The sequence below is a fragment of the Amblyraja radiata genome, unplaced genomic scaffold (genome assembly GCF_010909765.2).
Source record: "Amblyraja radiata isolate CabotCenter1 unplaced genomic scaffold, sAmbRad1.1.pri S70, whole genome shotgun sequence".
Classification (NCBI taxonomy): Eukaryota; Metazoa; Chordata; class Chondrichthyes; order Rajiformes; family Rajidae; genus Amblyraja; species Amblyraja radiata.
Genome location: NW_022630164.1, coordinates 959,177 through 1,022,243, shown reverse-complemented (window position 1 = coordinate 1,022,243; position 63,067 = coordinate 959,177). Strand labels below are relative to the sequence as shown.

General features: G+C 47.8%; 3 protein-coding genes across 3 annotated transcripts in view; 2 read left to right on the top strand and 1 right to left on the bottom strand.

The window, feature by feature from the left end:
- Window positions 1-11,792: 11,792 nt before the first annotated feature.
- LOC116969535 (probable G-protein coupled receptor 83) lies at window positions 11,793-22,069 on the top strand. Its single transcript, XM_033016387.1, has 2 exons — window positions 11,793-12,428; window positions 22,058-22,069. Exons 1-2 carry the CDS (start codon window positions 11,793-11,795, stop codon window positions 22,067-22,069), a joined length of 648 nt encoding a protein of 215 aa, XP_032872278.1.
- Window positions 22,070-29,056: 6,987 nt separating this feature from the next.
- LOC116969534 (probable G-protein coupled receptor 83) lies at window positions 29,057-30,586 on the top strand. The gene is made up of 2 exons (XM_033016386.1): window positions 29,057-29,104; window positions 29,937-30,586. The coding sequence occupies exons 1-2, from the start codon at window positions 29,057-29,059 to the stop codon at window positions 30,501-30,503; spliced, it is 615 nt and encodes a 204-aa protein (XP_032872277.1). The 3' UTR covers window positions 30,504-30,586.
- A 26,676-nt stretch (window positions 30,587-57,262) lies between these two features.
- LOC116969532 (angiopoietin-2-like) overlaps window positions 57,263-63,067 on the bottom strand; it is a 12,980-nt gene continuing 7,175 nt past the window's right edge. Inside the window, exon 3 of the mRNA XM_033016385.1 lies at window positions 57,263-57,458. Within this exon, the coding sequence (XP_032872276.1) occupies window positions 57,263-57,458 (196 nt within the window). The remainder of the gene's footprint in view (window positions 57,459-63,067) is intronic.

Here is a 63,067-nt window from a genome sequence, read left to right as displayed (position 1 = left end):
ATTGTCTGATTATTGGACGGAATTGAGAGTTCTTATTGCTGAGGGAAGAAACTGTTTTTTAAAGCGGGTGGTTTTAGTAGCAAGTGACCTGAGGCGCCTCCCCGAAGGGGAGAGACTGAAAAGGTGATTTGCTGGATGGGAGTGGGTCCGAGATGATCTTTTTTTCCCGTTGTGAGGTACGTTGGAGATAACTGGAATGGATTGAGGGGAGGGGGGAGTTGATGATCCTGGAGGCCTTGGAGACAATGCGTTGTATTCTGTGTAGTGAGTGACTATCGGTGTTACCGTACCAGACTGTGATTGAGGAGGTGATGATGCTTTCAATGATTGATTGATAGAAACGGACCAGGAGGTGTTTATCGACTCTGAACTTTTTGAGCTGTCTGAGGAAATATAGGCGTTGTTGACCTTTTTCTTGATGACGTGGTCTGCATTGATGTGCCATTTTAGCTTATGGAGATATAGGTGCATAGAAACTTAATGAGTTGTGGAGGTTATGGGTGTGAGAGTGACATGGACCGGGGGTTTGTGGTTTTGATTGCGTCTGAAATCTATGATGATTTCTAAGGTTTTTGAAGTATTAAGCTGGAGGTTGTTGTCTGCGCACCATTTGACTGCGCTATCGACTGTTAGATGGTATTGTGATTCTTTGTTGTCTGAGATAAGGCCATCTTTGTTGTGTCGTCTGCATATTTAAAATTTTTAACTGAGCTGCATTGGGATGTGAGGTTGTTGGTGTAAAGTGAGAAGAGCTGGGGTGACAGAACGCACCCTTGGGGGGCTCCTATGTTGAGAGTCAAAGGGCTGGAGAGTTTTTCACCCACCTTGATTCTTTGCTGTCTGTTTGTTAGAAAGTGTAGAATCCAATGGCACATGGCTGGGTGGATGCTCATGTCCAACATTTTATTGTAGAGTTTAATCGGGTGTATAGTATTAAAGGCCGAGCTAAAATCTATAAACAGGATGCGTGCATAGGTGTTCGGTGATTCCAGATGATGAAGGGAATAGTGAAGAGCTAAGTTGATAGCATCCTCAACAGACCGGTTGGTCCTATATGCAAATTGGAAAGGGTCCATGATGGGGGCAGTGTGAGTTTTCAGATGGGTGAGGGACTATGTGCTCAAGGCCTTCATGGCGACTGATGTTAATGCACAGGTCTATAATCGTTCAGGCAGCTCACCTGGAGGACTTGGGCACAGGGATGATGATGGATGATTTAAAACACTGCGGGACTCTACATTGGCTGAGGGCAGGTGTTAAAGATGGAGGTGAACACAGGGGCCAGCTGAGCTGCACAGTGGTTGAGAGCAGCGGGGCTGAGGTTGTCAGGCCCTGCCGCTTTTCTTTTATTAAGATTTTTGAAGGCCGCCCTAACCACCTCCTCAGAGATGGTGAATGGTGCTGAGTTAGGTGGGGGGGAGGCATGGATGGCGGGGTGGCATTATCAAAGCATGCATAAAAAGTGTTCAGTTTTTCCGGTAAATCCGGATCCTCGTCTGGGATGGGAACAGGACGTTTTTGTAGTCCGTCATCTTCTGTAGATCTTTCCAGACTTCTCTTGAATTGTGGGTTTTGAGTTGTTGTTCCAATTTGTTTGAATAAGCTAATTTTGCTTTCCGAATTGCAGACCTGAGTTCATATTTTGCTGATTTATACTGAACCTTGTTACCGTTGGTGTAGGCTGCATTTTTCTTTTTGCGAAGAAGTTGTATGTGCTTGTTGAACCAGGGTTTACCATTGCTGGGTATTGTGACAGTTTTGTAGGGGACGCACAGTTCTTCACAGTAGCGGACGTATGACGTCACCACGTCAGTGTACACGTCGATGTTGTTGCCGGATACGTCGAGGAAGAGGTCCCAGTCAGTACTTTCAAAACATCCCCTTAACGTTCGATGACATCCTCTGACCAGGACTTAACGGTTATTGTTTGGGCTTGATGGATTTCAGTTTTTGTTTGTATGCCGGGATGAGCAGCAGCATTACATGATCGGATCTACCCAGTGGAGCACGAGGAAAGGCACGGTAAGCGCCAGTGATGTTAGTGTAACAATGATCCAATGTATTGTTTTCTCTGCTCGGGCATGTAACTTGCTGAGTGTAGTTAGGAAGTTATTTTGTTAGACAGCTGTGGTTGAAATCGCCCAAGGCTATAATGATGGAGTCCGGATGCGAGCTTTCCATGGAGGAAATGTGATGTGATAAAATATCCATAGCCGTGTTAGCATTAGCATGGGTGGAACGTAGACGCCAATTAACACAACAGATGAAAATTCTCTTGGTAAGTAGAATGGTCTGATGATCAAACAGAGGAATTCAATCTCAGGGGAGCAGTGTTGTGATTGTACTGTGATGTTATTGCACCAGCGTTGATTGACAAGGAAGCAGATACCCCCTCCCTTGGACTTGAGTGACAGCGCTGCCGACCTATCGGCTCTGTAGATGGTAAAGCCGGGTGGGGTTACTGCTGAGTCGGGAACAGTTAGATCCAGCCAGGTTTCCGTGAAGCAGATTGCAGAAGATTCGTTGTACTCTCTCCTTGAGTGGATCAAAAGCTGGAGTTCGTCCATCTTATTCCGGAGTGAACGGACGTTGGAGAGAAGTAGTGCCGGTAGTGGAGGCCGGTAGGGCCGCTTCCTGAACCGAGCCAGGACTCCTGCTCACCGTCGGACAAAGCCGTCGATCAGGCCTAGGAGAGGTCCCGGGGTATGGCCCAGGTGTGGTGTTCCTGGCATGTAATTCCACCGGAAGGGTTTGTATAAGGGTCGGAGATCCAAAACTCCGTTCGATCTTGCCCTTATAGTGAGCAACTCAATTCGGTTGTAATTGAGTATGCAGCAGGAGGAGTTTTTAACATAGAAGGACAAAAGGGCGTAACATATAAGCAGGAACTGTACCGGCATGCGCCTCAAGGCCGCTATCTCGGTACACATGAGAATAAACATAGAATAAACAAAAATAGGTGCAGGAGAAGGCCATTCGGCCCTTCCAGCCAGCACGGCCATTCAATATGTCCATGGCTGATCATCCAAAATCAGTATTCTGTTTATGTTTTCTCCACATATCCCTTGATACCGTTAGCCCGTTCTGGACTCCGCCAACATCGGGAATATTATTCCTGCATCTAGCCTGTCCAATCCTTTCAGAATTGTATATGTTTCTATAAGATTCCTTCTCATCCTTCTAAATTCCAGAGAATGCAAGCCCAGTCAACCCATTCTTTCATCATTAGACAGTCCTGCTATCCCGGGAATTAACCTAATGAAAATGTGTAGGAAAGAACTGCAGATGCTGGTTTAAATTGAAGGTAGACACAAATTGCTGGAGTAACTCAGCGGGACAGGCAGCATCTCTGGAAAGAAGGAATGGGTGATGTTTCAGGTCGAGGCCTTTCTTCAGATCTGGTGAACCTACGCTGCACTCCCTCAACAGCAAGAAAACTAAAGTAAACTCTCTAGAGATACTGCCTGTCCCGCTGAGTTACTCTGGCACTTTGTGTCCATCTTCAGTGTAAACCAGCATCCGCAATTACCATAATACACAAAGTATTTCAGTGATCAGATTCTGTACAATTTCACAACTCAACTAAACAGGTGTTTGTTTGTGGGAACGAGCAACAGACACAGAATTACGTACCTGGGCTCTGTCCGCTACTTGTCTCTGGTGTATCGACTGACAAACTTGTCCTCAGTGGCCATCATTGTGTGGAGAACACGAATGTGTAGAGGGGAAATTTACATCAGGAAACGGAAACAAAATATCAGCAAATAGTTAACCCCTTTCATCCCTGATGGGGCATGACTGACAGTGGAGGGAGTGCTGTAATGTGGGAAACATAGAAAATAGGTGCAGGAGTAGAGGCCATTCGGCCCTTGGAGCCTGCACCACCATTCAATATGATCTTGGCTGATCATCCAACTCAGATTCACCACTCTCTGTGTGAAAAATGTATTTCTCATCTCGGTCCTAAAGGATTTCCCCATTATCCTTAAACTGTGACCCCTTGTCCTGGACTTCCCCAAAATCGGGAACAATCTTCCTGCATCTAGCTTGTCCAACCCCTTAAGAATGTTGTAAGTTTCTAAGAGTCCTTCACTATCTCTGCAAACCTACTCGGGCTCTGACCCCATCCCAGATCTCTGTAACCCTTACCGGACCCTACTCCCCTCCCTGTCAAATAGGGTGCTCATTTGAACAAGACTGCACTGATTCCAGAAATGTGTGGGAAATAACTGCAGAAACTGGTTTAAATCGAAGATAGACACAAAATGCTGGAGTAACTCAGCGGGACAGGCAGCATCTCTGGAGAGAAGGTGACGTTTTGGGTCTGAAGAAGGGTCTTAACCTGAAACATCACTCATTCCTTCTCTCCAGAGATGCTGCCTGACCCGCTGAGTTACTGATTCAAGAATGTCTAATTGTGCGAGGCTAGTTTGCCCAACTAACTCGGCAAAGGTTTATAATGAATTAGCAGAGAGTGAAAACCTAGAACAGAGAACAGCACGGTAGAGGAACAGGCCCTTCGGCCCACAATGTCTGTGCCGAACATGATGCCAAATTAATCTCCTTTGTCTGAATATAATCTGGAACTCTGCATTCTCTGCATGTCCATGTGCCTATCTAAAGGCCACCAAAACACCACCATCATCACTGCCTCCACCATCACTCTCTGGGTAAAAAACCATCCCCACACATTTTAGATCACATTTAGTTTAGAGATACAGCGCGGAAAAAGGCCCTTCAGCCCACCGAGTCCGTGCCGACCATCGATCACCCATTCACACACCGGTTCTACATATAGATAGAGTTTAGAGATACAGTGCAGAAACAGGCCCTTCAGCCCACCGAGTCCATGCCGACCTGCGATCTCCGCACACTAGGGACAATTTTACATTTACAGCAAGCCTATTACCCTACAATCCCGTACGTCTTTGGAGTGTGGGAGGAAACCGAAGCTCTCGGAGAAATCCCACGCAGGTCACGGGGAGAACGTGCAAGCTCTGTACATACAACGCATGTAGTCGGGATCCAACCCTGGTCGCTGGCGCTGTGAGGCAGCAACTCTACCGCTGCGCCACCGTGCCGCACCTTTCAGCTTTCCCCCTCTGACCTTAATTTACCCCCGTAGGTTATTCCTAGTGTATGAGTAAGTCATGGAAACAGTGAAGTTGCAGAGAGGCCCAATGACCTCTTGCATCACGAGGAAGTGGACAGCTACAGTAACAGGAAATTTAGTGCGAAAAATAAAAATGTTCTTTTTACAGAATGAAGAGAGAATGTATCGGACAGTTCCCCAAAGCTGAGGGTGCAGAACAGTCCCGTTATAAATCAAGAAAGCAAAGTGCTGGAGGAACTCAGAGGATCTGCGGAGGGAGTGGACTAGTGTCTCCAGCTCCTCGTTTCCACAAACAACATTTCAGATTGAGTCCCTTCTTCAGACTGGGGGAATAGAGGGTAGAAAACTGGAAAATACTAGTCCCATCCCGACCAACATGCCCCATCTACATTAGTCCCACCCCACCTGGAGGAGGAGCCATCTTGGTGAACGGCTGCTAGCCAGCAGCCGTCCGTCTTAAATTCGTTTTTTTAAATAGTTTTTAGTGAGTCCTGTTTTTTGTTTGTAGGGGATATGGTCTTTTAATGTGGGGGGGTAGGTGTTACTTTATTTATAGGTCCCTACCTGGTCGGTGTGGCAGCCTTTTTTCCGGGCTGCCCGTCGACCCGTCCTCGTGGCCTACCAGCGGGCTTGGAGCGCCGTTTCTTGGCGGGAACCACCCAGCACCTCGGCCTGGGTGGCGGCACAGCATTGGAGCGCTGGAGCGGGCGATGCCTTGCCTGGGTCGCCGCGCTGGAGCTCTGGCGAGCTGGACCGCCGTGAGCAACAACTCCGGGCTGCGGGTCTGCGGAGCGGAGAGGCGGCAGTGCGGAGAGCGGGCGCCGACTTTGTCATCGGGAGCCTGGGAGCGCCAAACCGGCGCGGCCTTGTCGGCTTCGGCAGCCGCGGGCTCCAACCAGGAAGCGGCCGTTCCAAGTGGCCCAGCCGCTAAAAGGACTCTCCCGACGCCGGGGCAAGATCACTCGGTGAGAACGGCCAGGGACATCGGGCCTCCGTAGAGGCAATTGCGGTGGCCTCAATAGGCCTGACTTTGGGGTGAACATGGGGTGGGGACTGGACATTGTGCCTTCCTCCACAGTGCTATCCATTGTGGGGGGATGATTTTTTTTGTCTAATTGTAGTCCTGTAAGTCTGTGTCCAAGATGGCTGCCGTGAAGAGAGAGTGGACGCTGGCGCGCTTTGGCTGTCGCTGCTCTCTCTTCACACTGTGTTTTTGATTTTCTGTTTTTGGATTGAATTCTGTTTTTAATTTGTGTCACTGTGATGTCTTTATTACTTGTTTTATTCCGATTATATGTTTTTATTCCGACTACTATGTAAGGTGTCCTTGAGATGTATGAAAGGCGCCCATTAAATAAAATTTATTATTATTATTATTACCAACATGTCCCATCTACACTAGTCCCACCCCGACGAACATGCCCCATCTACACTAGTCACACCCCGACCAACATCCCCCATCTACACTAGTCCCACCTGCCCGACCAACATGCCCCATCTACACTAGCCGAACACCGGCCAACATGTCCCATCTACACTTGTCCCACCTGCCCGCATTTGGCCCATATCCCTCCAAACCTGTCCTATCCATGTACCTGTCCAACTGTTTCTTAAACGTTGGGATAGTCCCAGCCTCAACTACCTCCTCCGGCAGCTCGTTCCATACAGCCATGTGTGGAAAAGTTACCCCTCAGATTCCTATTAAATCTTTCCCCCTTCACCTTGAACCTGTGTCCTCTGGTCCTCGATTCCCCTACTCTGGGCAAGAGACTCTGTGCGTTTACCCGATCGATGCCTCTCGTGATCGTGTGTACACCTCTATAAGATCACCCCTCATCCTCCTGCGTTCCAAGGAATAGAGACCCAGCCCTGCTCAAGGAAGTTTCCACAGAAATGGAAACAAGTAACTGCAGATGCTGATTTACCAAAAGAAGAGACAAAAAGTGCTGGAGTAACTCAGCGGGTCAGGCAGCATCTCTGTGGAGAACATGGACAGGTATAAAATGCTGGAGTAACTCAGCGGGTCAGGTTAGATGCGTCGGCAAGCCAGCAGCAAAATCAAGGACCAGTTTCACCCCCGGTCACTCCCTCTCCTTTCCATCGCCTCCATCCACACCTCACGCTGCCTCAGCAAGGCCAGCAGCATAATCAAGGACCAATCTCACCCCCCCCGGTCACTCCCCTCTCCCATTGGGCAAGAGGCACAGAAGTGTGAAAACGAAAGCACGCACACCTCCAGATTGAGGGACAGTTTCTCCCCGTCTGCTCAATGTGTAGTGGGCCGTCACGGTGGTGCCGCGGGTAGAGCTGCTACCTCACGGCGCCAGAGACCCGGGTTCCATCCCGACCACGAGTGCTGTCTGTATGGAGTTTGCTCGTTCTCTCTCCCCGTGACCTGCGTGGGTTTTCTCCGGGCGCTCCGGTTTCCTCCCACACTCCAAAGACGTACGTGCGGGTTTGTAGATTAATTGGCTTCTGGTAAAGATTGTAAATTGTCCCCTAGTGTATGTGTGTGTGTGGTTAGTGTTAGTGCGCAGGGATCGCTGGACGGCGCAGACTCGATGGGCCGAAGGGCCTGTTTCCGCGCTGTATCTCTGAACTAATCTAGTGTGTGAACGGGCGATCGCTGGTCAGCACAGACTCGGTGGGCCGAAGGGCCTGTCTCCGCGCTGTATCTCTGAACTGAACCAAACTCTGCGGGCGGGCGGGCTAGATTGTAATCATGTACAGTCTTTCCGCTGGCTGGTTCGCACGCAGCTGCAAATAGTTTTCACTGTAACTCAGTGCACGTGACAACAAACTAAACTAGATTTAATATTCGTGCCAAGAGACTTGCAACGTTCAGCCACTTTCACTTCACCTCCACCTGTACATGTTTGAAGGCTTCTCACACAGTTTGTGGTCTGTCGCTGGTTCCTGCTTGCGAGGGGAGTCAGAGGGGAAAATAGAACTGATTGACGAAACAATCCATCTTTTACCAGTATGTTTATCACTGACAGGAGCAGAAGTAGGCCATTCTGCCCATCAAGTCTACTCCGCCGTTCAATAATGGCTGATCTATCTCTCCCTCCGAACCCCATTCTCTCCCTCCCTCTCTCCCTCCCTCCCTCCCTACCTCACTCTCCTTCACCCTCCCTCACTCTCTTCCTCCTTGGTGGGGTGTCGAATGGGATAGTGGAGGATGGAGTTAAAGGGAAAGGGCTTCTTAAATGTGTGAGCATAGAGACAGAGGGGTGTGAAATGAGGGTAGAAGCAATAGGTAGCAAGGTGAAAAGTAAAAGTGGCAGGCCGGCAAATCCAGGGCAAAAATCAAAAAGGGCCACTTTTCAGCATAATAGTATAAGGGGTAAGAGTGTTGTAAAAACAAGCCTGAAGGCTTTGTGTCTCAATGCAAGGAGCATTCATAATATGGTGGATGAGTTGAATGTGCTGATAGCTATTAATGACTATGGTATAGTTGGGATCACAGAGACATGGCTCCAGGGTGACCAAGGCTGGGAGCTGAACATCCAGGGATATTCAATATTCAGGAGGGATAGACAGAAAGTGAAAGGAGGTGGGGTAGCGTTGCTGGTTAGAGAGCAGATTAACGCAATAGAAAGGAAGGACATTAGCTTGGAGGATGTGGAATCGATATGGGTAGAGCTGCGAAACACTAAGGGGCAGAAAACGCTAGTGGGAGTTGTTTACAGGCCACCTAACAGTAGTAGAGGAGTTGGGGATGGCATCAAACAGGAAATTAGAAATGCGTGCAACAAAGGTAAAACAGTTATAATGGGTGACTTCAATCTACATATAGATTGGGTGAATCAAATTGGCAAGGGTGCTGAGGAAGAGGATTTCTTGGAATGTATGCAGGATAGTTTTCTAAACCAACATGTAGAGCAACCAATGAGAGAGCAGGCTATTCTAGACTGGGTATTGAGTAATGAGGAAGGGTTTGTTAGCAGTCTTGTTGTGCGAGGCCCCTTGGGCAAGAGTGAACATAATATGGTTGAGTTCTTCATTAGGATGGAGAGTGACATTGTTAATTCAGAAACAAGGGTCCTGAACTTAAAGAAAGGTAACTTTGAGGGTATGAGACGTGAATTGGCCAAGATAGACTGGCAATTGATTCTTAATGGGTTGACGGTGGATATGCAATAGAAGGCATTTAAAGACTGCATGGATGAACTATAACATTTGTTCATCCCAGTTTGGCAAAAAAATAAATCAGGGAAGGTAGTGCATCCGTGGATAACAAGGGAAATCAGGGATAGTATCAAAACAAAAGATGAAGCGTACAAATTAGCCAGAAAAAGCAGCCTACCAGAGGACTGGGAGAAATTCAGAGACCAGCAGAGGACAAAGGGCTTAATTAGGAAAGGGAAAATAGATTATGAAAGAAAACTGGCAGGGAACATAAAAACTGACTGCAAAAGCTTTTATAGATATGTGAAGAGAAAAAGATTAGTTAAAACAAATGTAGGTCCCTTGCAGTCAGAAACGGGTGAATTGATCATAGGGAACAAGGACATGGCAGACCAATTGAATAACTACTTTGGTTCTGTCTTCACTAAGGAAGACATAAATAATCTGCCGGAAATAGCAGGGGACCGGGGGTCAAATGAGATGGAGGAACTGAGTGAAATCCAAGGTTAGCCGGGAAGTGGTGTTAGGTAAATTGAATGGATTAAAGGCCGATAAATCCCAAGGGCCAGATAGGCTGCATCCCAGAGTACTTAAGGAAGTAGCCCCATAAATAGTGGATGCATTAGTGATAATTTTTCAAAACTCTTTTGATTCTGGAGTAGTTCCTGAGGATTGGCGGGTAGCTAATGTAACACCACTTTTTAAAAAGGAAGGGAGAGAGAAAACGGGAATTACAGACCAGTTAGTCTAACGTCGGTAGTGGGGAAACTGCTAGATCAGTTATTAAAGATGGGATAGCAGCACATTTGGAAAGTGGTGAAATCATTGGACAAAGTCAGCATGGATTTATGAAGGTAAATCATGTCTGACGAATCTTATAGAATTTTTCGAGGATGTAACTAGTAGAGTGGATAAGGGAGAACCAGTGGATGTGTTATATCTGGACTTTCAGAAGGCTTTCGACAAGGTCCCACATAAGAGATTAGTATACAAACTTAAAGCACACGGTATTGGGGGTTCAGTATTGATGTGGATAGAGAACTGGTTGGCAGACAGGAAGCAAAGAGTAGGAGTAAACGGGTCCTTTTCACAATGGCAGGCAGTGACTAGTGGGGTACCGCAAGGCTCAGTTCTGGGACCCCAGCTATTTACGATATATATTAATGATTTGGACGAGGGAATTGAATGCAACATCTCCAAGTTTGCGGATGACACGAAGCTGGGGGGCAGTGTTAGCTGTGAGGAGGATGCTAGGAGGCTGCAAGGTGACTTGGATAGGCTGGGTGAGTGGGCAAATGCATGGCAGATGCAGTATAATGTGGATAAATGTGAGGTTATCCACTTTGGTGGCAAAAACAGGAAAGTAGACTATTATCTGAATGGTGGCCGATTAGGAAAGGGGGAGATGCAACGAGACCTGGGTGTCATGGTACACCAGTCATTAAAAGTAGGCATGCAGGTGCAGCAGGCAGTGAAGAAGGCGAATGGTATGTTAGCATTCATAGCAAAAGGATTTGAGTATAGGAGCAGGGAGGTTCTACTGCAGTTGTACAGGGTCTTGGTGAGACCACACCTGGAGTATTGCGTACAGTTTTGGTCTCCTAATCTGAGGAAAGACATTCTTGCCATAGAGGGAGTACAGAGAAGGTTCACCAGACTGATTCCTGGGATGTCAGGACTTTCATATGAAGAAAGACTGGATAGACTCGGCTTGTACTCGCTAGAATTTAGAAGATTGAGGGGGGATCTTATAGAAACTTACAAAATTCTTAAGGGGTTGGACAGGCTAGATGCAGGAAGATTGTTCCCGATGTTGGGGAAGTCCAGAACAAGGGGTCACAGTTTAAGGATAAGGGGGAAATCTTTTAGGACCGAGATGAGGAAAACTTTTTTCACACAGAGAGTGGTGAATCTCTGGAATTCTCTGCCGCAGAAGGTAGTTGAGGCCAGTTCATTGGCTATATTTAAGAGGGAGTTAGATGTGGCCCTTGTGGCTAAAGGGATCAGGGGGTATGGAGAGAAGGCAGGTACAGGATACTGAGTTGGATGATCAGCCATGATCATATTGAATGGCGGTGCAGGCTCGAAGGGCCGAATGGCCTACTCCTGCACCTATTTTCTATGTTTCTATGAAGTATAGAAAAAAGTATACAAATATCTGAATAAATTGTCATTCACCCTTCATTCACCCCTCTAGTTTAATTCACCCCAAAATAATTTTGTTTGCCCTTGGGTGAACCATTCACCGGTTTAAGAAGCACTGGTCGACAGAAAGGTGATCAGAACTGCACACAATGAAGTCAGTTCGAATCCCACAAATGCAGTTGTGGGAATTTTAATTCATCAAGTCTACCCTGCCATTCAATCATGTCTGATCTATCTTTACCTCTCAACCTAATTCTTCTGCCTTCTCCCCATAACCCCTGACACCTGTACTAATCAAGAATATACCTATCTCTGTCTTAAAAATATCAATTGGCCTCAACAGCCTTCTGTGGCAAAGAATTCCACAGATTCACCACCTCACCGTTCTCCACACCCTCAACTCATGAAACCTCAAACACGCTTTCTCCGCTTGTCCCTTCCTTCCAGAGAGAAGATCATCAGGATTCATTACGTCCCCGCTTTTCCAAAGCCTTCAGAAGTCTTCAGAAGATACTTCGACCTGTCAACCTTCATGCTGTTCTACGTCCTGCCGTTGGTGGTGATCACCGTAGTTTCCTCCGCGGTGAGCAAGAAGCCATTGGTGAGGGAAACCATTGGTGCCGTCACAGAAGCCGAGGCCGCTGCTCAACGCCGCGGGAAGAAGAGGACCATCAAGATGATCTTCATCATCATGGCCTTTACCCTCTGTTGGTTCCCCCTCAACGTCTACACCCTCCTGCTCACCGGCCAACGTGTCCAATTCAACAACACCCTCTACTTTGCCTTCCACTGGGTGGCCGTGAGCAGCACATGTTGGAACCCCTTCATCTACTGTTGGATGGACAACAGGTTCCGCTCCAACCTCATGACCCTTATGGCCAAGTGTGGGGGGAGAAGGAGGAGAGGAGGCAAGATCCTGGCGCTCACCGCGGCCAGCGGAGACGGGAGGCAGTCGGGGGTGAGATTGGAGGACAAGCCTGGCCTATCCACGGAGAATTTGAGTTGCTACCTTGGTGGGCGCAGGGGTAACAATGGGGAGGTGAGTACAGTTTAGACTTTACAGATTCCCCGTTGAAACTTGGTATCATGTTCAGCCCAGGTATTATTGGCCAAGGCATCTGTACCTGTGCTGTATTGTTCTATGTTTAGTTTAGTTCACTTCAGTTTAGTTCAGTTTAGTTTAGTTTAGTTCAGTTTTGTTTAGTTTAGAGATATCAACAATCACAATCGACCACCTAAAATTCTTAAAGGTTGGTCAGGCTAAATGCAGGAAAAATGTTCCCCATGTTGATGAGTCCAGATCCAGCGGTTGCAGTTATGAATTTGGGGTAGGCCATTTAGGACTGAGATGAGGAAAAACCGTTTCACCCAGAGTCGTGATATTGTGGAATTCTCTGCCACAGAAGGCAGTGGAGGCCAATTCACTGGATGTCTTTGATGAGAGAGTCAGATTTAGGTCTTAGGGCTTAAATAATCAAGGGATATTGGGGAAATGCGGGAACGGGGTAATGATTTTAGATGATCAGGCATGATCTTATTGAATGGCGGTGCTGGCTGGAAGGGCTGAATGGCCTACTCCTGCACCAATTATCTGTTTCTATGTTTCTACCCGTACAAACTGGTTCTATGTTATCCTACTTTCTCACCCACTCCCTGCGCTCTATGGGGCAATTTACACAGGGCCCATTAACCTGCACACCCGCACGTCTTTGGGATGTGGGAGGAAACCGGAGCACCCAGATAGAACCCACGTGGTCACAGAGGAAACTCCACACACGCATGTACACACATGTACTCACACACACTCGCACACGCACATATATACATACACACACGTGCACACACGCACATGCACGCACACTCACACGCAAATATCTACACACACATTCTGTGGAAGAAAAATTAATATCCTTTTTTATTTAATTTTGATTGGAATTGTACAAGGTAACAAAAGGATGTATTGGAGAAGAGAATTGTAAATCTTTGTCCTGACCAGGTGTAGAAGAGAATCCGTGGGAAACAGCAAAGTAGATTCGATGTACTTACCTCCTGTTTGGGAATATGTTGTAGGGTGGATGGTAATGTAAATATGAAGTAGTTCAGCTGATAACGAAGTTTGTTTACATTCCTGAGGAGTTACAGTGGATCACCCTCACCCCCGACCGCTAGCAGCGTAGATACGTGGTAGTATATGTGAGGCTTATGATCGGCTCGGAAATGGGGATGGTGACTTGGACCACTTGAAAGGTGAGATAGAATAATGTCAAGATTCCCTTGTTTTGTGTTTGATTTGTATTAACCATTTGTTGTTGAATAAGATTAACAAGCGAACTGTATGTTATGACTAATGAAATAATTGGTATCCATGTGGTGATAGAATGTTTTCGTAGAATAGTATTGGCTTGATATAATTGTAAATTGTCCCCTAGTGTGTGTAGGATTGTGCTGGTGTGCGGGTATCGCTGGTCGGTGCAGACTCGGTGGACCAAAGGGTCTTTTTCCGCGCTGTATCTCTAAACTAAACTAAACTAAACTGAACTGAATGAAACTAAAATGAACTAGACTGAACTAAACTAAACTAACCTGAACTAAACTAAATTAAACTAAACTCTACTGATCTGAACTAAACGGAACTGAACTAAATTAAACTGAACTGACCTGAATTCTATACAAAACTAAACTAAACTGAAGATAGACTGGAGTATGCTGAAGTAACCCAGCAGGACAGGCAGCATCTCGAGAGAGAAGGATTGGGTGACATTTCGTGTCGAACTAAACTAAACTGAACTGAACTGAACTAAACTTAAATTGACTTAACTCAACTAAACACACCACGCACCTTGGTGTCATTTGGTGTAGGGTTGACAAGGGGCTCTCTGCTCTCACTTACACCACTCCACCCACCCCGAGACCTCCTCTCCCCTCTCCGTTAGCTGGCAGGTATCACCCCCTACTTCCTTGAAGCCGGCACAGCATTTTCCCGGTGATTGCTGGCATCCACTTCCAGCAAAGTTGCCAGTCAATTAGCTTCACCTCCACCTCCTGTAGCATTGACAGTCGTATCTCTGCGGACATGAGACAGAGACACAGCGTGGAAACGGGTCCTTCAGCCCATTGAGACCACGCCGACAAGCGATCTCCCCGTACACTAGCACTATCTTACACACATCAGGGTTAAAATCTTTATCAAAGTCATTTAACCAACAAAACCTGCACATCTTCTGAGTGTGGGATGAAACCGGAGCACCCGGCAAAATGCCCACTGGGGTCACGGAGACAGCGTGCAAACTCTGTAAAAACAGCACCCCAGGTCAGGATTGAACCCGGGTCTCTGCTGCTGTAAGGTAACAACTCTCTAGCTGCACCACCAATCAGGGGGAACAAGGGTGTGAGTGTGTGTGTGAACATGTTTATGCGGGCAGACAAGGGTATGTGGGTGTAACACAGTACATCTTGGGAGGGATATGGATCAAATGCAGGCAGGTAGAACTAGTGTAGATGGTCCTATCCATGTTCCTGTCCAACTGATTATTAAATGTTGGGATAGCCCCCGGCCTCCTCTAGCAGATTGCTTATATATAAATATATACTCGACCAAGTGCAGACCCATTCCCCCAACACCCTTCCCCCAATGCAACTAAACCCGTTCCTGAATGTAAGATTCCAGCACTCCCCTGCCTCCATCAGCAAAAATTCCAATTGCACTTCCCCTGCCTGCTGCAGCAGTTCCAATTGGCCCTCCCCCTCCTGTTGAAATATTCCATTGAGGTGAAAAGTTCAGTGTTCCTGTCTTGCAACTTTGTATCAAAGTGTGTTGGAAGCTGGGAGGAAGGATTTTACCAGTAAAAATCTTGTTAAAGTTAGCATTTTTAAAGCTTTAATTGAGAATAACATGAAATATAGGATGAAATCTTGTGAACTTGATTATAGAGAGGTCGGTAAAATTGTGAGTTAGAATATGTAAAGATCTTAGCGGTACGGGTTTTGAAGGAGATACAAATATAACACACACACAAGATGAGAGTTTTATAGGTATGTAGATAGATATATCTATATTACTAAAAGTCTGATCTTGACCGCTTTTGGCTCGCTGTGGTGTGATTTCCGAGAGAACACCGCCACCTACGGCCGTCATTTTTGGACACCTCGCTCAGAGCCCCTCTCCGCCTTCCTGGACCAGAGAATTTTTCCCATTGATGAAAAATCAGAGAAATATTAATGTTTAAATATAATTTGCCATTCTCTCAGCTGCCCCTGCTGGAGGGAGGGGGAGGGACTATAAAACCAGGAAGTGGTGTGCCTCACTCAATCTCTGCAAGATGGAGGAAGCCAGAGGGTAGGTCCCTTGCAGTCAGAAACAGGCGAATTGATCATGGGGAACAAAGACATGGCAGACCAATTGAATAACTACTTTGGTTCTCTCTTCACTAAGGAAGACATAAATAATCTGCCGGAAATAGCAGGGGACCGGGGGTCAAATGAGATTGGGGAACTGAGTGAAATCCAGGTTAGCCGGGATGTGGTGTTAGGTAAATTGAATGGATTAAAGGCCGATAAATCCCCATGGCCAGATAGGCTGCATCCCAGAGTACTTAAGGAAGTAGCTGCGGAAATAGTGGATGCATTAGTGATAATTTTTCAAAACTCTTTAGATTCTGGAGTAGTTCCTGAGGATTGGAGGGTAGCTAATGTAACCCCACTTTTTAAGAAGGGAGGGAGAGAGAAAACGGGGAATTACAGACCAGTTAGTCTAACATCAGTAGTGGTAAAACTGCTAGAGTCCGTTATTAAGGATGGGATAGCAGCACATTTGGAAAGTGGTGAAATCATTGGACAAAGTCAGCATGGATTTATGAAAGGTAAATCATGTCTGACGAATCTTATAGAATTTTTCGAGGATGTAACTAGTAGAGTGGATAAGGGAGAACCAGTAGATGTGTTATATCTGGACTTTCTATAGGCTTTCGACAAGGTCCCACATAAGAGATTAGTATGCAAACCTAAAGCACACGGTATTGGGGGTTCGGTATTGATGTGGATAGAGAACTGGCTGGCAGACAGGAAGCAAAGAGTAGGAGTAAACGGTCCTTTTCACAATGGCAGGCAGTGACAAGTAGGGTACCGCAAGGCTCAGTGCTGGGACCCCAGCTATTTACAATACTCGCTAGAATCTAGAAGATTGAGGGGGGATCTTATAGAAACTGATGCAGTATAATGTGGATAAATGTGAGGTTATCCACTTTGGTGGCAAAAAACAGGAAAGCAGACTATTATCTGAATGGTGGCCGGTTAGGAAAAGGGGAGATGCAACGAGACCTGGGTGTCATGGTACACCAGTCATTGAAAGTAGGCATGCAGGTGCAGCAGGCAGTGAAGAAAGCGAATGGTATGTTAGCATTCATAGCAAAACGATTTAAGTATAGGAGCAGGGAGGTTCTACTGCAGTTGTACAGGGTCTTGGTGAGACCTCACTTGGAGCATTACATACAGTTTTGGTCTCCTAATCTGAGGAAAGACATTCTTGCCATAGAGGGAGTACAGAGAAGGTTCACCAGACTGATTCCTGGGATGTCAGGACTTTCATATGAAGAAAGATTGGATAGACTCAGCTTGTACTTGCTAGAATTTAGAAGATTGAGGGGGGATCTTACAGAAACTTACAAAATTCTTAAGGGGTTGGACAGGCTAGATGCAGGAAGATTGTTCCCGATGTTGGGGAAGTCCAGAACAAGGGGTTACAGTTTAAGGATAAGGGGAAAATCTTTTAGGACCGAGATGAGAAAAACATTTTTCCCACAGAGAGTGGTGAATCTCTGGAATTCTCTGCCACAGAAGGTAGTTGAGGCCAGTTCATTGGCTATATTTAAGAGGGAGTTAGATGTGGCCCTTGTGGCTAAAGGGGTCAGGGGGTATGGAAAGAAGGCAGGTACAGGATACTGAGTTGGATGATCAGCCATGATCATATTGAATGGCGGTGCAGGCTCGAAGGGCCGAATGGCCTACTGCTGCACCTATTATCTATGTTTCTATGTTTTTATGTCTCTCTGAGCTCTGAATAACACTGAACACATGTCTACTAAACTGTGAGTGCCCTTAATGTGGTTTGAAAATGAAAATATGGTTGGTTTGAAGTAAAAAGGCACTGCCTGCAAATGGTTGCCTGGGGGGTTTGGTTTGAAGTGAAAAGGCATTGCCTGCAAATGGTTGTTTGGGAGGATGGGGTTGAAGTGAAAAGGCACTGCCTGCAAATGGTTGTTTGGGGGGTTTGGGTTGAAGTGAAAAGGCACTGCCTGCAAATGGTTGTTTGTCTAAACTTGACAACTTCCTGTTTGCACTAGATTGATTTTAGATGAAATGCTACCACTTACGGCTGTGATTTTTGGCCATCTTATTCAGTCCCCCTCCGCTCATGAGGTGCAGAGGATTCTTCCCATCAATGAAAAACAAAAGTGTTATTAGTGTTTAAAAATTGTTGAGAATCTCTCTCCTCTCAATCACGCCATGAAGGCCACATCTTTTCCGGTGGGAGGGGGAGGTATTATAAAACCCAGAAGTGTGGGTGTGGCTCAGTCTCTGCATGATGGGGGAGGGAGAGGTTACGACTCTGTCTGAGCTGTGAATCAACTGAACACACTGAATGTCTACTGAACTGTGAGTGTGGTGTTTTGTGTGGTTTTATGGTGGTTTTTATGGTGGTTTCACCCTGCTTGAAATAGTATGAAACTGCATTTGAATGTGGTGGCCTTGCACCCTGCATGAGGTGGTATGAAACTGCATTTGAATGTGGTGTCGTTGCACCTTGCTTGAAGTGGTATGAAATTGCACTTGAATTTGGTGGCCTTGCACTCGGCTTGAAGTGGTTGAAAACTGCACTTGAATTAGGTGGCCTTGCACCCTGCTTGAAGTGGTAGGAAACTGAACCCGAATATGGTGGCCTTGCACCCTGCTTGAAGTGGTAGGAAAATGGATTTGAATTTGGTGGCCTTGCACTCTGTTTGAAATGGAATTTCAAGGAATAGCCGTGAGTCAACTGCCAGCCCACTAGCCGCGAGTGAGCTGCCAGCACATCAGGCTTGAGGGACTGAGCTGCTACCCCAAGAATCCATTTGGCCCACAATATCCATACTAGCCCTCTGGAGACCAGTAGTCCCTGCAGCCAACAACACCCATACTAGCGCTCCAGAAAGCCCCCCCCCTCCCCACTGGCCACCAATATTGGAATTGGTGGAGAGGTGGAATATTGCGTCCCGTGTGAACATGAGACCGAACGGGTCCCACTTAGTCTAGTCATATATTAAAACTCTGATCTTGTACGTGTTTATATGTGTGTGTGTGGATATGTCTTCACAAAAACACTTCGTGGTAACAATAACATTTTACATATACAGGTCGACATTTTTCCCATCGAGGCCGAGCACCTAAACTGACGATTTTATGCTTTATTTCTCGACTTATTACTGATTAAAGTTTTAAAATGTCAAAAGACTTTAAATTTATAACGACCAGTTTACACTGATGACGTCACAATAGCTCGGCTCGCAGCCCATCTCACATACAGAATCTTCCACACGCTTTGAGTGAAGTCACCCCCCTGACCCCACCCCCCGGCTTATTCACACCCCCCCCCCACAGTTTATTAACACTCACCCCCCTGGTTTATTTACACCCCCCCAATTTATTTACACTCACTGCGCCCGGTTTATTTACACTCCCCCCCCCAGCTTATTTACACTCACTCCTCCCTGCTTATTTACACTCCCCCAAGTTTATTTACACTCCCACCCACCCGGGTTATTCACACTCCCCCCCCACCAGGTTATTCACACTGTCCTCCCATGGTTATTCACACCCCACACCCTCCCCCCTGCCAACTGCCTCTCTACCCCTTCACCATCCCTGTCTACCTCCTCCCCCTCCCTCTCTTCCCCTCTCTACCACCTTCCTCTCTTCCATCCCCATCCCTCACTAACCCTTCCCTCTCTATCCCCTCCCTCTCTACCTCCTCCCCCTACTTCTCTAACCCCCTCGACCCCCCCATGGAAGTGGAATTCCATATACAAACTCCTCAGACCCCCTCTCCCAGACCCTTGGATGAGATCCCAGGCTGTGACCTACTCTACAGGGATCTGTTATTCTATATATATCCCCCAGGGCCCTAGATGTGATCCCAGGCACTAAATGAGTCATACAGCCAAAAGAGTGATAGAATGATACAGCATGGAAACAGGCCCTTCGGCCCTACTTGACCACATCGACCAACACGTCCCAGCTACTGCCCGTGTTTGGGCCATATGCCACCAACCCCATCCTATCCATGTACTTGTCAAACTGTTTCTTAAACGTTGTGATAGTCCCTACTCTGGGCAGGAATGTGTGCCTCTGTGACACTGGGACATTCCCCTGACGGCTGCACTATGGACCTGGATAATCACCGTTTTTGGTCACCCACCAGCCGATGATGTAGCAGGTATCCTGTATGTAGGAGTGATCGTCCGTCTCTGCCAGAGGCGTCAACACGGTCTCCAGGTTGGCGCTGAAACTGACGCGTGACTTGATCTGGAATCAATAGACAATAGGTGCAGGAGTAGGCCATTCGGCCCTTCGAGCCAGCACCGCCATTCAATGTGATCATGGCTGATCATCCACAATCAGTACCCCGTTCCTGCCTTCAGCCCATATCCCCTGACTCCGCTATCTTTAAGAGCCCTATCTAGCTCTCTCTTGAAAGTGTCCAGAGAACCGGCCTCCAGAACGAGGCAGAGAATTCCACAGACTCACAACTGAAAAAGTGTTTCCTCATCTCCGTTCTAAATGGCTTACCCCTTATTCTTAAACTGTGGACCCTGGTTCCGGACTCTCCCAACATCGGGAACATGTTTACAATACAATACAATACAATACAATACAATTTATTGTCATTTGAGCCTCAGTGAGGCTCAAACGAAATTCCGTTTCCACAGCCATACAAACAAAGACAATTCCTAGACATACACACAATTTAGTTCACACAAACATCCATCACAGTGAACCTACTGTGATGGAAGGCAAAGTCTTTTCTCTCCCCTGTTCTCCATGTCTCTCCCGATGTCCAAGCCCCAGGCGGGCGATGCTAAGTCCCACGGCCATTTTCGGTCGTGCCGGGCGATTTACGGCCCCGCTCCGGGTCCAAATGTCACAAAGTTGGAGTCCCCGGCGGGCGCTGTAATGTCCCACGGCCATGAAGCCGTGCCGGGCGATGTACTTCCCCGCTCCGGGTCGTTCCAACCCCGCGACACGGGCTGGAGAAGTCGCGTTGCGGGAGCTCCGGGAAGCGGTCTCTCCCCCCGGACCCGCGAGCTCCCGATGTCCCAGTCCACCGGAACTGCGGCTGCGTTGCTGGAGCCTCCGAGCCCCAGGAGTCGAGTCGCAGCAGCGAGTCACCACCGCTCTCCACGCACCGAGGCCGGCCAGCCCCACGATGGTGAGTAGTCCGCAGCTCCGCAGTCTCCCGAGCCCCCGGGTCGTTCAGGTTGGAGGCCGCTCCACGGTGCTAGGCCCCAACGACAACGGAGACCCGACAGGGAAAAGGTCGGGTCTCCCGGACAGGGAAGAGATTTCAAACAGTTTCCCCCTCCCCCCCCCACATATACACATTTAAAACCAGTATTAAAAAACACCAACACTACATTTAACTAGACAAAAAATAAAAAAAAGACAGACAGGCTGTAGGGGCCGCTGCAACGGGTGAGTCGCGCCGCCTGGCTAGCAGTTTCCTTCCTCTAATGCGTCAAAACCCTTAATAATCTTATATGTTTCAATACGAACACCTCTCATCCTTCTAAATTCCAGATTATACAAGCCCAACCGCTCCATTCTCTCAGCATATGCCAGTCCCGCCATCTCGGGAATGAACCTTGTGAACCTACGCTGCACTCCCTCAATAACAAGTCCTGGAAGGTGGTGGTGTTGAAGCCCGGGTGGCTCCGTATCTTGGACACTCTGTCTTTGTGCTTGAGGTTGTTGGTCCCCAACTCCAACGAGAGGCTGTTTGTGCTGTTCGGGTGGGGGGGGGGGGGGTGAAAACACAGACACACACTCGCACGCACACGCAAACAAATGCCTGCACACTCGCGCACACACTCATGCACACTCACACAAGCACGTGTGCACACTTGCAATAAATTACACACACGCGCGCACACACACACACACACGGGCACACATGCACTCAAACGCAAACACATGCACATACAATCACATGCTTATGCACACACGCACATGTCCGTGCACACACTCACACACATGCACACTCGCACTCAATCACATACACACATATGCACGCACACTCAAATGAGCGTACACACACATGCACACTCGCACTCACTCAGACACATATGCACGCACACACTCTCACACACACACACACACTCTCTCACACACACACACACACACACACACAGAGCCCTGGGAGGTTGGCACGGTGGCACAGCGGTTGAGTTGCTGCCTCAGAGCCAGAGACGCGGGTTTGATCCTGACTCTGGGTGCTGTCTGTATGCGCTTGGGCAGCTTACAACACAGTGGTAGAATTTTCATTCCTCTAACTTAAAGTAAACCTTTCATCCCCATCTCTCCATCCCTCCCCCACACATGTCGTACCAGTGAAATCATGAATTGCCTTTCTGTTGACAGGTTAGCACGTAACAAAAGCTTTTCCCTGTACCACAGTACACATGAAAAATGAACTAAACTGTAACTGAAGTCATCTTGTTGAGTCTCGTTGTTGGTAACTCATTTTCACTTAGGGCATAGCTGACAATGGCCTGTTGATCTGTGGTTTCTGCCGTCACAGAGGGACCTCTCCCCGTCGTGGAAGCACAAACCCTGTAGGCAGCTCCAGTCTACAGGTCGCTCGGAAATAGTTATGTCTTAAAAATGGATAAATATTGCCAAATGCGGCATAATTGAATCTCTTTGCGTGTGTGTATTATGTGCAGCATTACTGTGTGTGTTTGTGTGTGTATGTATGTGTGTGTGTGTGTGTGTGTGTATGTGTGTGTATGTGTCTGTGCGTGTTTGTGTGTGTATGTGTTAGTATGTGAGTGTGTGTGACTGTGCGGGTAAGTGTCTGAAATATGTGTCGTATGTATATGTGTGTGTGTGTGTGTATTTGTGTGTGTGTGTATGTGTCTGTGCGTGTGTGTGTATGTGTCTGTGTGTGTGTGTGTGTGTGTGTCTGTGTGTGTGTCTATGCGTGTGTGTGTGTATGTGTGTGTGTGTGTCTGTGCGTGTGTGTGTGTGTCTGTATGTGTGTATGTGTGTGTGTGTCTGTGCGTGTGTGTGTGTGTCTGTGCGTGTGTGTGTGTGTGTATGTGTGTGTGTGTGTGTGTCTGTGCGTGTGTGTGTGTGTGTGTGTGTGTGTGTGTGTGTGTGTGTGTGTGTGTGTGTGTGTGTGTGTGTGTGTGTGTGTGTGTGTGTGTGTGTGTGTGTGTGTGTGTGTGTGTGTGTGTGTGTGTGTGTGTGTGTGTGTGTATGTGTGTGTGTGTGTGTGTGACTGTGCGGGTAAGTGTCTGAAATATGTGTTGTATGTGTATGTGTGTATGTAATGTATGTAGTTCTTCAGACTGAGAGTCAGGGGAGAAGGAAACGAGAGATATAGACGGTGATGTAGAGAGATATTAAACAAATGAATGAAAGATATGCAAAAGAGTAACGATGATGAAGGAAACCGGCCATTGTTAGCTGTTCGCTGGGGGAGGGTGAGAACGAGAAGCTGGTGCGACGTGGGTGGGGGAGGGATGGAGAGAGTGGGAATGCAGATGTTACTTCAAGTTAGAGAAATCAATATTCATACCATTGTGTTGTAAGCTGCCCAAGCGAAATATGAGAAGCTGTTCCTGCAATTTGAATTTAGCCTCACTCTGACAATGGAGGAGGCCTAGGACAGAAAGGTCAGTGTGGGAATGGGAAGGGGAATTAAAGTGTTTGGCAACCGGGACACCCAGGCAGGTCCAGGCAGACTTTATTGGTAATTTTTTTTTGTTAGTGTAGAAAAGGGTCCCTCAGCCCAACGGGTCATAAGTGATATCACCACCGGGTGGCGTCCGTAATGGCCACCTCGCCAACAGTCTGTCTCATCCCTTCTCTGTTTTAATTTTTTAAATAAATGTTTCATGGTATGTTTTATGTGGGGGGGGGGGGAGGGATCGGGTGAAACTTTTTTCAGCCACTTACCTCGATGGAAATGCGATGTTTTACCGTGTTGCATCTCCGTCCCCCCTACAACGTGTAGTGTTGTGGCCTTTCCTGGGGACCGGTCCGGAACTTCAAGCCGCGGGCGCGGCGCGGACTTACCATTTCCATCATCCCAACGTGAGGGCTTGAAGATCGGATCGTCGGCAGCGGCGAACTGCGGAGGGTTCAAAGGCCCTGACCACCAGGGGTGAACAAAGGAGGAAGATGACTGAACTTTATTGCCTTCCATCACAGTGAGGAATGTTGATTTCATTGTGGTGGATGTTTATGTTAAATTGTATTTTATGTGGCTGTGTGTATCGTTGCTTTTCACTTAGTATGGCTGCATGGCAACTCAAGTTTCACTGGACCTTAATTGGTTAAGTGACAATAAACGCAAACTTGAACTTGAATTTGAGCAGAATTAGGCCTTTCGGCTCACTGTCTACTCTGCCATTCAATCGTGGCTGATCTATCTCTCCCTCCTAATCCCCTTCTCCTGCCTTCTCCCCAAACCCGACATCCGTACCAATCAGGAATCTATCAATCTCTGCCTTACAAATATCCATTGATTTAGCCTCCACTGTGGCAAAGAATTCCACAGATTCACCACCCGCACCGACCAGCGATCGATTGCTCTACCCGAGCCGGCTGCCTGCCCCTTTTCCGGGGTTACGTCCATGCCCAGGTGAGGTTAGAAAGGGCACCCTGAGGGAGTTCCGGGACCGCTGGGCTCCGCAGGGTGTTGAAGGTATCCTCAATGAGGATTGTAACATAGTTGTATAGTAGTTTATTATGGATATATGTTTGTATTGTATTATGGTGGTGGGTTCCGGCATGTTTTATTGTAGTGTAAATATTATTTTTTAATAATTGAATACATTTTTGAATTAAAATAAAATCAAAAAAAAAAAAAAAACCAGCGATCGATTGCTGGACTTTACCTTGCACTAAATGTTATTCACATTATTCCCTTTATCATGTATCTGTGAACTGTGGATGGGCCAATTGTAATCATGGTCACAGTTTAAGGATAAGGGGGAAATCTTTTAGGACAGAGATGAGGAAAACATTTTTTACACAGAGAGGGGTGAATCTCTGGAATTTTCTGCCACAGAAGGTAGTTGAGGCCAGTTCATTGGCTATATTTAAGAGGGAGTTAGATGTGGCCCTTGTGGCTAAAGGGATCAGGGGGTATGGAGAGAAGGCAGGTACAGGATACTGAGTTGGGTGATCAGCCATGATCATATTGAATGGCGGTGCAGGCTCGAAGGGCCGAATGGCCTACTCCTGCACCTATTTTCTATGTTTCTATGTATTCTCTTTCCACTGACTGGTTAGCACACGACAAAAGCTTTTCTCTGTACCTTGGTACATTTGACAATAAACAAAACTAAACTATTGGCGCAACCATTGGCAGCACGGTGGCGCTGCGGTAGATTTGTTACCTTGAGCTCCATGATCCTGACCATGGGTGCTGTCTGATGGAGTTTGTACGTTCTTCCCGTGACCTGCGTGGGTTTTCTCCGGGTGCCCCGGGTTCCTCCGTTAATTGGCTTTTGTAAAATTGTGTGTAGGACATTGCTAGTGTACGGGGTGATGTACAGTTGCTACTACCAGAGTATAGGATATTGCTAGTGTACGGGGTGATGTACAGTTCGCATGGACATTGAGGGTTGAAGGCCCTGTGTCCACACTGTATCTATAAATTCTAAAGTCTACTCCCACAGCCTCTGTTCAGTGAACGTTTGTAACTTTCTCGGCACCAGAAACGTGGCGACACTTGTGCACTGCCCAGGTGAGGTCTGCTGTATGATTCAGTTCAGTCCGTTCAGTTCAGTTTACTTTATTTTCATGTCACGTGTACAGTGAAGATATTTAGTTTTTACCAGGATATATGCAAAACAAAGCATTTCACTGTACCACGGTACAAGTGTGTGCGTGTGTGTGTGCGTGTGTGCCTGCGTGCGATCATGGTGATTTAGAGACACAGAGTCTCTTGGCCAGAGAAGGTAAATCGAGGACCAGAGGACACAGATTTAAGGAGAAGGGGAAAAGGTTTAATCGGAGCCTGAGGGGTAACTTTTTCACACTAAGGATGGTGGGTGTATGGAACAAGCTGCCAGAGGAGCTAATAGATGCAGGGACTATCCCAACATTTAAGAAACAGTTAGACAGGTGATAACAGCTGGGAGGAGACTGTCTCTGAATCTGGCATTTCCCTATGTTCAAGTTCAATTATCTCTGCTTGTCCCCCGCCCCCCACCTCCCCTCCCCAGAATAACTGCAGGGAAATGGCTTCTGTTTGTTCCATTTGTCGAGGGCACATTAACACCAGTCTCTGGGCATCATCTTTCTGCCTTGCCATTATAATCTTTCAAGAGACAGGGACAGTAATGCATGCAATCAGGAACCAGCCACTGCTCCCTATAAGAGCAAAGTGCCTCACCTTGTAATCAGAATTATCTCTTGAATATCGCTTGAGTAAAAGATACAGAATGGAAACAGACCCTTCGATTCACCGAGCCCACGCCGACCATTGATCACCCGTTCACACCAGTTCTGTGTTATCCCACTTTCCCACCCACTCCCTACACACTAGGGGGCAATTTACAGAGGGATGATCAGCCTACAAAGCCGCACGTCTTTGGGTTGCGGAAGGAAACGGGGCACCCGGAGCAAACCCATGTGATCAGAGGAAGAATGTGTAAACTCCACTCACACACGGTGTACAGTTTAGTTTAATGTCACGTTACCAAGGTACAGTGCAAAGTTTTGTTGCGTGCTATCCATTCAGAACAAAGACAATACATGATTGGCCAATTTAAAAATATATATATATTTGTTTGTGGGCTGTTGATGTTGGGGGAAAAGACAGGCAATTACTGTTCACCCCTAAAATGCCTGCATTAAATGTCATTTCTGGAGTCACTTACCGGCAAAACAGGTTCAGGATAATTTCCTTCCCTCAAGGATATTAGTGAGCAGATGGATAGTTACGTAGAAACGAAGACCTACCAATTGCCACCACATAATGTGGCAGCATATACTTCACGGACCAGAGAGATACAGCATGCAAACAGACCCTTCAGCCCATCTTGTCATTCTTTTTAATCTCTGCACATTCCTATCAACTCCCCGCTGAATTCTAAAACTCACCACACACTAGGGGGCAATTTACACTGGGCTAATTAACATACAAACCCGCACGTCTTTGGGATGTTAGTTTAGTTTAGCCGCACAAATGAAGTTTAGCCGCACCGATCCCCGCAAATTAACACTACCCTACACACACACGAGGGAAAATTTTACATTTATATTTTATTTACCAAAGCCAATGAATCTACAAACCTGTAAGTTTTTGTAGTTGAAGAAACTGGAGCACCTGCAGGAAACCCGCACGGTCACAGATTGAACCCGGGTCTCCGGCGTGATGAGGCAGCAGTTCTACCCGCTGCGCCACAGTGCCGCACAGAATCTCTCCGTTCTGTTATGCCTGATATATGTTTTACCACATTTATTTGTTTGTGGGGTGTGGCTGTTAGGGGAAAGACAGGTAATTACTGTTCATCCCTAGATATGCCTGCTTTAAATGTCATTTCTGGAGTCACCTGGCAAAATAGGTTCAGGAAAATCTCCTTCTCTCAAGGATATTAGTGAGCAGGTGGATAGTTACGTTCAGTAGAAACAAAGAACTGCAAGTGCTGCTTTATACCAAAGATAGACACAAAGTGTTAGAGTAACTCAGCAGGTCAGGCTGAAAAAGGATGGGTGACGTTTCCGGTCAGACCCAATCTTCAGAATATGAAAAAATATATATTTAATCTAATCGTTAGTATTAAGACAGTTTTTTTTTTAAATGACAATTATTTAATTACTTGAATTTAAGTCCTCCATCTGTTGGGTTGAGATTTGAACTCATGGCATTGATTTAATCCTCTAAAACTCTGGCTTCCAATCCAGTAACTTATAGAAACATAGAAACATAGAACTTAGGTGCAGGAGCAGGCCATTCGGCCCTTCGAGCCTGCACCGCCATTCAATATGATCATGGCTGATCATCCAACTCAGTATCCCGTACCTGCCTTCTCTCCATACCCCCTGATCCCTTTAGCAACAAGGGCCACATCTAACTCCCTCTTAAATATAGCCAATGAACTGGCCTCAACTACCCTCTGCGGCAGAGAGTTCCAGAGATTCACCACTATCTTTGTGAAAAATGTTTTTCTCATCTCGGTTTTAAAGGATTTCCCCCTTATCCTTAAGCTGTGACCCCTTGTCCTGGACTTCCCCAACATCGGAAACAATCTTCCTGCATCTAGCCTGTCCAACCCCTTAAGAATTTTGTAAGTTTCTATAAGATCCCCTCTCAATCTCCTAAATTCTAGAGAGTATAAACCAAGTCTATCCAGTCTTTCTTCATAAGACAGTCCTGACATCCCAGGAATCAGTCTGGTGAACCTTCTCTGCACTCCCTCTATGGCAATAATGTCCTTCCTCAGATTTGGAGACCAAAACTGTACGCAATACTCCAGGTGTGGTCTCACCAAGACCCTGTACAACTGCAGTAGAACCTCCCTGCTCCGAGACTCAAATCCTTTTGCTATGAATGCTAACATACGATTCGCTTTCTTCACTGCCTGCGTTGCACCTGCATGCCTACTTTCAATGACTGGTGTACCAGGACACCAAGGTCTCGTTACATCTCCCCTTTTCCTAATCCAGTAATTTATCTGGAAGGAGACAATGAGTGAGTGAGTGTGTGAGTGAGTGAGTGTGAGTGTGAGTGAGTGTGTGAGTGAGCGAGTGGGTGAGTGAGTGAGTGAGTGTGTGAGTGAGTGGGTGAGTGAGTGAGTGTGAGTGAGTGAGTGAGTGAGTGGGTGGGTGGATGGATGGGTGGGTGGGTGGGTGGGTGGGTGAGTGAGTGAGTGAGTGAGTGAGTGAGTGAGTGAGTGAGTGAGTGAGTGAGTGAGTGAGTGAGTGAGTGTGAGTGTGTGAGTGAGTGAGTGAGTGAGTGAGTGAGTGAGTGAGTGAGTGAGTGAGTGAGTGAGTGGGTGAGTGAGTGAGTGAGTGAGTGAGTGAGTGAGTGAGTGAGTGAGTGAGATGAGTGTGTGTGAGTGAGTGAGTGAGTGAGTGAGTGAGTGAGTGGTGAGTGAGTGAGGAGTGGGAGTGAGTGAGTGGGTGAGTGAGTGAGTGAGTGAGTGAGTGAGTGAGTGAGTGAGTGAGTGAGTGAGTGAGTGAGTGAGTGAGTGAGTGAGTGAGTGAGTGAGTGAGTGAGTGAGTGAGGGAGTGAGGGAGTGAGGGAGTGAGCGGGTGAGCGGGTGAGCGGGCGAGCGGGCGAGCGAGCGAGCGAGTGAGTGAGTGAGTGAGTGAGTGAGTGAGTGAGTGAGTGAGTGAGTGAGTGAGTGAGTGAGTGAGTGAGTGAGTGAGTGAGTGAGTGAGCGAGCGAACGGAAGAATGACCAATGTGCGTGTCATTCTTGATGTTGTTGCTGACCTTGCCGAGGCAACGTGAGATATAAATGGAGCCAATAGAAGGGAGGTTGCTTTGTGTGATGGTCTAGGCTGTGTCCACCATTTGCTGCAATCTATTGCGGTCTTGGGTGGAGCTGTTCCTGAACCAAGCTGTGATGCATCCTGATAAAATGCTGCATCTGTAGAAGTTGGTGTGAGTTATACGGACATGCCAAACATCTTAAGACTTCTAAGGAACTAGAGGCATTGGTGTGCTTTCTTGGTCATTGCTTCAATATGGGTGGGCCAGGAGAAGTTGTTGGTGATATTGACCCATCTTTCTTCTCTCGACAGCGTGCCCATGACTGACCGATCACAGGGCAGGTGTTCAAAGTAAGGAGCCGAGGCAGGTAGAACACAATGCGCTGGAGTAACTCAATGAGTCAGGCAACATCTCCGGATGGCCTGGGTAGGTGATGTTGTGGGTTGAGACCCTTCAGTCAAGGTAGGTGTGGATATTCAGCCCCTTTAACCCTGCACCATTCATTAAACACGAGGCCATTATTCCCACTCCTCTGACTATGCCATGAGTAGCTGAGTAATCCTGGCCCGTTGACAACACCTTACAGTCAATATCTTCCTGATTATTGATACCCTCTTATGTACAGCAAGTTCATAAGTTCTAGGAGAAGAATTAGACCATTTGACCCATCAAGTCTACTCTGCCATTCAATCATGGCTGATCTATCCTTCCCTCTCAACCCCATACTCATACCTTCTCCCCATAACCCTTACACTGGTATTCATCAAGAATCGATCTACCACTGCCTTAAAACTATTCATTGATATAGACTCCACAGCCTTCGCTCTCTATTTATCCGAAGCCTTCCAAAGTATTCAGGAGGAACTTGGACCTGTCAACCCATGTGCTGCTCTACCTCCTGTTGTTGGCGGTGATCACTGTAGCCACCGCCGCGGTGAGCAAGATGCTACGGCTGAGGAAAACCATCGGTGCCATCACAGTGACCCAGGCCGCCACTCAACGCCGCAGGAAGATGAGGACCATCAAGATGATCGTGCTGCTGGTGGTGACCTTTGCCCTCTGTTGGTTTCCCCTCAACGTCTACACCGTCGTGCTCTCCGGCCAACGTGTCCAATTCAACAACACCCTCTACTTTGCCTTCCACTGGGTGGCCGTGAGCAGCACCTGTTGGAACCCCTTCATCTACTGTTGGATGGACAACAGGTTCCGCTCCGACCTCATGACCCTTCTGGCCAAGTGCGGGGGGAGAAGGAGGAGAGGAGGCAAGATCCTGGCGCTCACCGTGGCCAGCGGAGATGGGAGGCAGTCGGGGGTGAGATTGGAGGACAAGCCTGGCCTATCCACGGAGAATAGGAGTTCCTACCTTGATGGGCGCAGGGGTAACAATGGGGAGGTGAGTACAGTTTAGAATTTACAGATACAGCGTGGAAACTTGGTATCATATTCTGCCCAGGTATTATTGGCCAAGGCATCTGGTGTAACTGCTGGAGTAACTCAGCAAACTACCTGATCTCCCGGTTCCTCAGCACTTTAACTCCTCCTCCCATTCCCAATCTGACCTTTCTGCCCTGGGCCTCCTCCATTGTCAGAGTGAGGCCCAGCGCAAATTGGAGGAAGAGCACCTCATAATTCGCTTGGGTAGCTTAAACCCCAGCAGTATGAATAATGACTTATCTAACTTCAAATAGCCCTTGCTTTCCCTCTCTCTCTATCCCCCTTCTCCTTCCCAGTTCTCCCACCATTCTTACTGTCTCCGATTACATTCCATCTTTCCCACCCACTCCCCTGGCATCAGTCCCGAAACGTCACCCATTCCTTCTCTCCAGAGATGCTGCCTGTCCTGCTGAGTTACTTCAACGTTTCCTACGTGTCTGTTGTGTTGGTGTGTGTGTGTGTGTTGCGTGTTGTGATATGTTGTGATATGTTGTGGTGTGTTATGTTATTTGTTGCGTTGCGTTGCGTGTTGCGTTGTGTTGTGTTGTGATCAGCTCAGTTCAGTTCCAATTTTAGTTTAGAGGCACAGTGCCGACCAGCGATCACCCCATACACTACTACTATCCTACACACTGGGGACAATTTTACAATTTTTACAGAAACCAATTAACCCACTAATGCGCACTTCTTTTGAATGTAATTTAGTTTAGTTTAGAGATACAGTGCAGAAAGTGGCCCTGTGGTCCACCGTGTTCATGCTGACCAGCGATGCCCACACACTTACACTATCCCACCAACACGAGGAACAATTTACAATTTTACCGAAACCTACAAACCTGTACGTCTTTGGAGTGTGGGAGGAAACCGGAGAGCCAGAGAAAACACACGGCCACAGGGAAATGGACAAACTCTGTACAGATAGCACCGGTAGTCAGGATAAAAGCAGGATCTCTGGTGCTGTAATGCAGCAACTATACTGCTGCATCACTCTGCTGCCCAAATGCAAGTAATCACTGATTAAGGAGAACTAGACTAAGTGGGGCTCGTTGGGTCCCATGTTCACACGGGAGGGCTGATCCCCCAACGCAATATTCCACCTCTCCACCAATTCTAATATTGGTGGCCAGTGGGGGGGCTTTCTGGAGCGCTAGTATGAGTGTTGTGGGCCGAAAGGACAGGTTTCCAGAGGGCTGGTATGGACATTGTGGGCCGAATGGATTCCTGGGCTGGCAGCTCATTCACAGACCTGGTGGGCTGGCAGCTCAGTCACTCAGGCCTGGTGGGCCGGCAGCTCAGTCACTCAGGCCTGGTGGGCCGGCAGATCAGTTACTCAGGCCATGGTGGGCTGGCAGCTCAGTCACTCAGGCCTGGTGGGCCGGCAGCTCAGTCACTCATGCCTGGTGGGCCGGCAGCTCAGTCACTCAGGCCTGGTGGGCTGGCAGCTCAGTCACTCAGGCCTGGTGGGCTGGCAGCTCAGTCACTCAGCCCTGAAGGACTGGCAGCTCAGAAACTGCCAGAAATTCTGCCCAAAACAGGTGAGAGACTCTGTGAGAGAGAATGGGGAGAGGGTGGAGAATCAATTTTAGACATTTTTCATCTTTTTCTGCAGTTCACAGCAATGAAGGTGGAAAGTCTATCCTGGCCTGGATCTCACAGGAAGCCAATGAAGGGAGGAAGAAAAATACTGGGGTGAGGTGCAATACTTGCAGGGGGAATACTTACTGATGGGCTGAAGGAACTCCTGGGCTAGTACAGGCCTGATGGGCCAAAGCGGCTCTTTAAAAAATAAATCTGAGTGAAATTTCAGTGATCTGAGTGAAACCTCAGATGTTGCATCCCAGAGTACTTAAGGAAGTAGCCCCAGAAATAGTGGATGCAGTAGTGATAATTTTTCAAAACTCTTTAAATTCTGGAGTAGTTCCTGAGGATTGGAGGGTAGCTCCTTGGAGGGAGAAACGGGGAATTACAGACCAGTTGGTCTAACATCGGTAGTGGGGAAAATGCTGGAGTCAGTTATTAAAGATGGGATAGTAGCACATTTGGAAAGTGGCGAATTCATTGGACAAAGTCAGCATGGATTTATGAAAGGTAAATCATGTCTGACAAATCCTATAGAATTTTTCAAGGATGTAACTAGTAGAGTGGATAAGGGAGAACCAGTGGATGTTTTTACATCTGGACTTTCAGAGGGCTTTCGACAAGGTCCCACATGAGAGATTAGTATGCAAACTTAAAGCACACGGTATTGGGGGTTCAGTATTGATGTGGATAGAGAACTGGCTGGCAGGCAGGAAGCAGGTCCTTTTCAGAATGGTAGGCAGTGACTAGTGGGGTACCGCAAGGCTCAGTGCTGGGACCCCAGCTATTTACAATATATATTAATGATCTGGATGAGGGAATTGAATGCAACATCTCCAAGTTTGTGGATGACACGAAACTGGGGGGCAGTGTTAGCTGTGAGGAGGATGCTAGGAAGCTGCAAGGTGACTTGGATAGGTTGGGTGAGTGGGCAAATGCATGGCAGATGCAGTATAATGTGGATAAATGTGAGGTTGTCTACTTTGGTGGCAAAAACAGGAAAGTAGACTATTATCTGAATGGCGGCCGATTAGGAAAAGGGGAGTTGCAACGAGACCTGGGTGTCATGGTACACCAGTCATTGAAAGTAGGCATGTAGGTGCAGCAACAGTGAAGACAGCGAATCGTATGTTAGCATTCATAGCAACAGGATTTGAGAATATGAGCAGGGAGGTTCTAGTTCAGTTGTACAGGGTGTTGGTGAGACCACACCTGGAGTATTGCATATAGTTTTGGTCTCCTAATCTGAGGAAAGACATTCTTGCCATAGAGGGAGTACAGAGAAGGTTCACCATACTGATTCCTGGGATGGCAGGACTTTCATATGAAGAAAGACTGGATAGACTCGGCTTGTACTCGCTAGAATTTAGAAGATTGAGGGGGGATCTTATAGAAACTTACAACATTCTTAAGGGGTTGGACAGGCTAGATGCAGGAAGATTATTGCTGATGTTGGGGAAGTCCAGAACAAGGGGTCACAGTTTAAGGATAAGAGGGAAGTCTTTTACGACCGAGATGAGAAAATCATTTTTCACACAGAGATTAGATTAGATTATTTAATGACCACACAGTCAAGCTGGTGGAATTCAGGTTCAGTACAGGATGTTACAAGGTAGGCTGATTCCCGTCAAACATAACATAAAACACAACATCATTCAATATACAGTACATGCATGGGGAGGATATATGCTGTTGTCATAGTGAGTTCAGAATTCGGATTGCGTGTGGGTAAAAACTGTTTTTAAATCGAGATGTCTTGGCGGACAGTGAGCTGTAGCGCCTTCCTGATGGCAGCAGGTGGAAGATGTGGTGAGCTGGGTGGGAGGGATCAGAGATGATTTTCTTCACCCTTGACACAGACCGTTTGTGATGGAGTGATTCTATTGATGGAAGGGGAGTGCTGATGATTTTGGATGCTTTGTTAACTATGCGTTGTAATTTATTACGGGAGTGAGTGTCTAAACTGCTGAACCAGACTGTAATTGATGAAGTGAGCATGCTTTGGATGATGGCTGTGTAGAATTTGATTAGGAGGTGTTTCCTTACTCTAAACTTCTTGAGCTGGCGGAGGAAGAAGAGTCTTTGGTTGGCTTTTTTGTAGATGTGATTTGAATTGATTTTCCATTTGAGGTTATTGCTTATGTGAGTGCCAAGAAATTTGTATGAATCAGTGCTGGATATGGGTTCGCCTGAGATGAGTAGGGGGGTCTTAGGTTGTGCCTTACGTCTGAAATCAATGATGAGTTTGTGTGTTTTTGATGTGTTGAGTAAGAGGTTATTATCTGTGCACCAAGTGACTGCTTTGTGTGTTTGAGTGCGGTATTCTGTTTCATTATTGTTCGAGATGAGACCTATGATGGTTGTGTCATCTGCGTATTTATAAATTTTAACTGAACTATGCTGGGATGTGAATTGGTTTGTGTAGAGTGAGAATAACCAGGGAGACAAGACGCAGCCCTGAGGGACTCCTGTGCTGAGGTGCAGGGGGTGAGATATTGTGTTATGTATCTTCACCCTCTGTTGTCTGTTCCAAAGGAAGCTGTAGATCCAGTGACAGATGCAGGGGTCGATGTTCATGTCCGTTAATTTATGGAAGAGTTTAACCGGGTTGATGGAGTTAAATGCCGAACTGAAGTCCATGAACAGGATGCGGGCGTACTTGTTGGCGGTTTCCAGGTGTTGCAGAGTGTGATGAATGGCCAGATTGACTGTGTCTTCCACTGACCTATTGGCTCTGTATGCGAATTGGTGTGGGTCCAAATTGGAGGAAGTGCTGGTTTTGAGGTGAGCAAGAATAATGCGCTCGAATGACTTCATGGCCACAGATGTAAGGGCAATCGGTCTGGTGAATCTGTGGAATTCTCTGCCACAGAAGGTATTTGAGGCCAGTTCATTGGCTATATTTAAGAGGGAGTTAGATGTGGCCCTTGTGGCTAAAGGGATCAGGGGGTATGGAGAGAAGGTAGGTATGGGATACTGAGTTGGATGATCAGCCATGATCATATTGAATGGCGGTGCAGGCTCGAAGGGCCGAATGGCCTACTCCTGCACCTATTTTCTATGTTTCTATGTCTATGTTTCTATGAAAGTCACTTTTTCTGGACTTTTCCTGGCCTGGCACGGGCCTCTTTGGCCAAATTTTCTCACTGCCAGGCCCCAGGTGGTCAAGATGTGGAGACATACCTCCAACCCCCTTACCCTGAACACAGGATCCTACTCCATCATCAAGTTTGCTGATGACACTGTGGTGGTGGGCCTGATCACCGATATCGATGAGAAGTCGCTGATCTGGCACTCTGGTGTCAGAATAACAGCCTCCTCTTCAATGCCACAAAAGCTAAGGTGCTGATTGTGGACTTTAGAAGGGCTCAACAACCGAGGACTTACACGCCACTGGAGATAAATGGGACTACTGTGGATAGGGTGAGCAGCTTTAAATACCTGGGAGTCCACATCACAGAGGATCTGACATGGACAACACACACTGCCGCACTGGTGAGTAAGGCAAGGCAGCACCTTTACCACCTCAGGCTGCTGAGGAAATTCAGAGTCTCTCTGAGGATCCTTCAGTGTTTCTACTCTGGGGCTTAAGAAAGCATCTTGACCGGCAACATTTCAATCTGCCCAGGACAGGAAGGCTCTGCAGAGAGTAGTGGGAACTACACTCACCCCCCTGCAGGACCTATACACCAGGTGCAGATCCAGAGCCAGCAACATAATGAAGGACCCCTACCACCCCAGCAACGGACTGTTCCAGCTGTTACGGTCAGGCAAGCGCATCCGCTGTCACACTGTGAAAACAGAGAGGATGAGACAGAGTTTCTTCCCATAGGCCATCAGGACTGTAAACCTATCTCACCAGAGACTAATTTACTGTTGTGTTGTGTCTTTTTTTTTTAAATTATTCTAAAATGTAAATACTGGTTCTGTTCTGTTGTTTTTACCCAATCCCCAGGCATTGCCACTTTCATTTCACTGCACATCTTGTATATGTATGTGACAAATAAAGTTGACTTGACTTGACGGGTGGTGATTCTGTGGAATTATTTGCACAGAAGGCTATGGAGGCCAAGTTAATGGACATTTTGAAAGCAGAGATAGGTTCTTGATTAGTACGGGTGTCAGGGGTTATGGGCAGACGGCAGGAGTATGGGGTTGGGAGGGAATAATCAGCCATGACTGAATGGCAGAGTAGACTTGATGGGCAGAATGGCCTAATTCTGCTCCAATCACTTATTACCTGCAAGGGCTTTCGCTAAGATTCTCAGTTTCCTCCCACAGTCCAATGTTGTACAGATTTGAATGATAATTGGCTTGGTATAAGTGTAAATTGTCTCTAGTGTGCAGGATAGTATTAGCATGCAGGGATCGCTGATCGGCGTGGACTCAGTGGGATGAAGCCCTGGATCTCTAATCTCTAAACTAAACTAAAATGGAGTCCCATCCCGAGTAGATAGAACCTTCCCATTGAAACACTTACTAATTATTTGAATCCCAGTAGATTACGACACAACGTATCTGATTTCCTTTGATTCATTGTTGGTAGGTCACAGCATCAAAATGAACTTGTAAAGCATAGAATCGCAGATGCTGAAAATCTGAAATAAAAGTAGAAGAAATTAAAAAAACATTCAGCAGGTTAGGCAGCAGTTATGGAGAAAGGAACAGTTCAGTTTCGGATAAGAGACCGTTCAGCGTAGAATAGAGCAATAACACGTTATGTGGGGTGGGGTGGGGTGGAGTGGTGGAACAAAGGGGATATATTTGATGGGGCAAGAACAGATGAGGAAACGTAGTATTTGGGGTCAACAATTAGAATAAGATTATGGTACAAGGAACTGCAGTCCAGACTATACTAACAGAACAATAAAACGGACGTGTATGAGATTAGACTCACCCAGAGGGTGGTTGCAATCTGGGACAAGCTGCCTGAGATGGTGGAGGCTTGAACTTTCCCTGCTGCTGCAGGAGATGCTCCACTGTAGGGTGGCCGCTCCACTGGAAAAGCTTCACCACTGCAACGCCAGCAGCTCCACTGCAACAGCAACTCCATTGCAGGGAGCGAATCCACTGCAGGGTGGATGCATTACTGCAGGAGTTGCATCACTGCAACATCTGCCCCACTATAACATCTGCCCCACTGTAACATCTGCCCCACTGCAACATCTGCTCCACTGCAACATCTGCCCCACTGTAGCATCTGTCCCTCTGCAGCATCTGCCCCACTGTAACATCTGCCCCACTGTAACATCTGCCCCACTGCAACATCTGCCCCACTGGAACATCTGCCCCACTGCAACATCTGCCCCACTGCAACATCTGCCCCCCTGCAGCATCTGTCCCCCTGCAGCATCTGCCCCACTGTAACATCTGCCCCACTGTAACATCTGCCCCACTGCAACATCTGCCCCACTGGAACACCTGCCCCACTGCAGCATCTGCCCCACTGGAACATCTGCCCCACTGCAGCAACTGCCCCCACTGCAACATCTGCCCCACTGCAACATCTGCCCCACTGCAACATCTGCCCCACTGCAACATCTGCCCCACTGCAACATCTGCCCCACTGCAACATCTGCCCCAAAGCAACAACTACCGCTCGAGTCCCTGGCGCCACCCGGGGGAGGGGCTGAGGCGGCCGCGGGCGGGGCTGAGCGGGATGAGCGGTACAGTCCGAGACAACCCGGGGGGGGGAGGGGAGGTGCTCACGCGCGCTGACGTTGACGGCGAGCCCGAGCCCCGCGGCCCCTCCCCCTCCGGCGGCGGGAAAGCGAGGATGGCGGGAAACTCATGACGGCTTTTGCCGCCGAGGGCTGAAGTTGTCCACGTAACCCGCGCTCTGGTTGCAGCCGCCGCTCCTCTCACGTGAGGCGCCGCCAATGGCCTGGGGGGTGTCGGCGATTAGTTGTGTGGTGGAGTTCAGTTGTGTGGAGTTTAGTTGTTGTGGAGTTTAGTTGTTGTGGACTTTAGTTGTTGTGGAGTTTAGTTGTTGTGGAGTTTAGTTGTTGTGGAGTTCAGTTGTGTGGAGTTTAGTTGTTGTGGAGTTTAGTTGTTGTGGAGTTTAGTTGTTGTGGAGTTTAGTTGTTGTGGAGTTTAGTTGTTGTGGAGTTCAGTTGTGTGGAGTTTAGTTGTTTTGGAGTTTAGTTGTTGTGGAGTTCAGTTGTGTGGAGTTTAGTTGTTGTGGACTTTAGTTGTTGTGGAGTTTAGTTGTTGTGGAGTTTAGTTGTTGTGGAGTTTAGTTGTGGTGGAGTTTACATGTTGTGGAGTTTAGTTGTTGTGCAGTTTAGTTGTTGTGGAGTTTAGTTGTTGTGGAGTTTAGTTGTTGTGGAGTTTAGTTGTTGTGCAGTTTAGTTGTTGTGGAGTTTAGTTGTTGTGGAGTTTAGTTGTTGTGCAGTTTAGTTGTTGTGGAGTTTAGTTGTTGTGGAGTTTAGTTGTTGTGGAGTTTAGTTGTTGTGGAGTTTAGTTGTGAGGTTTAGTTGTTGTGGAGTTTAGTTGTTGTGGAGTTTAGTTGTTGTGGAGTTTAGTTGTTGTGGAGTTTAGTTGTTGTGGAGTTTAGTTGTTGTGGAGTTTAGTTGTTGTGGAGTTTAGTTGTTGTGGAGTTTAGTTGTTGTGGAGTTTAGTTGAGGTGAAGTTTAGTTGAGGTGAAGTTTAGTTGAGGTGAAATTTAGTTGAGGTGAAGTTTAGTTGAGGTGAAGTTTAGTTGAGGTAAGAGTTGTGAAATTTAGCTGACGCGATGTTTAGATTTAGTTCAGGTGACTTTAGCTGAGGTGAAGTTTAGTTGTGAGGTGGGAGGTTTAGTTGAGGGGCGAGGTTTAGTGAGGTAAAGTTTAGTCGAGGTGAGGGTTTAGTCGTGGTGTGCGGTTTAGTTTAGGTGATGTTTTGCTAATTCTTCTTGTGTTTGAGGCAGCAGAGGTTATATAACGCCCTCCAGGCACTGTAGCCAGTTCAATGTGCTGTTGTCGAGGACCGTGAGAGCTACCCCTCCACCAGGGGGGTGGAGGACAGCAGTGCTGCGCTGTTTGCTGATCTGCTCCACACATGCAGGCTGCAGATGAATGCAGCCCGCAGCGATGCATGTTGGCGTTGAACCAGAGGTTCAAGACATTGAGACAGGGGTTTCACTGAGGTGAGGTTTAGTTGAGGTGAGGTGAGGTTCAAGGCGAGGGGTTTAGTCAAAGTGAGGTTTAAGTGTGAGGAGTAGTTTAGCAGTGAGGAGTGAGGTTTAGTCGAGGTGAAGTTTAGTCGACGTGAGGTTTAGTTGAAGTGGGGTTTCATTGAAGCAAGGTTTAATGAGGTGTGAAATTTAACTGATGTGAAGTATAGCTGAGGTTACGTTTGGTTGAGGTGGTTGAGGGGTTTAGTTCTTAAGCCCTTTGCTCCTCTAGGGAGCATAGGCCATTGACAAATGTCATCCACCTCACTCGGTTGTTGGCAGTTCTTTCGAGATCTCCCCAGTTGAGCCCACTCTCAGACATTTCTGTCAGGACACCTCTTCTCCAGCTGTTCCTGGGGCAACCTCTTTTCCTTTTTCCTTTTTCCTAGGGGGTTCCATTTCAGGGCTTGCCGGGTGATATTTGTGGTAGGTTTCAGCAGCAGCGGCTCAGAGTCGCCTGTCTTCGAGAAAGGCCGGCGGCTGCCCATCTTGATCTCAGTGTCGGACTGAGGGGAGGGAAAGGGGTGGAGGGCTGCCGGCCAACCTGGCGGCTGCAGAGCCGGCTGCAACTCCGGGGCTGCCCCGCCAGCCCAGGGCAACCTCCGGACAGGGACGGGACACCTGGGAGGGGACGGGGACGGCCCAGCAGCAACTCAACAGCACCCGCAGCGATGGAGAGCCGGCCCCGACCCCGACTACGGACGAAACGCAAGCCTGCACACAATGCAGCACAACCGTTGCCAAGACTGTTTTATAGCTAGTGACCTATGACCTGGGCATGTGCAGTCGGAATACTGAACTCACTTATTCGGCTGTGGGGACGCAAAACCATGGATCCAAAGCAAAGTAAAACGGAATAGACTTCGATCAACATCCTGCGTACACTGTTCCGATCACCGCAGTTGCTGTTCGCTCGGTGCAACATTTCTTCCGCAGATTCTGACAACAGATCGTAACGTAACGATCAAAAGTGAAAGCAACCGTCAGCCAAACGGAACAGTCCGTGGTTGTGACTCGCAGGACAAGTATCACAGCACACAACGGAAATGTGAGCAAGAAATTAGCAAACAGATAAAATTAACCTGCTCCAGTAAAATAGTGAAGACAACCACCATCAGTTCCACCAGATAGCGAGTGATGCATTTAGAGAGATCACATTTACCCCGAGAAAAGATCACAATCGCCGTTATATTAAATAAAAGAAATGTGAAAAGAAATAATTAAATTCAAACAGTCCTGTATTGTTCAGTGTACCTTGACTTGCGTGGGACGAATGATGGTCCAGACCAGCCCCCCTCACCTTCCCAACCCCCTATTCCACCACGAGATCTCAGCAGTTTCACGCTCTGAATTCGGCAGGCAGATGTGAAAACTGGAAGCCGAGCAATGATTCAATTAGTGCATGGCCGGACGTCCTGACAGCCTTTGGCACGAGGTAATATTGGTGCGGAATCCCACCGATTGTTTGCTTTGTATGCATACTTACATAATTCTGGCATTGGGCGGTGTATATTTCCATTTTTATCTGATCCATCATGAAGCATGAGGTTTTGCATCTGACCCCCAAGCATAATAATTATTGTAAAGAGATTGGCAAATTGCGGGAGATGCCACATGCAGTGGAATAGTTTCTGTTCATTTTACTTTTCGTTCTGTCATGGTCATAGTGTGGAAACAGGCCCTTTGGCGCAACTTGCCCACACCGGCCAACATGTCCCAGCTATACTGGTCCCACCTGCCTGCGCTTGGTCCATATCCCCCCAAACCTGTCCTATCCATGTTTCTGTTTAACTTTCTTATAACCATATAACCATATAACAATTTACAGCACGGAAACAGGCCATCTCGACCCTTCTAGTCCATGCCGAACACGTATTCTCCCCTACTCCCATATACCTGCACTCAGACCATAACCCTCCATTCCTTTCCCGTCCATATAACTATCCAATTTATTTTTAAATGATAAAAACGAACCTGCCTCCACCACCTTCACTGGAAGCTCATTCCACACAGCCACCACTCTCTGAGTAAAGAAGTTCCCCCTCATGTTACCCTAATCTTCTGTCCCTTAATTCTCAAGTCATGTCCCCTTGTTGGAATCTTCCCTACTCTCAGTGGGAAAAGCTTATCCACGTCAACTCTGTCTTTCCCTCTCATCATTTTAAAGACCTCTATCAAGTTCCCCCTTAACCTTCTGCGCTCAATAAAGAATAAAGAATAAAGAATAAAGCCCTAACTTGTTCAACCTTTCTCTGTAACTTAGTTACTGAAACCCAGGCAACATTCTAGTAAATCTCCTCTGTACTCTGTCTATTTTGTTGACATCCTTCCTATAATTAGGCGACCAAAATTGTACACCATACTCCAGAATTGGCCTCACCAATGCCTTGTACAATTTTAACATTACATCCCAACTTCTATACTCAATGCTCTGATTTATAAAGGCCAGCACACCAAAAGCTTTCTTTACCACCCTATCTACATGAGATACCACTTTCAGGGAACTGTGCACAGTTATTCCCAGATACCTCTGTTCACCTGCATTCTTCAATTCCCTACCATTTACCATGTACGTCCTATTTTGATTTGTCCTGCCAAGATGTAGCACCTCACACTTTTCAGCATTAAACTCCATCTGCCATCTTTCAGCCCACTCTTCCAACTGGCATAAATCTCTCTGTAGACTTTGAAAAGCTACTTCATTATCCACAACACCACCTATCTTAGTATCTGCATACTTACTAATCCAATTTACCACACCATCATCCAGATCATTGATGTATATGACAAACAACAGTGGACCCAACACAGATCCCTGTGGCACCCCACTAGTCACTGGCCTCCAACCTGACAAACAACCATCCACCATTACTCTCTGGCATCTCCCATTCAGCCACTGTTGAATCCATCTTGCTACTCCACCATTGATACCCAACAATTGAACCTTCTTAACCAACCTTCTGTGAGGAACATTGTCAAAGGCCTTACTGAAGTCCATATATACAACATCCACTGCTTTACCATCATCAATTTCCCGAGTAACCTCTTCAAAAAATTCAAGAAGATTAGTCAAACATGACCTTCCAGGCACAAATCCATGTTGCCTGTTCCTAATCAGACCCTGTTTATCCAGATGCTTATATATATTATCTCTAAGTATCCTTTCCATTAATTTGCCCACCACTGACGTCTAGAAAATAAATTGTTCAATATCTCCCCCATCTCTTTTGGCTCTGCAGATAGCTGTCCACTCTGACTCTCTAATGGACCAATTTTATCCCTCGTTATCCTTTTGCTATTAATATAGCTGTAGAAACCCTTTGGATTTACTTTCACCTTACTTGCCAAAGCAACCTCATATCTTCTTTTAGCTTTTCTAATTTCTTTCTTAAGATTCTTTTTACATTCTTTATACTCCTCAAACACCTCATTTACTCCATGCTGCCTTTAATTATTGTAGATCTCTCTCTTTTTCCGAACCAAGTGTCCAATTTCCCTTGAAAACCATGGCTCTTTCCAATTTTTATTATTTCCTTTCAACCGAACAGGGACATAAAGATTCTGTACTCTTAAAATTTCACCGTTAAATGTCCTCCATTTCTCTTCCACATCTTTCCCATAAAACAAACTGTCCCAATTTACTCCTTTTAAATCATTTCGCATCTCATCAAAGTTAGCCTTTCTCCAATCAAAAATCTCAACCCTAGGTCCAGTTCTGACCCTCTCCATAATTATATTGAAACTAATGGTATTGTGATCACTGGACCCGAAGTGGACTCACAGCTCCAGGTAACTCCTCCTCGCACCAATGGCTCCCCGGGCCTCTGTAGAAGCAATCCCCGCGCTGTTTTTATACTCACAGCTCCAGGTAAATCTTATAGTTTGGGATAGTCCCAGCCTCAACTACCTCATCCGGCAGCTTGTTTCTAAAACCCACTACCTTTGTGAAACAATTCCCCTCACATTCCTATTAAATCATTTCCCCTTCACCTTAAACCTATGTCCTCTGGTTCTCGATTACCCCCACTCTGGGCAAGAGACTGTGCATCTATCCCATCTATTAATCACATGATTTTGTACACCTCTATAAGATCACCCCTCATCCTCCTGCGCTCCAGGGAATACAGACCCAGCCTACTCAACCTCTCCCTATAGCTCACACCCTCTAGTCCTGGCATCATCCTCGTAGATCGTCTCTGAATCCTTTCAAGCTTGACAATATCTGTCCCATAACATGGTGCCCAGAACTGACCACAATATTACAAATGCCCTCTCACCAAAGTCTCGTACAGAAGTTGCAACGTGACCTCCCAACTTCTGTACTTTATACTCTGGCTGATGAAGGCCAATGTGCCAAAAGCCTTTTTGACCAGCTTATGACCTTTGTGACTCGACCTTCAAGGAACCATGCACCTGCATTCCTTGATCCCTCTGCTCTTCAACACTCCCCAGAGGCCGACCATTCACTGTGTAGTTCCTGCCTTTGTTGGCCGTCTCAAAATGCAACAGGTAGCACTTCCCTGTTTTCAATTATATTTTTATATAATTTAGAAATTAGATACTCTAGAAGGCCTTTTGATGTAACGGAATGCTACAAGGCTCCCAAATTATTGGACGAACGGAAGAAAATGACTCCATCTACATTTCACGCTGCCTAGGCAAAGACATAAGCATAATCAAGGACGAGTCGCACCCTGGTCACTCCCTCCTCCAATCCATCGGACAAGAGGTGCAGAAGTGAAATAAAACGCGCACGTTCAGATTCCGGGATAGTTTCTTCCTAGTTGATATCAGCAACTGAACCATCCCATCTGCAAGTAGAGCGTGGTCCTGACTTACTATCTACCTCATTGGAGACCATCGGTCTATCTTTATTTGGACATTACTGGATTTTAAATTGCACTAAACGTTATTCCCTTTATTCAAATGTCTCTACAGAGTGGACGGCTTGATTGTAATTATAATATATTTTTGATGACTGTATATCACGTAACAAAAAAAAGCTTTTTACTGTACCTTGGTACACGTGACAACACACTAAACTGGCAAACTAGAATATCAAGTCATATGATCCAGAATAAGTTGAGTTGTTAAGTTATGGACGGTGCATCTAGCCGAAGCATCGTGCCTTCGAGGCTCCACTGTGGCCACAGATCGGAAGAGCTGAAACGTGGAAGTGGGCATCACGCGAGTGGTGAACAGTGGCTATTGTCCAATCAGGCATGATCACTGTTATAATGATTGGACTAAAATCACAGAAAATTGAAAATAATGAATGCTAACAAAATCATAGAGATAGATTGTAAACCAATGAAAACGTGTAAAAAATGTACCGAACGGTAACAAATCTGAGAAACTATACATCCTCTCCCTTTTGGGGGATGAACAGATGTTCCTGTGAAAAGTGCAAGGGATCAGTGGTGGGGAAACGCCTGCAGACACTGAAGACATGGCTGCAAGAGGGCCAGGGCTGGGAACTGAATATTCAAGAGTATACCTCCTATCGAAAAGACAGACAGGCGGGCAGAGGGAGTGGGGTTACTCTGTTGGTGAGGAATGAAATCCAGTCCCTTGCAAGGGGTGACATTGACACAAGAGATGTGGAGTCAGTATAATAATAATAATAATACATTTTATTTATGGGCGCCTTTCAAGAGTCTCAAGGACACCTTACAAAAATTTAGCAGGTAGAAGAAAAACATGTGAGGGGAATGAAATAAATAGTAGAGACATGACTAGTACACAAAGTAAAGACAGAATTCAGTTCAAAACACAATATGAGGCAATTCAAGCACAGATGAAAAGGGAGGGGGACGTGGGGCTAAGGATAGGCAGAGGTGAAGAGATGGGTCTTGAGGCGGGACTGGAAGATGGTGAGGGATACGGAATTACGGATCAGTTGGGGAAGAGAGTTCCAGAGCCTGGGAGCTGCCCTGGAGAAGGCTCTGTCCCCAAAACTGCGGAGGTTGGACGTGGATGGAGAGGAGACCGGCTGATCTGAATCTGAGGGACCGTGAGGGTTGTTTGGGGGAGAGGAGGTCAGTGAGATATGGGGGGGCCAGATGGTGGAGGGCTTTGTAGGTGAGGATCAGGATTTTGTAGGTGATCCGGTGGGAGATGGGAAGCCAGTGAAGTTGTTTGAGGACTGGAGTGATGTGATGCCAGGATTTGGTGTGGGTGATGAGTCGGGCGGCTGCGTTCTGGACCAGTTGGAGTCGGTTGATGTAGGTGGAGATTATGCCAAGGAAAAGTGAGTTGCAATAGTCCAGTCGGGAGGAGATGAAGGCATGGATGAGTCTTTCAGCAGCAGTATGGATAGAACTAAGGAATTGTAAGGGTAAAAAGACCCTAACGGGACATCTACAGGCCCCCAAACAGTTGCCTGGATATAGGGTGCAAGTTGAATCAAGAGTTAAAATTGGCATGTTGTAAAGATAATGCTACGGTTGTTATGGGAGATTTCAACATGCAGGTAGACTGGGAAAATCAGGTTGTTACTGGACCCCAAAAAAGGGAGTTTGTGGAGTGCCTCCGTGATAGATTCTTTGAGCAGCTTGTACTGGAGCCTACCAGGGAGAAGGCAATTCTGGATTTAGTGTTGTGTAATGACAGGATTTGATAAAGGGAACTTGAGGTTAAGGAGCCATTAGGAGCTAATGACCATAATATAATAACTTTTAATCTACAATTTGAGAGGAGAAGGGTAAATCGGGGGTGTCGGTGTTACAATTGAACAAAGGGGACTATGGGGCCATGAGGGAGGAGCTGGCCAAAGTTGACTGGAAAGATACACAAGCTGGGATGGCAGAGGAACAACAATGGCAGGTATTTCTGGCAATAATACAGAAGGTGCAGGATCAGTTCATTCCAAAGAGGAAGAAAGATTCTAAAGGGGCGACTGTGGCTGACAAGGGAAGTCAGGGACAGTTTAAAAATATAAGAGAAGTACAACATAGCAAAGATGAGCGGGAAGTCAGAGGATTGGGTAATGTTTAAAGAGCAACGGAAGATAACTAAAAATAAAATACGGGGAGAAAAGATGAGGTACGAAGGGAAGCTAGCCAAGAATATAAAGGAGGATAGTAAAAGCTTCTTAAGGTCTGTGAAGAGGAAAAAATTAGTTAAGACCAAAGTTAGACCCTTGAGGACTGAAAAGTGTGAATTTATTATGGGAAACAAGGAAATGGCAGATGAGTTGAACAGGTACTTTGGATCCATTTTAACTAAGGAGGACACAAACAATCTTCCTGATGTACTAGCCAGAGGATCTGCGGTGACGGAGGAACTGAAGGAAATTCACATTAGGCAGGAAATGGTGTTGGGTAGACTGATGCGACTGAAGGCTGATAAATCCCCAGGGCCTGATAGTCTGCATCCCAGGGTACTTCAAAAAGTGGCTCAAGAAATCGTGGATGCATTGGTGATTAATTTCCAATGATCTACATATTCAGGATCAGTTCCTGTGGATTGGAGGGTAGCTAATGTAATCCCACTTTTTAACAAAGGCAGGAGAGACAAAATGGAATTATAGATCAGTTAGCCGGACATCGGTGGTGGGGAAGTTGCTGGAGTCAATCATAAAAGATGAAATAGCGGCACATTTGGATAGCAGTAACAGGATCGGTCCGAGTCAGCATGGATTTACAAAGGGGAAATCATGCTTGACTAATCTTCTGGAAATTTTTGAGGATGTAACTAGGAAAATGGACAAGGGAGAGCCACAGTGGATGTAGTGTACCTGGACTTTCAGAAAGCATTTGATAAGGTTCCACATAGGAGATTAGTGGGCAAATTTAGGGCACTAAATTGTATTGGGGGTAGAGTGCTGACATGGATAGAAAATTGGTTGGCAGACAGAAAACAAATAGTAAGGATTAGTGGGTCCCTTTCAGAATGGCAGGCAGTGACTAGTGAGGTACCGCAAGGCTCGGTGCTGGGACCACAGCTATCTACTATATATTAATGATTTAGATGAAGGGATTCCAAGGAACATTAGCAAATTTGCGGATGACACAGCTGGGTGGCAGAGTGAACAGTGAGGAGGATGCTATGAGAATGCAGGGTAACTTGGACAGGTTGGGTGAGTGGGCAGATGCATGGCATATGTAGTTTAATGTGGATAAATGTGAGGTTATCCACTTTGGTAGCAGAAATAGGAAGGAAGATTATTATCTAAATGGTGTTCAAAAGGGAACTGCAGATGCTGGAATATCGAAGGTACACAAAATTGCTGGAGGAACTCAGCGGGTGCAGCAGCATCTATGGAGCGAAGGAAATAGGCGACGTTTCGGGCCGAAACCCTTCTTCAGACTATTATCTAAATGGTGTCAAGTTGGTAAAACGGGAAGAACAACTGGATCTGGGGGTCCTTGTTTATCGGTCAATGAAAGTAAGCATGCAGGTACAGCAGGCAGTGAAGAAAGCGAATGGCATGTTGGCCTTCATAACAAGAGGAGTTGAGTATAGGAGCAAAGAAGTCCTTCTGCAGTTGTACAGGGCCCTAGTGAGACCACAACTGGAGTATTGTGTGCAGTTTTGGTCTCCAAATTTGATGAAGGGCATTCTTGCTATTGAGGGAGTGCAGCGTAGGTTAATTCCCAGGATGGCGGGACTGTCATATGCTGAGAGAATGGAGAGGCTGGGCTTGTATACTGTGGAATTTAGAAGGATGAGAAGAGATCCTATTGAAACATACTAGACTAAGTGGGACCCGTTGGGTCCCATGGACACACATGAGGGCTGGTCACCCAACGCAATATTCCACCTCTCCACCAATTACAATATTGGTGCCCAGTGGGGAGGGGGAGGGGGGGGGGGCTTTCTGGAGAGCTAGTATGGGTGTTGTGGGCTGAAGGGACTGGTTTCCAGAGAGCTAGTATGGACATTGTGGGCCAAATGTATTCCTATGGGTGGCAGCTCAGTCACTCAAGCCTGATGTGCTGGCAGCTCACTCACGGCTGGTGGGCTGCCAGTTGACTCACGGCTATTCCTTTATATTCTTTCAAGCAGGGTGCAAGGCCACCAAATTCAAGTGCAGTTTCCTACCACTTCAAGCAGGGTGCAAGGCCACCAAACTCAAGTGCAGTTTCCGACCACTTCAAGCAGGGTGCAGGGCCACCAAACTCAAGTGCAGTTTCATGCCATTTCAAGCAGGGTGCAAGACCACCAAATTCAAGTGCAGTTTCATGCCATTTCATGCAGGGTGCAAGTCCACCAAATTCAAGTGCAGTTTCAGGCCACCTCAAGCAAGGTGCTAGGCCACCAAATTCAAATGCAGTTTCATACCATTTCAGTAGACATTCAGTGTGTTCAGTTGATTCACAGCTCAGACAGGGTCGTGACCTCTCCCTCCCCCATCTTGCAGAGACTGAGCCACACCCACACTTCCAGGTTTTATAATCCCTCCCCCCTCCCACTGGAAGGGGCATGGCCTTCATGGCGCGATTGACAGGAGAGAGATTCTCAAAATGTTTTAAACACTAATAACACTATTATTTTTCATTCATGTGAAAAATCCTCTGCACCTGATGAGCGGAGGTGGACTGAGTAAGATGGCCAAAAATCACCGCCGTAAATGGTAGCGTTTTATCTAAAATCAATATACAGTGCAAACAGGAAGTTGTCGAGTTTCCACCACCAACAGCCATTTTCAGTGCTTCATAGAAACATAGAAACATAGTAAATAAGTGCAGGTGTAGGCCATTCGGCCCTTCGAGCCTGCACCACCATTCAATATGATCATGACTGATCATCTAACTCAGTATCCTGTACCTGCCTGTACCTCCATAACCCCTGATCCCTTTAGCCACAAGGGCCACATCTAACTCCCTCTTAAATATAGCCAATGAACTGGCCTCAACTACCTTCTGTGGCAGAGAATTCCACAGATTCACCACTCTCTGTGTGAAAAAAAAAATTCTTATCTCGGTCCGCAAGATTTACCCCTTATCCTTAAACTGTGACCCCTTGTTCTGGACTTCCCCAACATCGGGAACAATCTTCCTGCATCTAGCCTGTCCAACCCCTGGTCCAGGCAGTGTATGATGTCCTGCCCAGCCCATCGAACCTCTTCATCTGGGGCAAAGCGGAATCTCCAGATTGCCCGCAATGAATAGGCAAGGGGACATTGGAGCACATCCTGAGCTTTTGGGCAGGGCTGGTGCACATGGCGTCACGACCAGGTTCTTAAACCCATTGCAGAAGCCATCAGCATGGGAATCAGCAGCTGTAGACGAGAACGCCCCACCACCCAGATGATCACCCCCGTGAAGGCCGGAGTGCAGCTGCCAAGAACCACAGCAGCCAGGAATCAGTCAGGAATCCTGGCAACTGCGCAGGACTGGCAGCTTTCCGTAGACCTGGTGAAACAGCTGAAGTTCCCACGGCACATTGCCACGACCACCCTGAGGCCAGATATCCTCCTGGTCTCAGAGGCGACCAAAAACATCGTCTTGTTGGAACTGACTGTGCCGTGGGAGGATCATCTGGAGGAGGCCCACGAGAGGAAGATGGCCAAGTATGAAGAGCTGGTCATAGACTACCGCAAGCAGGGCTGGAAGGCAAGGTGTATGCCCATCGAGGTTGGCTGCAGAGGTTTTGCAGGGCAATCGCTCTACAAAGCCTTGAGTGCACTGGGCATCAACGGAGTGGCGAGGAGAAAGGCCATCAAGAACACCACAGAGGCAGCGGAGAAGGCCTTGAGATGGCTCTGGATCAGGATAGGAGGTCCATGGGGAGGAGCGAATGCCACCTGAACACAAGTCGTGGTCTGATCAACCACGGCTGGGTCGCCTGGGTGAGGGTGCCTGATGTTGAAAGACCCGAAACACCCAATGACCCCAGGTTACATCACTGATGATGTGTTCAGGAGCATCTATCGATGTATTTGTATCAATGTAATTTTCTATAAGTTCCCCCCTGAATCTTCTAAATTCTAGCGAGTACAAACCGAGTCTATCCAGTCTTTCTTCATATGAAAGTCCTGCCATCCCAGAAATCAGTCCGGTGAACCTTCTCTGTACTCCCTCTATGGCAAGAATGTCTTTCCTCAGATTAGGAGACCAAAACTGTACGCAATACTCCAGGTGTGGTCTCACCAAGACCCTGAACAACTGCAGTAGAACCTCCCTGCTCCTATACTCACATTCTTTTGCTATGAATGCTAACAAACCATTCACTTTCTTCACTGCCTGCTGCACCTGCATGCCTACTTTCAATGACTGGTGTACCATGACACCCAGGTCTCGTTGCATCTCCCCTTTTACTAATCTGCCACCATTCAGATAATAGTCTACTTTCCTGTTCTTGCCACCAAAGTGGATAACCTCACATTTATCCACATTATACCGCATCTGCCATGCATTTGCCCACTCACCCAGCCTATCCAAGTCACCTTGCAGCCTCCTAGCATCCTCCTCACAGCTAACACTGCCCCCCAGCTTTGTTTCATACGTAAACTTGGAGATGTTGTATTCAATTCCCTCGTCCAAATTATTAATATATATTGTAAATAGCTGGGGTCCCAGCACTGAGCCTTGCGGTACCCCACTAGTCACTGCCTGCCATTCTGAAAAGGACCCGTTTACTCCTACTCTTTGCTTCCTGTCTGTCAGCCAGTTCTCTATCCACATCAATGCTGCATCCTCAATACCGTGTGCTTTAAGTTTTCATAGTTATCTCTTATGTGGGACCTTGTCAAAAGCCTTCTGAAAGTTGAGATATAACACATCCACCGATTCTCCCTTATCCACTCTACTAGTTACATCCTCGAAAAATTCTATAAGATTAGTCAGACATGATTTACCTTTCATAAATCCATGCTGACTTTGTCCAATGATTTCACCACTTTCCAAATGTGCTGCTATCCCATCTTTAATAACTGACTTTAGCATTTTCCCCACTACCGATGTTAAACTAACTGGTCTGTAATTCCCGGTTTTCTCCCTCCCTCCCTTTTTAAAAAGTGGGGTTACATTAGCTACCCTCCAACCCTCAGGAACTACTCCAGAATCTAAAGAGTTTTGAAAAATTATCACTAATGCATCCACTATTTCTGGGGCTACTTCCTTAAGTACTCTGGGATGCAGCCTATCTGGCCCTGGAGATTTATCGGCCTTTAATCCATTCAATTTACCAAACACCACTTCAGATTCAGATTCAATTTTAATTGTCATTGTCATTAAACTTCCAGACTAACCTGGATTTCACTCAGTTCCTCCATCTCATTTGACCCCTGGTTCCCTGCTATTTCAGGCAGATTATTTATGTCTTCCTTAGTGAAGACAGAACCAAAGTAGTTATTCAATTGGTCTGCCATGTCCTTGTTCCCCATGATCAATTCACCTGTTTCTGACTGCAAGGGACCTACATTTGTTTTTACTAATCTTTTTCTTTTCACATATCTAAAAAAACTTTTGCAGTCAGTTTTTATGTTCCCTGCCAGTTTTCTTTCAAAATCTATTTTTCCTTTCCTAATTAAGCCCTTTGTCCTCCTCTGCTGGACAGGAATTTCTCCCAGTCCTCTGGTAGGCTGCTTTTTCTGGCTAATTTGTATGCTTCATCTTTTGTTTTGATACCTGATTTCCCTTGGTAGTGCATCCGTGATTTATCCTTTTACCAAACTGGGATGAACAATTGTTGTAGTTCATCCATGCAGTCTTTAAATGCCTTCCATTGCATATCCACCGTCAACCCTTTATTAATCACTTAAAAGCTTCACTTCAAATCAACCACATTTTCATTTCCAAACCACATTAAGGGCACTCAAGGTCAGTAAAACCACACTCACAGTTTATTAGACATGTGTTCAGTGTTATTCACAGCGCAGACTGAGAGATGTGACCCTCACGCTCCCCCATCTTGCAGAGACTGACTGAGGCACTCAACACTTCTGGGTTTTATAGGACCTCCAGAAGCGGCGTGGCCTTCAGGAGAGAGAATCTCAACATTTTTTAAACACTAATAACTCTTTTATTTTTCATCGATGGGAAAAATCCTCTTGTCCTGCACAGCGGAGGGGGACTGAGTAAGATGGCCAAAAATCACAGCCGTAAGTGGCAGCGTTTTTTTTAAATCGATATACAGAACAACAGGAAGTGGTCAAGATCAGACCTTTAGTAATATAGATCAAGGGTTGGGACATGCTAGGGGCAGGAAACATGTTCCCAATGTTGCGGGAGTCCAGAACTATGGACCACAGTTTAAGAATAAGGGGTAAGGCATTTAGAACGGAGATGAGGAAACATTTTATCACACAGAGAGTTGTGAGAGTGGAATTCTCTGCCTCTAAGGCCAGTTCTCTAGATGCTTTCAAGAGAGACCTAGATAGGGCTCTTAAAGATAGCAGAGTCAGGGGATATGGGGAGAAGGCAGGAACGGAGTATTGATTGTGGATGATCAACCATGATCACATTGAATGGCGGAGCTGGCTTGAAGGGCCAAATGGCCTACTCCTGCACCGATTGTCTATTGTCTATTGTTTATTGGTTAGTTATGAAGCACCAGTTTCTCAGGAAAATGAATTTTATGTGATGAAACATTTATTTAGAATACCTGTTAGGCTGGGAATCTACTCAGGGATCAAAACCATATTGCTATCCACCTGCATCTGTATATATGACATGACAAAAACGGCATAGCTTGCTCAGTGTGCCCTGGCCTATGTGATATCCCAATTGCCAAACACTTTAACTCTCATTTCCATTTCAACACTGGCCTTTCTGTCCTGGGCCTCCTCCATTGTCAGAGTGACTTTCTAAATGGAGGAACAGCATCTCATATTTCACTTGGGCAGCTCACAAACCAACGGTGTGAATACTGATTTCTCTAATCATCTATAATATAAAACTCTGTGTGTGTCATTTTGTGTGTGTGTGATTCACATCTTCTCTAAAACCCGATGCGGTAACGGTGAAATCTTTACATATTCCGGTAGAGATTTACCTCATGATTTCAAAAATTCCCTCATCTGTAAATTTGATTCATTATTTCCTGAGTTATTTACTACAATTGTTCTCCAATCTGACATCTTTTTCAAATCTAACTGCTGAAGCGGGCTGATGACGTGTGCCTCTCTGTCCCTCTCTCTGCCTCTGTGTCCCTCTCCGTGCCTCTGTGTTCCTCTCCGTGCCTCTCTGTCCCTCTCTGTGCCTCTGTGTCCCTCTCCGTGCCTCTGTCTCCCTCTCTGTGCCTCTGCGTTCCTCTCCGTGCCTCTGTGTCCCTCTCTGTGCCTCTGTCTCCCTCTCTCTGCCTCTGTGTCCCTCTCCGTGCCTCTGTGTCCCTCTACGTGCCTCTGTGTCCCACTCCGTGCCTGTGTTCCTCTCCGTGCCTCTGTGTCCCTCTCTGTGCCTCTGTCTCCCTCTCTGTGTGCCTCTGTCTCCCTCTCTGTGTGCCTCTGTGTCCCTCTACGTGCCTCTGTGTCCCACTCCGTGCCTGTGTTCCTCTCCGTGCCTCTGTGTCCCTCTCTGTGCCTCTGTCTCCCTCTCTGTGTGCCTCTGTCTCCCTCTGTGCCTCTGTGTCCCTCTCCGTGCCTCTGTGTCCCTCTCTGTGTGCCTCTGTGTCCCACTCCGTGCCTCTGTGTTCCTCTCCGTGCCTCTGTGTCCCTCTCTGTGCCTCTGTCTCCCTCTCTGTGCCTCTGTCTCCCTCGGTGCCTCTGTGTCCCTCTCCGTGCCTCTGTGTCCCTCTCTGTGCCTCTGTGTCCCTCTCCGTGCCTCTGTGTCCCTCTCTGTGCCTCTGTGTTCCTCTCCGTGCCTCTGTGTCCCTCTCCGTGCCTCTGTGTCCCTCTCCGTGCCTCTGTGTTCCTCTCCGTGCCTCTGTGTCCCTCTCTGTGTGCCTCTGTTTCCCTCTCCGTGCCCCTGTGTCCCTCTCCGTGCCTCTGTGTTCCTCTCCGTGCCTCTGTCTCCCTCTCTGTGTGCCTCTGTGTTCCTCTCCGTGCCTCTGTGTCCCTCTCCGTGCCTCTGCGTTCCTCTCCGTGCCTCTGTGTCCCTCTCTGTGCCTCTGTCTCCCTCTCTCTGCCTCTGTGTCCCTCTCCGTGCCTCTGTGTCCCATTCCGTGCCTCTGTGTCCCTCTACGTGCCTCTGTGTCCCACTCCGTGCCTGTGTTCCTCTCCGTGCCTCTGTGTCCCTCTCTGTGCCTCTGTGTCCCTCTCCGTGCCTCTGTGTTCCTCTCCGTGCCTCTGTGTCCCTCTCTGTGTGCCTCTGTGTTCCTCTCTGTGTGCCTCTGTGTCCCTCTCTGTGCCTCTGTGTCCCTCTCCGTGCCTCTGCGTTCCTCTCCGTGCCTCTGTGTCCCTCTCTGTGCCTCTGTCTCCCTCTCTCTGCCTCTGTGTCCCTCTCCGTGCCTCTGTGTCCCTCTCCGTGCCTCTGTGTCCCTCTCCGTGCCTCTGTGTTCCTCTCCGTGCCTCTGTGTCCCTCTCTGTGCCTCTGTGTCCCTCTCCGTGCCTCTGTGTTCCTCTCTGTGCCTCTGTCTCCCTCTGTGTCCCTCTCCGTGTGCCTCTGTGTCCCTCTCCGTGCCTCTGTCTCCCTCTGTGCCTCTGTGTCCCTCTCCGTGTGCCTCTGTGTCCCTCTCTGTGTGCCTCTGTGTCCCTCTCCGTGCCTCTGTGTCCCTCTCTGTGTCCCTCTCCGTGTGCCTCTGTGTCCCTCTCCGTGCCTCTGTGTCCCCCTCCGTGCCTCTGTGTCCCTCTCCGTGCCTCTGTCTCCCTCTCTCTGCCTCTGTGTCCCTCTGTGCCTCTGTGTCCCTCTCCGTGCCTCTGTGTCCCTCTCTGTGCCTCTGTGTCCCTCTCCGTGCCTCTGTGTCCCCCTCCGTGCCTCTGTGTCCCTCTGTGCATCTGTGTCCCTCTCTGTGCCTCTGTCTCCCTCTGTGCCTCTGTGTCCCTCTCTGTGCCTCTGTGTCCCTCTCCGTGCCTCTGTGTCCCTCTCCGTGCCTCTGTGTCCCTCTCTGTGCCTCTGTGTCCCTCTCCGTGCCTCTGTGTCCCTCTCCGTGCCTCTGTGTCCCTCTCCGTGCCTCTGTGTCCCTCTCTGTGTGCCTCTGTGTCCCTCTCCGTGCCTCTGTCTCCCTCTGTGCCTCTGTGTCCCTCTCCGTGCCTCTGTGTCCCTCTCCGTGCCTGTGTCCCTCTCTGTGCCTCTGTGTCCCTCTCCGTGCCTCTGTGTCCCTCTCCGTGCCTCTGTGTCCCTCTCTGTGCCTCTGTGTCCCTCTCTGTGCCTCTGTGTCCCTCTCCGTGCCTCTGTGTCCCTTTCTGTGCCTCTCCATGCCTCTGTCTCCCTCTCTGTGTGCCTGTGTTCCTCTCTGTGCCTCTGTCCCCCTCTCTGTGTGCCTCTGTGTTCCTCTCCGTGCCTCTGTGTCCCTCTCTCTGCCTCTGTCTCCCTCTCTGTGCGCCTCTGTCTTCCTCTCTCTGCCTCTGTGTCCCTCTCTGTGCCCTTCTCTGTGCCTCTGTGTCCCTCTCTCTCTATCCCCCTACCTCTCTAGCTGCCCCTGCGAGTTGTGGGCTATGCGTGAGTGGATAGGGTGGGGCATGGGGTAAAAGGCGTGAATGAATAATATTAATATAATATCAATTGTGGTGGTTAGTGTGTGTGTGTGGGGAGTGGTTAGTGTGTGTGTGTGTGTGTGTGGGGGGGTGGTTAGTGTGTGTGTGACGCCGCAGGCTGTCCCCTCCCCTCGCAACCGTGCATTGAGGGAACGGGACCTAACGGGTCCCACTTGCTTTAGTATCAACTATCCCTTGCATCCCCTCGCTCTCCATCCCTCCCCCACCCTAGTCACATAGTTCCACTGTCATCCTGTTGAGTTTCATTGTCCGTATAACTCCTTGTTACCTTGCCCACAGCCAACAAAGGCTCCACCTTTCCTTGATCATCTTCACTTTTTTGCATAACTTTCATTCATGTGTTCTATATATCACTGTCTATATCTCTTGTTTCCCTTTCCCCTGACTCTTTAAAGGTCTCGACTCAAAAAGTCACCCGTTCCTTTTCCCTGCAGATGCTGCCTTACTCCTGCTTTTGTCTATCTTTAGTTTAAACAAGCATCTAAAGTTCCTTCCCACATATAGCTAGACTTTATCCATTGTGCAATAAAATATAAATTTACAATTAAATCATCTGTACCGCCCTTTAAATAAAATTAAATAATAAAATATTATTACTTCATATTCATATTCTTGGCCAATGTTCCAGTAAAGGTTATATCTAGTGATGATATCTCTAGCGGCTAGGATACCTGAAGATTTGCTTGACTGCTTGCAACAGACATGATCTTCAGGAGTCTAATCAGCTCTCCATAATTGACAGGTATGCATTGGCCATGGGCTGGACGTGCCAAAATGATTTGTAAAATAGTTTACTCCAAACTCCATGTACAACACAAGTGGAGAGTCCTGTTGTGCTCAAGCCGGTGAATGAATTGTTTCTGTTCACCCTATTATTTACTTTGTTTTTCTTCAACTTAGGGCAGCACAATAGCGCAGTGGTAGAATTGCTGCCTTACAGCGCCAGAGAGCCGGGTTCGATCCTGACTATGGGTGCTATCTGTACGGAGTTTGTACGTTCTCCCTGTGACCACATGGGTTTTCTCCAGGTGCTCCGGTTCCCTCCCACACTCCAAAGATGTACAGGTTTGCAGATTAATTGGCTTTGGTAAAATTGTAAGTTGTCCCTAGTGTGTAGAATAATGTCAGTGTGCGGGGATCGCTGGTCGACATGTACCTGGTGGACTCTGCGCAGTATCTCTAAAATCTATAAAGTCTGGGTGCAACTACAGAATGGCTAGGAGCACCAGGAGACAATGGCCCTGTCAAGTCAACATCAGATATGAGCCGGTGTCAGCATCTGCAGTGTATGAATAGCCTTGGTAATCATCTGGGGAAGAGGCTGAATATTATTCATGCTTTAATCTATGCAAATAATGCCCATCAGCCCACTGATGTTTATGGAATGGAAACAAACTCGCTGCAGCACTGTGCATTTACCAGTTTGTTTCAAACAACTCTTGCGGCCCAGATAACTCTAATATTACAATAATGTTATACGGTCGTCTGACGTGGCGTGATCACTATTCCCCATGACGGTGCTCGGGTGCTTCTCCAGCTCACCAGTAATGGTTCTCTGCTTCAGCAGCAGCTCCAGCATCTCCAGCTTCTCCATCTTCATTGATTCCAGCTCAGATTCATGTTTGCCTTCCATTTCCAGGACTTTCTGCTCCAGAAAGCTGAATGCAAGAAAACAACATGGAGAAATGAGAAATTAAAAAAAAAACCTTCATACTGATAATGTGTAGGTAAGAACTGCAGATGCTGGTTTAAATTGAAGGTAGACACAAAATGCTGGAGTAACTCAGCAGGACAGGCAGCATCTCTGGAGAGAAGGAATGGGTGATGTTTCGGGTCGAGACCCTTCTTCACACTGAAGTCTGAAGAAGAGTCTCGGCCCAAAAAGTCGCCATTCCTACTCACCAGACATGCTGCCTGTCCCGCTGAGTTACTCCAACATTTTGTGTCTACCTTCATACTGATAACTTATCTAAGTAATTCTGGGCCTCCTACAATGTTCAAAGTTAAATCCCATGTTTGTGTCACTTTCCCCAGCAAGCATGGGATGGGATTTCTTTGAAGCTAATAAATAGTTTAAAGGGAGACTGGTAAATCAAATTATTTATTCCAAATAGGAAGAAAGATTCTAAGAGGTAAGAGGCAATAGTGGCTGGTAAAGGAAGTCAAGGACAGTATAAAAATAAAAGAGAAATATAGTATAGCAAAGATGAGCGGGAAGCCAGAGGATTGGGCAACATTTAAAGAGCAACAGAAGATAACCAAAAAGGGGAGTTATACGGGGGGGAAAGATAAGGTACAAAGGTATGCTAGCCAAGAATATAAAGGAGGATAGTGAAAGCTTCTTTATGTATGTGATGAGGAAAAAAATAGTTAAGACAAATGTGGGTCCCTTGAAGACAGAAACAGGTGAATTTATCATGGGGAACAAGGAAATGGCAGATGAGTTGAACAGGTACTTTGGATCTGTCTTCACTAAGGAAGACACAAACAAGCTGTACTGGTGGCCTGAGGACCTAGGGTGACGGAGGAACTAAAGGAAATTCACATTAGGCATGGAATCGTGTTGGATAGACTGATGGGACTGAACGCTGATGAATCCCCAGGGCCTGATGGTCTGCATCCCAGGGTACTTAAGGAAGTGGCTGATCATTTTCCAATGTTCTATAGATTCAGGATCAGTTCCTGTGGATTGGAGGGTAGTTAATGTTATCCCACTTTATAAGAAAGGAGGGAGAGAGAACACAGGGAATTATAGACCAGTTAGCCTGACGTCGGTGGTGGGGAGGATGCTGGAGTCAATTTTGGGACGACAGATGGCACAATGGGCTAAGTGTTCGGCTGGCGACCGGAAGGTAGCCGGTTCGAATCCCGCTTGGAGTGCATACTGTCGTTGTGTCCTTGGGCAAGACACTTCACCCACCTTTGCCTGTGTGTGAATGTGTGTGAGTGATTGGTGGTGGTCGGAGGGGCCGTAGGCGCAGATTAGCAGCCACGCTTCTGTCAGTCTGCCCCAGGGCAGCTGTGGCTACAGGAGTAGCTTACCACCACCGAGTGTGACTGAGGAGTGAATGAATAATGCGATGTAAAGCGCCTTGAGTATTAGAAAGGCGCTATATAAATCCCATCCATTATTATTATTAATTATAAAAGACTAGACTAAATGGGACCCGTTGGGACCCAGTCACACGGGAGGACTGGTACCCCAATGCAACCCATTCCCCAACGCAATATTCCACCACTTAGCCCTTAACTGCACAGGCGCGGCTCATTTCCCCTCATCCCTCAGCACTCTCTCCCCCTCCTGTTCATGTGTGGGAAGGGAGGGGGGACGGAAGTGGGGTGTGTGGCGGGGGGGGGGGGGTGGTGATAGGGGAGGTGTGGTGTGTGTGGATGTGGAGGTGTAGGAGGGGAGAATAGGGTGGAGTGGGGGGAGGTGGGGTATGGGGGAGGGGTTTGTGGGGGAGGGGGCTGTGGGGGAGGGGGGGTGTGTGGCGGGGGGAAGGTGTCTATGTGGGCAGGAGGGGTGTGGGAGCGGGGAGGATAGATATGTGGGGTCAGGGGGTGTGTGTGTGGGGGGGGGGTGAGTGTGGGTGGGGCGGTGTTGCGGGCAGAGGGGTTGTAGGGGAGGGATGTGTCAGCGGGAGGAGGGGTGTGTGGGGGCGGGGGTTGTGTGTGGGGGTGGGTGGTTGTGTGGGGGGGGGGTGTGGGCGTATGTGTGTGGGGGATGGTGTGTGGGCGGAGGGGTTGTGGGGGGAGGGGTGTGTGGGTCGGGGGGGTTGTGGGGACAGGGGATTGTGGGAACGGAGGATTGTGGGAAGGGAGGATTGTGAGGGGGAGAGTTGTGGCGGCAGGGTTGGTTGTGGAGGCGGGGGGTGGAGTTGAGGGAGCGGGAGGGTTACGTGGGGGGTGGGTTGTGGGGGAGGGGGGTTTGTGTGTGGGGGGGGCGTGTGGGGCGGAGGGGCTGTGGGGGCGGGGTGTGTGTGTGTGTGTGTGGGTGGGGATGGTGTGCAGGTGGGGGGGGTTGTGAGGGCGGGGGCAGTGTTAGGGTGGGGGGCTGTGTGGGGCGGGTGTGTGTGTGGGGGGTGTTGGGGGGGGTGTGTGGGGACGGACGATTGTGGGGCGGGGGGGTTGAGGGGGGGGGAGGGGGTTGTGGGGGTTTGGGGATTGCATGGGGGGTGGTTGTGGGGCAAGGGAGGGTGTGTGGGTGGGTTGGGGGTCGGGGGATTGTGGGGGTGGGGGTGTTTGGGGGGGGAGGGGGTGTGTGAGGTCGGGGGATTGGGGGTGTGGGGGGGGTTGTAGCGAGGGGGGTTGCAGTGGAGGTTGCGTGGGGAGGTGTGGGGGCGGTTTGTTGGGGGGTGGGGGGGATTGTGAGCGCGGGGGGATTGTGGGGGAGGGGGCTTGTGGGGGAGGGGGCAGTGAGCTCGGAGAAAAGGCGGGGGAAGAGCCATGGGGGAGGGGAGCATCACGGGGGAGGAGCCAACGAGGATAACCAGAGGGATATTAGCTGGAATTGGAGGTGCTATGGGGACTCACAGCGGGCGCTGGTCGCCGGTCGTTCTCCCCTGTCAGGAAGAGCGTCTCCACTTTCTGTTTGGCAACATTGTGTCCCCAACGCTGGGCTGCCGCTTGGGGCGGGGCTGGTGCTTGGGGCGGGGCTGGTGCTTGGGGCGGGGCTGATTTGGGCAGGGCAGCTGCTGCTTGCAGAATGGCCAGCTGCTTGGGGCGGGGCAGCTGCTGCTTGGGGCTGGGCAGTTGCTTGGGGTGGGGCAGCTGCTTGGGGCGGGGCTGCTGCTTGGGGCGGGGCTGGTGCTTGGGGCGGGGCTGGTGCTTGGGGCGGGGCTGCTTGGGGCGGGGCTGATTTGGGCAGGGCAGCTGCTGCTTGCAGAATGGCCAGCTGCTTGGGGCGGGGCAGCTGCTGCTTGGGGCTGGGCAGTTGCTTGGGGTGGGGCAGCTGCTTGGGGCGGGGCTGCTGCTTGGGGCGGGGCTGCTGCTTGGGGCTGGGCAGCTGCTTGGGGCGGGGCTGCTCCTTGGGGCTGGGCTGCTGCTAGGGGCGGGGCTGCTGCTTGTGGCAGGGCTGCTCCTTGGGGCTGGGCTGCTGCTTGGGGCGGGGCGGGGCTGGGCTGCTTCGGGTCCCTCCGAAAGTCCGGTTAGAAACCTCCGCCGTCCACCCTCAGCTCCGATAAAGACGCGATGGCGCAGGAAGAGGCGGACTGTCCCGGGGAGTGGTGGGGAAGTGACTAATCCACGTGGAGCCGACTGGCAGGATTAGAGACATTTTTTAAAACCTCACTAACATTTGCGATATTCAACCGATTGGAACAAAACTGGGTGCAATCGCTGCGCAGGAGAATGGTGAGTGAACTGGCGAAAAATCAGAGTGCTATCACGAACCGTTTTTGCGCTAATAGAAAGACCGCCAAACCGGAAGATAACATGATCAGAGTTTTAGTCATGTATAGATGAAATAGCGGCACATTTGGATAGCAGTAACAGGATCGGTCGGAGTCAGCATCGATTTACGAAGGGGAAATCATGCTTGAGTAATCTTCTGGAATTTTTTGAGTATGTAACTGGGAAAATGGAAAAGGGAGAGCCAGTGGATGTAGTGTACCTGTAAATTTCAGAAAGCGTTTGATAAGGTCCCACATAGGAGATTAGTGGGCAAAATTATAACACATGGTATTGGGGCTAGGGTGCTGATATGGATAGAAAATTGGTTGGCAGACAGGAAACAAAGACTAGGGATTAACGGATCCCTTTCAGAATGGCAGGCAGTGACTAGTGGGGTACCGCAAGGCTCGGTGCTGGGACCGTAGCTATTGTATTGTATTGTATTGTATTTTTTAATGACCACACAGCTAGGCTGGTGGAATTTGTTCTCAGTACAGCTCGATACAGGTTCCAACATTTCATCAAACATTCAACTCGTAACGTAGATATACATACAAACAGACACATTTCATAATACATAAGGGCCACGCTTATTCGTATTTCCTCACCGTACGGAGTTTAAAAAGTTAATTGCGGTAGGAATGAAACTGTTTTTGAAACGGGTTGTTTTGGAGGCAATTGACCTGTAACGCCTCCCAGAGGGCAGTAGCTGAAAGGCATAGTGTGCAGGGTGAGTGGGGTCAGTGATGATCTTGCGGGCTTTGTGAAGTGTCCGTTTATGGTAGAGTGATTCAAGTGATGGAAGGGGTAAGCCAATAATTTTGGAAGCTCTGTTTATAATGCGTTGTAGTTTCTTCCGGGAGAGTGAGTCGAGGCTGCCGAACCAAACTGTGATAGATGAAGTGAGAATGCTTTCAATAATGGCTGTATAGAAGCAGAGCATCAGATGAGGCCTTACTCTGAACTTCCTAATATACATTAATGATTTCGATGAAGGGATTACGTAACATTAGCAAATTTGCAGATGACACAAAGCTGGGTGGCAGTGTGAACTGTGAGGAGGATGCAGGGTGACTTGGACAGATTGGGTGTGTGGGCAGATGCATGGCAGATGCAGTTTAATGTGGATAAATGTAAGGTTATCCACTTTGGTGTCAAAAACAGGAAGGCAGATTAGTACCTGAATGGTGTCAAGTTAGGAAACTGGGAAGTACAACGGGATCTGACGGTCTTTGTTCATCAATCACTGAAAGTAAGCATGCAGGTACAGCAGGCAGTGAAGAAAGCTAATGGCATGATGGCCTTCATAACAAGAGGAGTTGAGTATAGGAGCAAAGAGGTCCTTCTGCAGTTGTACATGGCCCTAGTGAGACCACACCTGGAGTATTGTGTGCAGTTTTGGTTTCCAAATTTGAGGAAGTACATTCTTGCTATTGAGAGAGTGCAACGTAGGGTCACGAGGTTAATTCCCAGGATGGATGGCCTATAAAGAAGGACAGTAAAAGCTTCTTTAGATATGTTAAGGGATAAAGAGTAGCAAAGTTAAATGTGGGTCCCTTGAAGGCAGACATGGGTGAAATTATTATGGGCAACAAGGAAATGGCAGAAGAGCTGAATAGGTACTTCGGATCTGTCTTCACTAAGGAAGACACAAACAATCTCCCAGATGCACTGGAGGACAGAGGATCTAAGGGGGTAGAGGAACTGAAAGAAATTTTCATTAGGCGAGAAATAGTATTGGGTAGGCTAATAGGACTGAAGGATGATAAGTCCCCTGGGCCTGATGGTCTGCATCCCAGGGTCCTCAGGGAGGTGGCTCTAGAAATAGTGGACGCGTTGGTGAACATTTTCCAATGTTCAATAGATTCAGGGTCAG

What these genes read in the sequence shown, in the direction of transcription:
- LOC116969535 (XM_033016387.1), top strand. Translation starts at nt 11,793, where the DNA reads ATGAAACCTCAAACACGCTTTCTCCGCTTGTCCCTTCCTTCCAGAGAG.
- LOC116969534 (XM_033016386.1), top strand. Translation starts at nt 29,057, where the DNA reads ATGACCAATGTGCGTGTCATTCTTGATGTTGTTGCTGACCTTGCCGAG. An exon ending in TTGTTGCTGACCTTGCCGAG is followed by an intron (nt 29,105 to 29,936) that starts GCAACGTGAGAT and finishes ATTTATCCGAAG; the next exon opens with CCTTCCAAAGTATTCAGGAG.